Raw genomic sequence first — 60,009 nt, 5'->3', positions numbered from 1 at the left:
ATTTAGAGAATAAGACAAGTTCTCGTCGAGCCTGCCACAGAGATTCTTCCAGGACACTTCACATAGAAAATCCACCAGCAAAATAAAACTGCCTAACCAGACTCCCATTTGGATGTGAATCTGGGTTAGCGATCAAGTTGGATTACAACATTGGATGATTTGTCTCTTTTGTGACTAAAAGCTGCTGAGACAGTTCAGGAACAAAATTGTGCATCAGGTTTTAGTAATCCAGTTTATTCATTAAGAGCTAAGTGACCTAACCCTGAGTTAGTGGAAGCTAACCAGCTAATTAGCTAGCCAGTGTGACTTAGCTTTGTTAGCCGGCTCAAAGCTACAGTTGTGATACTCTCTGCCTTCTTGTCCGTGGATATCAAAAAGACATGCTCCTTATCCAAAATTTCAAAATTAAACATCAAACAAATGAGTAAAAATCTAATTTATTGAACTTTCTGCAAAGTCACTGAAACTGCCTCCAATTCCAGCAGCTACACAGACAGCCTGCTCCTAATGGTCTATTAAATCCATACGCAGTGTGGATACTCCACCACCATCCTTCATTTCAGTTTTTAATAAATTGATGCCCATCAGCATAATTCTAATTATAATTTAATAGAACATAATAGAATTTATTGTCATTGCATTGAACAGTACAATGAATTTTAAAAGCTCTCCACTACACACTCAAACCCACACACATACACACACACACACACACACACACACACACACACACACACACACACACACACACACACACACACACACACACACACCCATATTCAAACAAGTTTTTATGAACTTGCCATAAGACAGAATTTGCACCATATTGAATGAATTTCAGATATGTAATTCATTTCATAAAATTATTGACAAAACAAAATAACAAAAGCACAAAAAAATAAACAACATCCACCCACCCAAAAACATGCTTTTGTCACAGAGTGGAATATTACAGATAGATTAATCCTGCAGTACTTTTCCTTATAATTTTCACTTGTTGGATTGGTTGAATTCTTACTTTGACTTCAAACATCCGAACAAATCCTAAACCTTCTCTGACAGACCTCTTCAAACTGGCATAATCAAGCTCATGGGTCTAAAAAGAGAAGAAACTTGTTTTTAAATACAAAGTGCACCCTCCAGCATAGATATTTATTTGCATTTTAACCCGCACCATGGTGTTTTCCTCAAGATTAACAAGTCGTTTTGTTGCCTGAAGCTAATCAGAAGGCAAATGATGAAATTTGAATTAATAAAAGCTCCACAAAGGGTGACTCCACGTACATCCCTGATTGAACCATATTTACTCAATTAATTTGCTCCAACTCCTAAATGTGAACTTCAGTGTATTTTTCCCTCCATTGAAAAATGGTGTAAACTTTCCCACTGAGTCTCCACACTAAATGTCGGTGAGTGATGACAAACATGTCACAGTGACATTTACTGTAAATTTATGTCCCTGGAGCAACTCAGTCCACTTGCTGTTACTTTCTTATTAACTACACAGCCAAAGGTAATTTTACTAAATCAGAAAGTGCTGCAACACATGGCATCATTTGCCACCTGCCCGCCACATCACCAGGTTTTAACACCCGGCTGTTTCATCTCATCCTGAACTAACTTCCTATTGGCTGCATGTGAGTGTGATGCTGTGCAGACACATATGACTTGAGGGCATGTGTGTGTGAGACTCAATATAAGGAGGAAACACGCAGCAGTGAAGGACATCACAGCTCACCACGTGTACCATCACTGGCTGTTACTTAAAATGCAGCAAAGGCGCTGAAGCAGGAAATGAATCTAATGACAGCACTGTCGACTGGAACTCCGCCTGTCTGAACCGTATAAACAAATCTGTGAGTTTCAGATGTGTCTAATGGAGGCTGCCACTGCTCACGTCACTGCAGGCCATTTCCTTCCACCTGCCTCTATGGGCTTCAATTATGAATGAGCGAGTATCGATTCATAATGCATTTGTCCCCAGGTGTCCGCACACTGTTGTGTTATACTTGTATGTGGAAAAGAAACCTGCAAGCCTGTATTGTAGCTTTGTATTTTTCTGTAATAAACCATATTACAGTTTATTTATGGTCATTTTTGGGTAATTAAAGCTATGGTAGGTAATCTTGCTCAGACATTTTTTTTTTTTACTCTGGGTGAAGTGGTTCCTCATTCTGATAGTAATCTATGCATGTTGTAATCATGAATGATAAGAAATATAGTTAGACCCCTCAGTTTACTGTAAATCTGTAAAAACTCAGTCCAGATCAGACCAGACTCAGACAGACTCAGACCAGTACTAACGTTTGGGCCGAATTGAAGTTGTTCATTTCTTATATTTTGTAAGCTTCTTCTCCTGGCTCCCCTCCTCCTCCCACAGCACATACCTGATAGCAACACCCTGCATATAAATAGCGTATAGGGATGAAAATAAAATGTACTGAAGAAGAAACTCAGAAAGCAAACATAGCTGAGAAAATGCAGGAAGGATTTCACCGACCCGGCTCGGTTTATTTGCCTCCTTCTGCTGAATGGCTGAGAAAGAGAAAATTGTTGGTGGAAAAAGCTGCGAATAAAAAAGCCTTGGATCAGGCAAGGAGCAAATCCAGAGGGGGACGAGCCAAGACAGGGTGCTACTCTCAAATCTTCCTAGCTTCCCAACATTACTTACCCCAGCTTTAATGTGTGATTTTTTTCTGACGTCTAAGGCATAGACTGTGTATAAAGAGATGGACAGAGTGTCCGTGACGTCACCCATTGGTTTCTGAAGAGCTGAAATGAAGCTCGGTGGGCGGTTCCTACCGTCGCCATGTTGGCAGCGTCATGCGCGTCGTCTTGCCCGGAAAATACAAATATGGGCAAAGAGGTGGAGCTGAGAAGGGGGCTGTGAGCGTCATGGTGGATGATTGACATTGAGCAAACTCCGAGCTTTCTGTAGCTAAAAGCTACACGGGAGCTACCCAGCTAACGGAGATAAGCGGACTAAAGCTAAGTCACATTGTTAACCGGCAGTTGTTCTACGTTCTTCTAACTTGAAGCGGGATATCGGTGCCTGTCAATCAAAAGGACCCGCCCCTAAATATGCCGAACTTTGAGATTAAATTACTTTTAAACGGGCGAGGTAGAAAAAAAATCACTCCCTCCACAGTTGTCATAAAGGTAAACTTGACCTATAAACCGAAAATGGATTTTTGAACCAGGCTGTAAACATGTTTATTTCTGCTGTGAAGTTGGTCTTTTTAACATGGGAGTCTATGGGGATTTGCTCTGCTTTGCAGCCCCTAGCGGATGAAGGGGGAACTGCAGTTTTATGCACTTCCGCATAGACTTCCCTTTTTACCGCCGGAGGTTGCCGCTTGGTTTAAGGCTACGTTCAGACTTCAGAGCTTGCTGCTCACATCGGATGTTTTTGTGAAATCCAAATTTTTTGAAAGTCTGTTCACATTTCCGAGCAAATGTGACTTGTGATCTCCTGTATGAACCTCATTCACACCAGAAGAGTCCCGCATGTGTAGAAGACACGGCGACGTGCAGTAAGCGTGTGGTGCGTGTGACGTCTTTGTGTTTGCAGAAGTTAATATGGATGGTAATAGGGCAATTGCTATTTTAAAAGTTTTGTCCAACCGTAAAAGTAAAAAAAAAAAAGTCAAAAATTTTGTCTAACTGTAGCCACAACATTGTGAATGGGTTCGTTTTAAGGAGACGGAAGAGGAAAGTAAAAGTATTGGTCAATGCCTTTTGTGGAGCTGTGGCAGCAACAACTGTAGAGAGAAATGTTTGGGTACGGAGTCGCAGTCGGGATTGGTGGGAGAGTGATGTGAGCGCATTTACCGATAAAGAGTTCATAAACCACAAAAAAAAACAGAATAATGACGTTTGTTGTGTGTCAATGACGCGTTGGTCGGATTAATGCGACCTGACCGTTCATAGTGAAGTCGCATGGCAAAAGACCAGATACATATCGGATTTAGGACCACATATCCAAGCAGCCTGGGTCGCATTTTAAAATATCAGATCTGTGTCATTCAGACTGTTAAGAAAAGATCGGTTACAGGTCGCATAGGGGCAAAAACATCGGATTTAAGTCACTTCAGCCTGTAGTGTGAACGTGGCCTAAGACAGCAAAACTACTACAAATGCACTGAAAACTACATGAACAACAGGAACATGCAACAAAAGACATGGGCAAAAGTGAATAAAAGTCAAGCAGAAGGGTAAATTGGACAAAAGACAATAACTTAAGCAACCACAAAGACAGACAACACAAAGAAGGCTAAATACCTCATAAGAAACACAGAAAACAAACAAACAAACAAACAAAATAAAACCAAGATTTTAGCCTCATCTCATAACATCATATCATTGTAGACTCACCGGCCACATTATCAGGTCCAGTTGTTCAACTGCGTTTTAATACCTAATCAGCCAATCACATTCCAGCAACTCACTGAACATAGTCATGTATACATGGTCTGGTTGACTTGCTGAACTCTGAAACTGTTGATCTCTTGGGATATTCACGCACAACCACCTCTAGGGTTCACAGACAATGGTCGATGGTCCATTGTCCCTGGTCCAATATGATCCAATATCCAGTGAGCAACAGCTGTCAGGACCAAAAAGTCACAGTACAGATGAGAATGGGCAGTCTACCTGGAGATGACAGAAAAGCAACAGGAGGTCAAATAAACACATCCAAATAAAGTGTGCAGAGTATCATCTCTGAAAACACAACAGGTTAAACCATGAAGCAGATGGTCCACAGCAGCAGAAGACCACAATGTGTAGAAGAACACGAAACTGTCTTGTGATCCTGTTCCCTGGTGGGCGTGTCTGGCATCCTGGCACCTGGATCAGCACCTGATCGGCATCTTGGCAATCAGCAGCAGCACTATTTAAGATCTGCCCAGCCTGCTGTTCATCGCCAGATAGTTGAACGCCTTTGGTACAACTCTCGGCCTGAAGGATTCTTCCCAGTGTGATTTCCTGATCGTTAACCTGTGTGTTTTTCCCCGTCAGAGATCCTGCCTGCATGCCCGATTGCTGCCCTACCGCTTGCCTGCCTGCCTGCCTGCCCGCCTGCCTGCCCGCCTCTCTGTCCGCCAGGTTTACCTCCCCGCTTGTCTGCCTGCCGACTAACCTATCTTCCGCATCCACCTGGGAAAGAAACCGAAATCAGAAGGAAGCAAATAAAGCATTGTTTGAAACTCCAAGCCGAGTCCGCATATGAATCCCCCGCACTTGACGTCAACCTAACAGAACTATCTGGCCACAAATGGATTCAGCGGACTCAAACCCGGAAGTCGCCTCGGTCCCACTACAGCAAGCCCTCTCAGGTCTGAATGGTCGCCTCGCTCGACATGAACAGTTGATGACTCTGGATCATAATTACCACACCATACTCTCTCAGCTGGCCCAACTTACCACACATGTCGCTGGATTGATCCCTTCTGCACCTTCCCAGCTGCCGGATCCCGACGCCCCCGCGCTTCAACCCGGTCGAGCAGTCACAGTAAGAGAGACACACATCCCAGATCCCAAGCCCTATGCTGGGGATTTGGGAAAATGTAGGGGATTCCTCCTCCAATGCTCCATTGTTTTTGACCATAAGCCACTCACCTATGCTAACGATAGATCCAAGGTTTCATATATAATTGGACTGCTGGAGGGAAAGGCACTGGTGTGGGCGGAAGCGGCATATGAACAGCAGGATTTTAGACACTCATCCTATTCCTCCTTTGTCGAGGAGATGAAAAAAGTTTTTGATCACCCAGTAAGGGGCGGAGAATCAGTCAAGCGTCTCCTTAATCTCCGTCAGGGAGATCGGTGTGTAGCGGACTTTGCGATTGATTTCAGGACAGCAGCTGCTGATTCAGGCTGGAACAACGTGGCTCTCCGAGACATCTTCGCCAACGGGTTAAGCAGTCGGCTAAAGGATGAGTTGGCAACCCGAGACACACCGGGCTCGCTGGACGAACTAATTTCTCTTGCCATACGAATAGATAACCGGCTACGGGAGAGGGATAGGGAACGGCGATCCAGATCCAGCCAAGACTCGGGCACTCTCTCGGGATCGAACTCCTCCCCTCTGTCTCACACTACCCCGCCTACGGAGGAGCCCATGCAACTGGGCAGGGCTCACCTCTCCCCAGAGGAGCGGCAGAGGAGAAGGGACTCTGGAGATTGCTATTACTGCGGAAGATCTGGACACCGGATATCTCTATGTCCCAACCGGGCAAAAGACCAGGGTCGTCAGTAGCGGCGGGAGTACTGACGACCACATCATCCAATGAGATCCCCCACACCAAGACACTTATCCCTGCAACCTTGTTCGTAGATAAGACCCCCCATTCTGTTGAGGCCTTAGTGGATTCTGGAGCTGAGGCCAATTTTCTGGACGAGACTTTGGCCACCACTCTTGGGTTATGTCTGGAGGCTCTTTCTTCCCCTGTATCAGCACAGGCTCTGGATGGTAGCCATCTTTATTCCATAACCCGACAGTCCATCCCCGTTAGACTGATAGTTTCTGGCAACCACCAAGAATACATACCTTTCTTCATTGTTGACTCACCTAAGTCTCCACTGGTCTTGGGTCACCCCTGGCTGTCATTACATAACCCGCACCTAGATTGGCGAACTGGGAGAATTATCAATTGGAGCTCCTTTTGTCATGCCACCTGTCTTCTGTCGGCTATTCCCTCGACCTCATCCGTTTCTGGTCTTCAACCCGTTGCCCCAGACCTGTCTGCAGTACCGACAGTATATAACGATTTAATGGAGGTTTTCAGCAAGGACAAGGCCTTAGCTTTGCCACCTCATCGACCTTACGATTGCACCATTGATTTGCTCCCAGGTGCCCCGCTGCCTACCAGCCGACTGTACAACATATCCCGACCTGAGATGGAGGCTTTGGAGGGGTACATCTCAGATTCCCTAGCAGCTGGATTAATTAAGCCCTCTTCTTCACCCCTAGGAGCTGGATTCTTCTTTATCTCCAAGAAGGATGGCTCACTTAGACCTTGCATTGACTACCGGGGCTTAAATGCAATCACAGTTAAAAACAAGTACCCTTTACCCCTACTGGAGTCAGTTTTCAATTCCCTTCATGGCTCCACAATCTTCACGAAGCTCGACCTTCGCAACGCATACCACTTGGTCAGGATAAAAGAGGGAGATGAATGGAAAACAGCGTTTAGGACACCCTTGGTCCATTTTGAGTACCGTGTTATGCCGTTTGGACTATGTAATGCTCCTGCCGTGTTTCAGGCCCTGGTTAATGACGTGTTACGAGATCTCCTTAACCGCTTCGTCTTTGTCTATTTAGACGACATCCTCATTTTCTCCCAGAACGAGTCTGAGCACATCCAACACGTCCGACTGGTCCTACAGAGACTCTTGGAGAACCGCTTATTTGTCAAGGCTGAGAAGTGTGAGTTTCATAAGAGTACTGTATCGTTCCTCGGCTACATCTTTGAGACTGGGCAAGTCCGAGCTGACCCGGAGAAGGTCAAGGCGGTGGTAGATTGGCCTACCCCCACCTCTGTGAAAGAACTGCAACGCTTCCTGGGATTTGCTAATTTTTACCGCCGTTTCATCCGTAACTATAGCCAGATTGCAGCCCCTCTCACTCGTCTTACCTCTCCATCAATTCCCTTTACCTGGTCTGAACCTGCAGATCAGGCTTTCCGTAGACTGAAGGATCTATTCACCACAGCCCCTGTTCTCCTCCACCCTGATCCCAGTCGTCAATTTGTGGTTGAGGTCGATGCCTCAGACAAAGGAGTTGGAGCTGTGCTGTCTCAGCGATCATCTAGGACTCAGAAACTCCATCCCTGTGCTTATTTCTCTCGACGCCTCACCCCAGCTGAACAAAATTACCACATCGGTGATCGTGAGCTCCTAGCCATTAAATTGGCTCTCGAACAGTGGCGTCACTGGCTGGAGGGATCTAGGGAGCCATTCCTCATTTGGACAGACCATAAGAACTTGGAATACCTGCAGTCAGCCAAACAGCTAAATCCCCGTCAAGCCCGTTGGTCCCTTTTCTTTAACCGCTTCAACTTCACCTTGTCGTACCGACCTGGGTCCAAGAACCAGAAGCCAGACTCCCTTTCCCGCCAGTTCACTTCAGGATCCACTTCCTCCACGGACCCAATCCTGCCTGCTACCCGCATTGTTGCCGCAGTTACCTGGGAAGTAGAGGATAGGGTCCTCGCAGCCCAGCAACAGCAACCTGACCCAGGTACAGGTCCTCCTAACCGCCTATTTGTTCCAGATGCCGTCCGTTCCTTGGTCCTCCAGTGGGGTCACTCGTCCCGTCTGGCTTGCCATCCTGGATCCACACGCACCCTATCCCTCATTAGGCGTAGGTTTTGGTGGCCCACAATGGAGAAGGATGCTCGGGAGTATGTAGCTGCCTGCACCACCTGTGCCCGGAGTAAGGCCTCTCATAGACCGCCAGCCGGTCTTCTACGACCCCTGCCTGTTCCCAGCCGGCCATGGTCCCACATTGCCCTGGACTTCGTCACCGGCCTACCCGTCTCCAAAGGTAAAGATACAATCTTAACCATTGTTGACCGCTTTTCCAAGGCCGTGCATTTTGTCGCACTCCCCAAACTTCCCTCGGCCAAGGAGACGGCTGACCTACTGGTTCATCACGTTTTTCGGCTCCACGGACTGCCCGCCGACATCGTGTCTGACAGAGGGCCCCAATTCACGTCCCAGGTATGGCGAGCCTTTTGTCAGTCAATTGGAGCCACTCTGAGTCTGTCATCAGGATTTCACCCCCAAACCAATGGTCAGGCTGAAAGGACGAATCAAGACTTGGAGACTGCCCTCCGGTGTGTGGCAGAAACTAACCCATCCTCTTGGAGTGAACATCTGGACTGGGTTGAGTATGCGCACAATTCTCTCACCTCCTCAGCCTCTGGATTGTCCCCTTTTGAATGCTCCCTAGGGTACCAGCCGCCACTATTCCCCGCCCAGGAGGATGAGGTTTCTGTGCCTTCTGTCCAGCTTCACATCCGCCGCTGTCGACGGGTTTGGCAGAAGGCTCGGGCTGCGCTTCTCCGAACTGGGGAACAGAATCGGCACCAGGCGGATCGTCACCGGACTCCTGCGCCCGGTTATTCCCCTGGTCAGAAGGTTTGGCTCTCATCCAGGAACAGTCCTTTGTGGACCGATGCCAAGAAACTGACTCCTCGTTACTTGGGCCCCTTTGAAATTCAACAGATCATTAACCCTACTGTGGTTCGATTTAAGCTCCCCCGATCCATGCGGGTTCATCCCTCCTTCCACGTCTCCCAACTTAAACCTGTTTCATCCAGTCCTCTGGTCCCTCCTTCCAGGCCCCCTCCTCCCGCCCGGCTTGTGGCTGGTCGCCCGGCCTACACGGTCCGACGTCTCCTGGATGTGCGCCGTCGTGGTCGGGGCCTTCAATTCCTGGTTGACTGGGAAGGGTATGGTCCTGAGGAGCGTGCCTGGGTCCCTCGCTCGTTCATTTTGGATGCCTCCCTGGTTCGTGACTTTCGCCGGGCTCATCCTGACCGGTTTCGGTCGCCTGGTGGCTCCCGTTGAGGGGGGGGTACTGTTGTGATCCTGTTCCCTGGTGGGCGTGTCTGGCATCCTGGCACCTGGATCAGCACCTGATCGGCATCTTGGCAATCAGCAGCAGCACTATTTAAGATCTGCCCAGCCTGCTGTTCATCGCCAGATAGTTGAACGCCTTTGGTACAACTCTCGGCCTGAAGGATTCTTCCCAGTGTGATTTCCTGATCGTTAACCTGTGTGTTTTTTCCCCGTCAGAGATCCTGCCTGCATGCCCGATTGCTGCCCTACCGCTTGCCTGCCTGCCTGCCTGCCCACCTGCCTGCCCGCCTCTCTGTCCGCCAGGTTTACCTCCCCGCTTGTCTGCCTGCCGACTAACCTATCTTCCGCATCCACCTGGGAAAGAAACCGAAATCAGAAGGAAGCAAATAAAGCATTGTTTGAAACTCCAAGCCGAGTCCGCATATGAATCCCCCGCACTTGACGTCAACCTAACAAACTGAGGCTACAATTCACACAGACTCACAAAAACTGGACAACAGAAGACAGAAAAATGTTGCCAGGTCTGATAAGCCGTTTGCTCCACATTCAGATGGTAGGGTCAGAATATGGTTGAAATCAGTGGTGTAGTCCAGGGTATATGCGGGTATATGGAGTATACCACACCTAATTCCAAACCCCGAGTGATGCTGCTTTTACAATTCCAAATATCCCTCCACATGTACCTACAGCTTAGCTTAGGTTAGCTATGATACACTGGTGCAGTTAGCGATCAGCTGTGTTAAACTTAGCCTGAACATAATAAAGATGTATATATGTCTATGAGCCTGTCTCCCACTAGTCTGTGTGCCAGTATTGGTTCAGCCATTCCATAACTCTTCCACCCTGAAACAGAAGAGCATAAATTATGTAAAAATGAGCAAATATACTGATGGATTTTTTGGGGTTAACTGTTCTTACATGTTACTTTTTCTGAAACAGTGTTTTTCTGGGCTACTTTTTTCTGTTTTTTTTTTTTTTTTAAAAGAGGTGTGGACATAAAATATACCCACCTATTAACCCTTTATGGGGACTGAATCAAATACCTTAGAAATTTTAACCTAAAATTGTCCTTCTGGTTTGAACCAAGACCTCCATTACATTGTTAAATTTAAAAAAAAACAAAAAAACAAAAAAAACAGTTTAATGAAAATGAAAGGAAAAAGTGATCAAAAATAGTCATTTGCCTGATAAAGGGTTAAGGGACCACTACACCACTGGTTGAAATATCATGAAAACATCCATCCTGCCCTATATCAAGAGTTTAGGCTGTCGGCTGTGTAATTCGCTCCTTTTCCTCCATCAGAACTTTTTTTAACCCAAGATTTAGAAACACTCCTCATTCCACCAAAGACTACACTGTAAAACACTCATCCCTCAAACATACCATGACAGGGATAAGACTACAGATTTCTAAATTCTTGAGGGGTGGTGCTGTGTTGAATACCTCTGACTAGTGGATCATACCTGCTCACTGTGTGTTTAAGCCAGTGGGGAGATGCAAACATGCTTACTTTACTTCTACAAACTTAACACTGTGTATTAATTGTGTGATAAATGAGAAGAGGAAGGACAACGAGGTTCAGGTTTTTTTGAGGATGTTTTCCAGCACAATTATAAGTCGGCAACTGAAAATGACAGTATCTGGATGAAAAGCTGGCAAGGCTGAATGTAGGACACACTAAAACAAATTCAGGAAATGTTAAAGAAACTGAAACAATATTAGAGAAGTCTAAAGGACCACAACAACACAACAACAAATGTGGGTCCAACAAGGGGTATCAGCTTGATTAGATTACATTTTCTGACTACCACGCAGATTACCAGCAATTTATTCATGGTAAATAAATTCTGTGACGACAGTGTAGCATCCTCTACACCGTCATTACAAAGCTCAAATCACTTCCATCTCGTTTCTTGAACCTGACGATGATTTCATGATACCAGCAAGGTGGAAACAGTGTTGCTGCACAAAACAACAGTCTCAAAATTTCACCGCTGTAACACCTTTGCATGTTTGTGTCCAGTATCCTGTCATCTCATGGTGCATCCCTGTGTGTTACTGTGGTCCTTACCCACAATCCTCTCTGCTCACTGACAGATAGTGTGTGAATAAACACCATCTGAATGCTGAGTTCAGAACTGAATTTATTTTACTCTAGGTCTTCTCCGTCCCTTGCCTCCTCCTCCTCCTCACATCTCTGTGAGCTCCAGAATTTAGCGGGCCTCTTGATACCTTCTTCACGTCTCCTCACCTCCTCCGTCACCCTTATATTTTTGTTTCTTCATTTAGACCTTGGTTTAACCTCCTCCTCTAACACTTTTCTCTATCTTCTTCCTCCTCTCTAATGCTCACCCTCCTCCTCACTCCTCTATTTTATTCAACCATTTCACACCTCCCTCTACCTCCTGTTCAGCTATAACAGCTTTTAATTTCTGGGTTATGACCCACTTTTCAAGCAGCTGACATGTTCTGATCTGCTGTTTGGCACCGACAGACACTGAACAAAAAACCCTGTATGTGTGGAAACTGACAGGTATCCAGTAAACATCGTGTTCCAGGAATTATGCAGCTGACATTTCAAAAGTTAAAATAAAAAAGTTCATGTTCACACCTTTTGGATTCCCACATAATTAACTGACGACCAAAAGCTAAAAAATATGCGGTTTTGTCTTCCCTATAATAATTTAGAGTTTGAAAGCACCAGCATGTTTCTAAATGGTTTGTTCCTGTTGGAGCTTTTCATAAGAGTCAAAGTTCACTGATGGAGTGGAAAATGTTTTATACAGTTTGTGGATTTTAACATCAAGTGTTCAAGGTATTGTTTAGAGCAACGTAAGTTTAGAACTTTAAAGATGCACAACAGAACTTTTGCAATTTTCCTGATGGTGCGCCCTCTGTCATCATCTGATTCAGCATCCATTTTGCATTTATCTGTAAAAAATAATCTCATCTTAAATTTTCTTTTGTCCTTTTCACTCTTTCTTACTGATGTAGCAATGGGGATGTTACCTGATGCACTGAGAAGGACCTTGCTGTATTTCTCTAATGTATAAATGTATAAATATATGCCAATATTGCCGTCTCTGACTTATTTCTCTTTTTTTCCGCAGGTCTTCCTGAATAAGTGCAGTTGTACGTGTTGATCTGTCTTTCCTGTCCTCTCCACCCCAACCAGTCGAGGCAGATGGCTGCCCTCCCTGAGCCGGGTTCTGCCGGAGATTTTCTTCCTGTTAAAAGAGAGTTTTTTCCTTCCCACCGTCGCCTTGTGCATGTTCAGGATGGGGGATTGGATCAAAGTCATGATTCAATGCAATCAGTTGGTTTCTATTATAGGATATGTAGGAATTGGCTTGGAATGATGTGTATGTAAAGTGTCCTGAAACAACCTTGTTGTGAAGTGGAGCTATACAAATAAAGTTGAATTGAAATTTAATTTCTTTTCCTCTCTTCTTCCAATAAGGTTTTATTGTGTTTCTTTGCTGAATACGTCACGGTGCTCATTCAAAATAACCAGTGAGTTTATATCCGTTCGCTTGCATGTGAAACGAAACTCGGCTGCAACATCACGCTGCGTCCCACATGAAAAAGTTGTATAGTGCGGTTTCTCAGCCCTGGGAAACTGCTGGGCAGCGATGGCTCTAGAAATAAACATTATAGATGCCACTGTTTCCATCAAATATCAAACTCTGAGTTTATTGGCAGACAATTTTGTGAAGCATCTTTAAAACTCTTCTGACTCATTTTATGCCACACTGACCATCATTGTGTATATTCCTGAAGCCCTGAACGGCCTTGAGGCTGAGAAACCATTCTTTCTAACTTTTTGTTCCAGCCTGGAAATCCCTATCCAGCTGTGTTTTGGTTTACAGCGTCACGTAACACACCAAATGGATATTGTTTTAAACACACTTTGGCTGATTCAGCAAATAAACAAATGATGATATTATGTAAGAAATAAGACAAGAATCAGCACTGGGCTGACTTGCTCCTGCTGGAGAGAGGTCAGAGAAGAGACAGGTTGCAAAATGGATACTAAATTAGGCATTGCTAGGGGACACCATCTGTGTGTTGCTTTAGAGATCTGAACTATCAAACCTCTGAACACAAGAGATGAAACTTTGTTAGGACCACCTTCTGTCATCTACATAAAACCCCTACATAAAAATGATGAACATCCTGACTCAGGGTTTTACCAAAAAACAAGTTCATGGATTTGTTGTGAACAGATTGGACTTTTTCTGCTCTGATAAATAGAAATAGTCCAATCTAATAAATACAATATTTATTGCTTCTCATTACCAACCCCTGGGATGGACTCTGTATGGAAGCAGTTTACTGATCTGTTGCTGTAAAAAAGAACTGATTGGATAAGCTCAGCTGTGGGCTTATTGGTTGTTGGTATTTAGTGCAAGCATGGGATCACAAAGACCACTGGATGAAATGAACGTCTTCAGTATATCTAAGCTCGAGGACAGTTTCATTTTCACTTCTAACCAGTTGTAGAGTGAAACATTACAACATCTGATCACGTAGGGGTAAAATCAACGGCTTGATTCTGCAATATCTACATGCATCCAGCAGAGAGTGCCAGATTAGACCGACCTTACTTGGTTTGAAAAGTTCATTTAGCAGGCTGTATTAATGACAGGCTGCATGGTGGCATCACAACAAGAAGGCTGCTGGTTTGAGCCTCAGCTTGGGGGAGGCTTGAACACTGGCCTTTCTGTGAGGACTTTACACATTCTCCTGGTGTATACATCAGTTCTCTCAGGGCTTCCTCCCACTGTCCAAAGACATGCATGGTAGGTTAATTGGTTTCTCTAGTTTGTCCCTAGGATTGAGTCTGAATGGTCCTGCAATGGACTGGGGACCTGTCCATGCTGTACCCTGCCTCTTGCCCAATGATTTCTGGGTTAGGCTCCAACTTCCTCACAATCCTTGAACTAAGCAGCTCAAAAAATGACAGACTGACATATGTTTATGACCCCTCGGGATATGGGTTTGACCCAGCAGGTTGTTGAAGAAAAAGTTTGAGTGAGCAGAAACTACACTGAAGGGAAATACAATTTAAGTTTATACCACCAAATAAGATACCAGAATTATTGGTTGTCCTGGCAACAAGGGCTGGATTTTGTGCCTGGACATGGCATGTTTTCCTGCATCGGTATGTTTATTTTGTGTGAGTTATTTTCAGTGATGTTTAACTTTTTAAAAATTTTTTTACTTTTAAAAATCTGGACAGTTATTTCTTGACAGATTTTGTTTAAAGTGTCGGACATCCAGTCTGAAGCTAATTGCTGCCTACGTCTGAAAACCTTGTGAGTTGCTACGGCTCAGTGTCACACACAGACAGTTCAGGTTGTCTGAACATCTGGATGAGGAAGTTGTTTCTCCCTTAGAGAGGACCAAGTGCTCCCCAACTTTTTAGGAGACAAGAAATTTTTATTTCATTTATTGTGTTTTGAGGTTCTCCATACAGTTATTATTGTTCTGCTTCCCACGTCCAATGAAATGTAGCTCAATAGCTGTCATGTAAACTGTAAACTGTAATGCCCTGCTTTCTGGTCTTCCTAAAAAGAATTTTTCAGCTCTTCAATTATTACAAAATTCTGCTGCACGTGTCCTGACAAAGACCAGGGGGCGGGGCCACATTACACCAGTTTTAAGGTCATTGCATTGGCTTCCCGTGTGTTTCAGGATCGATTTTAAGGTTCTTTTACTAGTTTATAAATGTCTTAACGGTTTTGGGCCTTCTTATCTTTCTGAACTACTTTTACTTTATAAGCCCTCGCGGACCCCGAGGTCCTCTGGCGCTGGTTTTCTAGTCATTCCGAAAGTCAGGACTCGTACCCATGGGGAGGCATCTTTTCAATATTATGGCCCCTGTCTCTGGAACAGTCTGCCGGAGGACCTGAGGGCAGCAGAGAACATTAATGTTTTTAAGAACAGGCTCAAAACTCACCTTTTTAACTTGACTTTTAATTAGTATTTACTATATTAGTCTGAACATCTAATTTATTTATTTGTACTCCATTCTTTTTAGGGATTTTTTTTTTTAAAAATCTGCTTTTATAATCTTTATTGTATTGTTTTTAATTGAAATATTTATTGTTTCCATTATTACTACTATTTAATTTAATTTAATTTAATTTTTCTTTTACTGTATTTGATCAATTTTAGGATATTCTCCGGTGTTTCCTCAGGGGGAGACCTCTGCACTGGGTGTCATAATGGCCGTGGCTGCAGGGGCGCCTTTCATGCTTTGTCTGTAACGGTGCCCCTGATACAGTGGTCTGATCGACTCCTGGTGCAGATGGCTCCTGCGATGGTGTTCCTTACCAGGCTCATCTGTGCTCAGCAATAAATAACTGCGTCATGTTTAAGAGTGCTGTTGAAATTGATGTTCTTTGGGTGTGTGAATGAGTGTGTATGCGTCTGAATGTGAGAAGGGAGGGGCTGATGAATTTTCTTTGTTGTGTTTACTTTTTATATCATGTAAAGCACTTTGTGTTGCATTTTATTGTAGGAAAAGTGCTTTATAAATACAGTTTGATTTGATTTGATGTAGAGCACAGGTGTCGAACTCCAGTCCTCGAGGGCCGGTATCCTGCAGGTTTTTGTTGTCTCCATGATCCCGACCAAAACTTAAAAACAGGTTGACAAGAAGCTGCTGGATCCATTTGATTCGAGTCAGCTGTGTTGATAGAAGGAAACAACCAAAACCTGCCGGATACTGGCCCTAGAGCAAAACAAACCAGGATAGACAATAGGCCTGTGACAATATGCTTTCGTCCCGATTGTATTTAATTCTGATTTTTTTTCGGTGCTGATTCGATTTTAATTGCGATTCTTGTAGAGTTTTGTAGTTTTGTATAATGTCCAAGAAGACAAGTAAAAAGATCAATAAAAACAATAAAAATTACAAAAAAATTTATAATGGATTAGTTTTATTTATTTGAAAAAACAAATCATTCACCAAAAAAAGAAAGCGATTTTAAAATTGTGAAACAAAAAAATCCTGATATATTTTTCTATTTGATTTCCCACCCCTAGCAGATAACATGCACCTTCATCAATGAACAAGAAAGACAGCTAATTTGGCAACAAAAAGATATTGATGATGTTAGATCAGTATCTATAAAGACTCAGACGCAGCTTCCCCAGAGCTTCCAGTCCTGTCTGCTCCGTCACATATGAACTCAGTAACCACAGGAGTGCTGGGTTTATTTTAGCGTTTGACTTGAGGAGTCACAGCCGTTTACCTCTGCTTCACCTCAGTCGGTGCTGGCAGAGCAGATCTCAGGGGAGCTCATGCAGCCATCTAATGTGAAACAAACATACCTGTCAGAAAGATGGAGGGTGCTCCGCTTTTCCTCCTCGCATAAGCTTTGGAGTCTAAAGTTAGCACAGCTGGCAGACATCAACACACTCCTGCTGCGAGTTGGCCTATTGAACTAAATCTTCAGCTTGCGGAAGACAAAGTAAAAAATATGCATCATGAGGTTTACAGGATCGACACAAATGAGGCAAAAAACAAGTTTCCACATTTATTCACTGTGAATATTTGAGAATAACATTAGACTTTCATGTTTATTACACAGCAGCATGAAGCTCCATGTCTTTATATGGAAACACTGAACAGGAAACTTAGAACAGCGACGGTCAAAGAAAATTTATCTCTGAAGAAGTAGATGTTGATGTATGATGAAGATGCTCTAGGTCTGCTTGTCTTCTTGTCCGTGATGTTTTGTGACTTCAGAAGCCAGATGATGGATGAAACCCAGAATATCTGTTAAAAACAAAACAGAAATTAGTGCTTAGTGAGGAAACTTTAGGTTCAATTCTCATGTTATAAACTCACTTTTTACTGAAGTGCATTTCCATGGTAACAAGGATTGGATAATCATCTTCAAAATACATCAGGATTCAATTTTAGAGAGTCTATCCAGGTATCCAGTTGCAGTTCTCAGAGCCATAAGTCTTATCTGTCTTGCCTGCAGATTTTAGATGTATTCCTGCTCAAACACACCTGACTAAAATTAATGAGTCATAATGCAAAGGTTTATGGGCTGTTGGATACATTTAACTTAAATCAGAAGTTTTGGAGCAGGGAAACACTGAAAACATGCCGGGGAAGATGAATGACACCCTTCACCACACCAATGCTGCCAGTCATAAGTTTCGTCACAATTTATCTTAAATCTAATAAACCCATCTGAGCAAATACCAGAATTAGACTGTCTGCCATTTTTGTGGTGGTATTTATGTCGGTAACATGTAAATCTAATGAGAATGGGGTGATTTTTTGCTTGATGCTGCCTATTGCTTTACAACAAAAGTTAGTCAATTGAAAATCATTGTATTCCAACATGTAATCAAGATGTGACAATGATAGTGATCAGATCATCCATTTAGCCCCCCCACACATCATCAGCACTTCTTCAGACATCTTTACTTCCTGCTTTGGGTGCAGCAGCTGTGCCTATATAGTGATAGACATATATAGTCATAGTCAGAGAGTCAGAAAACCCAGACTGACTCATCACATCAGCCGCCATCATCACAATAACACCGGCATAACATCAGGCTCAACTCGTGAAGTTAAAGCCGATCACTTAATGATACTGTGAATGGATAGAGAATGCTTCTTTTCAGTTTCCGGGAGTCCAAACCTGCTCAATGACTCCAGGTGCACAGGTAAGAGTTTTGGCAAAGGCAGAACTGGATCAAACAGCAAATCTCCGAAGTCCAGGATGAAACGAAACAAGGGTAAGGAAAAAAAGAATAAACTGAGGTCGAACACTTACAAGATGGAACTGTTCCACAAATGAACATGTGCAGTCTGACAGAGACTAAATCAGGGAATAACCAGGCTCTGCATACATTCACATTATAAGATTGTTCAAATCAGTCCTTGAGGGCCGCTGCACTGCAGGCTTCAGAGGGTCTCTGTTTACTCCCACCTCAGATTATCTGGTCACTAACTGGGTTGTGGAGAATTTCAGGACAAAACATTGTTCATTTATTTGATTTATGGTGTGTAAGAGTTCAGGGAAGGATTTGGACAAATGTGTTTTATATAATCTGATTCACTTACAACCCCAGCAGTGAAAGAAGTAAACAGATAAAAAAAAAAAAGGACTATAAATAAGCACAAAGACTTCAATGATAAGAGTTTATCCTTGTAGCACACAAAGAACCACAACTGGCCAAACTGCTGTGAGTCACATCTAAATCATCAAAAATGAGATCAGATGATGATTATAAATTTGCATAATTTAAGGGCTAAATATGATGAAAACATGTTTTTAATCAACGTTGAAGTTAAAAACGTAATTTCTGACAGATTAGTTATTTTATTTTTACTCATTTTGCTTGATTTGTAGAAAAACAACCTGTCAAGATGTCTGTTCTCTGATGTGTAACTGCACCTTTTCACCGCTAGATGGCAGCACTTTGATATAATTCAATGTTGACACAACAGCAGGATAGGTGGACACAAACAGGTCTCTGTGAATAATTATAAGCTTTAACAAACTGAGTCATGAGTCTGCTGTGCACAATACCAAATGAAACACACATATAGACACACACACATACACAAACACACACAGAGGGATGATGAAGTGGTAAATGTGACACATGCAGCAGCGATGTTGGGGATTAAGACCAAAAAGAAGCAGAACAAATAACAATAACAACTGTTGAAACAAGACCAACTCTCCTGTGGTTTTGACTTTGTTTTTCTTCAGCTGCATTTTTTTGTTGGATTACAGAAATGAAACTGTTTTACTTCTAGTTCCAAAGAAGTCATGATGGCAATGGATGGAAATGATATTAAAAAACAGAACTCCGTGACTTCCAGATCATTTATTATAAAGTCAAATTACTTGTTGTTGAAACAATAATTTCTTTTCCGTAATTTAAATGATTTACTGTTAATATTAATGATTACTTTTAACATAGCATCCAAACTTTGTGAAACATTTGAGATAACTGTGCCATAGTTATGGAAATGGGATTTAGACACAATAGAATAGATATAAATGAAGAAGAACTCTTGAGAAAGTAATTTTCTTTCTCAAAAGCTACAACCAAAGTCATGGATATGTGTTGCTATGGCAACAACTCCAACAGCTGGGTTATCTGACCCCCAGAGACATTTAAACTGTGTACAATGTGGAGGTGGATGCTTTCTTTTTTTTTTTTTAACCTTTTTCCTCAGAGCTGAAGAAACACAGTCTGAAGTAAAAACTGAAGGAATGACAGACGGCATGAAGGAGGAAGGGAAGAAATACTGCCTCTGTATTCAGTCAAACAATGTCCAGAACCTTATGAGACCCAGGGAGGAATAAAATGAATCCATCCATCCCTACCTGTCGCTTCTTCAAGCTCTCTGGTTCATTGTAAAACTACTTTTGACCTGTCTAAGGAACATTAAGGCAGTATTTTCACTGTTGCACCACTAAACGTGCAGCAGAGCAGTTGTGTTAATGATGGACATGGATGGAGATAGATCAGATGGTGAAGCTGTAGCGGATGTAGAATCTTTAAGTTGAACCTATTGGAGATACTTTGGTCTGTTGATTTCCAGGCAGATAGAGCTGGAGGTGGCAAGACAAGCTATTTGCTCCGCCACCTTAGCTGGAAACATGCTTTGGAGTACAAGAACATCTGAAACCAAGATCGGCACCCACCACATCCTGAGGTGAAACTGTAAAAGCTGGGGAACACTGCTAAATGTCACCTATAGATGCATTTGTAAAACATACTGTCTATGACAAAGCAAGAAAGAGACAGTTGGAACTAACAAATGCCCACATAATACAGCCAGTGTCCTGGTTCTGATAAGTTCTGTGGAGTCATGTCAAGACACGGGTCACATTTTCTCTGCTGCAGTAACTCTTCTCCCAATCAAACGTGTAGTTAAAACCCAGTTCGGTGTAAAAGAGATCTTTCTTCATCTGATACTTCATCTGATACTGGCTGATACTAACCAATGTGAACCTGTTGAGCCACTAAAGCCACCAACAGATGAAACATTTCTTTGCTGTCTTTGGTAAATCTCAACAGATTCCTCTGCAACAAAGGCCAAACCACAGCCTGCAGAATGTACCGCACCCTGAGGAACTCTGCTAACAGCACCAAGTCTTGTTATGTTTCTATTTCTGTTCCAGTCAGAAGCCAGATCAAGTTAGCCAACTTGTCACTTATCAAACACTCAACGTTTGATACAAAAAGGTCAATGGAGCACTTTTCTAATCCTTTTTGACTTGCAAAAACAAGACAAGGCTTGGTGAAAACAGCATGGATTGCACTTTATGTACACATACAAACAGGTAGCTTTTTATGGTTCTTATAAAAAATGTTTTGGGAACACAACTGAATTTAAAACTGCACACATGAAAACAAGTGTTTTTGATAATCACAGATTTTTTAAATGTTAGTTTGCATAGTGCAACAATGAAAACACATTTTGGTGAACTGAACTCAACCTGAACTTAACCTTAACTAAGAACTGGAAGGAGAGAACTGGATGGGTATTGCTGCCTGATTATCAGATGATACAAACAAAGATATTGGCACACCAACATACTTCATCCTGAACATGCAGGTGGCAGTCCTAACCATCCATATCACAACATATTTGAAGTTTTGCTTGAGTTTCTGTTTGTTGGTGTTGTTAGCCTCTGATCTTGAAGTTTGACAGACATGAAAATCCTCATATTTGTCTTGTTTGTGTCATGATGACTTAGTTGTTGGTCCGTGGAAAAACCATATGAAATGCACAAAACAACCAGATTTATGTGAAAACAGAAAAATTAATGCTTCAAAATGAAAGCAAACCATGAAAAAAATCCCATTTCTTTCCTGACATGGCCAAGGAATATAACCACACAGGTTTAATGGTTTTCTATAAATTTAGAGATTAGCTTTGTTACTAACAATGATTTCAGTGCCTGTGATTTGATTCCACAGCCAATCGACAGACTCGAAACACACAAACAGACTTGACAAATGCTTTTTTATTTAAGCAATTCTCACTAAATGATTCCCTCCCTGCACATAAGAACTATTTTAGATGGACATAGCAGCTACCATGTGTGTGGACCCACTGCAAAGAGATCTTAATAGTTCATTCTAAGAAAATAACCCAATTACAAAAAGTTATTTCAGTACAGCAACTGGGTACAAATGGAAACCATTTTAATAATATATTATTACTTTTCTGATACTGACCATTGATTTTATTACTCACTGCACCTTTAACATCAGGCCAAACATCAGTGTGTCTGGTTTACACAGCCAGGGCATAATATACAGCTAATGGCTGACAATATTAAGCAGTGGAGGTATCAGAATGGAGTACACTGTAACGTAAAACAAGAGCAAACAGCCCTACGCCATTGTTACTGGTGTTAAACCAAACTTCAAGTGTATTGGATCAATTCCAACAAAAATGTCCTAAACACTGAAAAACTATTCACCTCAGTTTTTAAGTTATTACACCAACATGATGGTTGGTCTAAAAACAACTTTGACTTTCGTTTTTGTGTCGTTTTGTTCAGCTGTGTTCTCCACAACATGTCCTCTGCACCTCAAAGTGTTGTATAAGTGTCCCCTCATGTATAAGCACCAGCGCCATATTGGCTGGATGCCCTGCTGTGTAAACAGGAGAGAAGATAAAGGGAAATTCTGATCTGAAGCCACTAATAGTATAGAATCTGAATCTGAAATTAAAAACTTGAAATGATGGATGTGGACCATACAAACATGGACAATCTGTTACACTCTTACATACATGGACGTTTGGCCAAATATATTCAAATACATGATAGCATACATCCTGACCACATTGTGGATCTGTCAGAGTTAAATCCCAGTTTGCTTCTGTTCTTCCTAATAATTCATGCAGCTGCTTTTGGAGGAGCCTGAACCTCATTTTAGTAACTACTCATCTAAAAGAACTGTAGCGCAAGTTAAAGCCACTTTCATAACAACCAATCACATTTTAATTACAGTTTTTAAAAATATAAAATGAGTTCTATAATGCTCTCATTTTAAAAAATATTTCATTGTCTGTAAGTACTATTGTGGTACGCTGCAAGCTGGTTGTGGTATTTTTCCTTGCAGACACATATGGCCTCAACAACATCAGAACATCAGAACTGATCAGAAACTTTTCACTTCCACAGACTTCTGGATGTTACTTGGAAAAGAGCGCCTTGCTGAAACTCAGGTAACATACCTGCGTTAAACCCTTGGAATGAAACACTGTCGTGTCACTGTGATGCCGTGAGACTGAAATATGAGACATCACGAAGAAATCAAGACAGCATTTGGAAATCAAAGTGACTTCTGGTTTTCAGATGAAACCCGTTGTCTCTGGAAATATTAACCGTTACCTGTAAACAGTACTTCGTAGGACATATTTATGATTGTAATACTTGCAGCTTGTTGTGCAAAGCCACCGCAGCAGCTTAATTACTGGTGAAACTATGTAGATCAGCTCTGATTTATGAGCTGGTATTTACGCTGATTCACTCGGGATTTTGGTATCACTATTTGGATCTTCAACAGTCTTAACAGATTAGAGGTTTGAGTCACAACAAATATTTTACTGAATACTCAGATCACTTAAGATAAAAGTGCAGAAACATTTTATCGACACATTAAGATATTTATGGATACTTCTGAACATGAATTTAATGAACTTGTTGGGCTTTCAGTGGTATTTGGGGACATTTTCCCCCTCAGGCTGAGCAATTATCTTAATTCCTCCAATTAAAAATAAGTATTCAGTTCAAATAAACACTATCTGTAATAGCCCAAGGAACACATTACAAAGAAAAACAATGTAACAGGAGGCCTATTTACATGCAGAAGGGTTTTATTCAATATGCTGTTGGAAGTATCATTATGGTTAACTTTTTTAAAACCGTCCGTATTATAACCTGATTCAACATGAGACCATGCGTTTTTCTAATGAAACCTTAACTTGTATTGAATTAACATCAGTTTTTCTGAAAGGTATTACTGGATGAAGTGTTTGCTATTTGTTTGTCTAATTTCCTGCCAGACTGCTCTGTCTTTCTTCTCTTAAGTCTGATAATAAAACAATTCAGATATCTTATTTTTATGCTAGTGATTTACAACTTTATTATTGTTCATCCAAAAACTGTGCTCCTTTGTTACTTATTAGCATTAAACTGTGGCTGAGCTACAATCATTTTCAGCTAGATTAAGACAAAACTGAAACTTTAACTTTTCACATCAGACAATGCCATCCCAGACATTAAATAGAAACTGGGAAGTTTGGGAGCCTCTTCTAAGCCCAGTCCCAGGTGTAAAATTTGATGAAGAATTGTCCCTAGAGTGACACGCAAAACATCTGATAAAACAACCGGAACATCTCAAAACTCAGAACACTGATACCAAAAACTGAACCAGGTATCATCTATGCTTCTATCTTCTGTTCACCTGTCTTTATATAAAAGAGTCAACATGTCTTCAGGTGGTTCAGAACTCTTACAAAAGAGCTCATTTAACACCTGTTTTAAAGTTGCAGCTAAATACCATTTGATTTTATAATTTATTTTAAAATGTTGGGCTTAACAGACTTATCAGAGCTCTTCCTGGTCAGTTTCATCATCCTGTCAAAATCTGAGGTTGTGCAACCAGAATCTTTTAACAGTCCCTCTAAGGGACTGATCTGTCCAAGCAGCGGTACCCAGACTGAGGAATAATCTGCCCCTACTGTCATGTAAAGGGTCCCTAAGTCTGGTCCTCAAGTTCTACTGTCCTGAAACTTTTAGACCTTCAACATCACACCTGAATCAACTGAATGGCTCCTAACAGGCCTCTGCAGGACTGACGGAATGAATGGCGATGAGGAAATTCAGCCGTATGAGTCAGGTGTTTTGGAAAAGGGATGTGCAGGCTGGTAGATCTAAACAACTGGACTTTGACATCCCTTCTTTAATGCAGCCTGGACTCTGCATTCTTTTGAAAAGCAGCAGAAGACATTTTTATTCCAGCAAACTTTTAGAAAAGGTTCTTATCACCAATTTCACATTTTATATTTTGTCTTTATGTATTTATTTTGTATATTTTATTTGGTTGTGAATTCTTTTACTACTAACTCTGTAAAGCATTTTGTGACTGTTTCTGAAAGGTGCCATACAGATAAACACTGTTTACCATACAGATAAACTTAACAAACAAAAGTGTGATAAAAGTTAAGCTGGTTCTAGGCACAGGACCTAAAGTACCTACAGTCCCTGTCGCTGCATTGTGCTCCACCTGGTCAACTGCTTGTTAACGCAAATATCTAATCACCCAATCACATGGCAGAAACTCTCACATTGTGCCCCTCAGTACCAGTGTATCTTGTTTTAAACAATACAGCCTTGTTGCTGACCATGTCTATCAATTTTTTACCACAGTGTAGCATTGTCTAATGCAGGGGTGTCAAACTGCAGTCCTGTGGGGCCGGTATCCTGCAGGTATTTGTTGTCTCTGTGCTCCAACACACACCTGACCGACACTCAAACAGGTTGACAAGAAGCTGCTGGATCCATTGATTTGAATCAGCTGTGTTAGTGGAGGGAAACAACAAAAACCTGCCAGATTCCGGCCCTCGAGGACTGGATTCTGACACCCCTGGTCTAATGGCTACTTCCAGCAGGATAATGAACCATGTCACAAAGTCCAAAACATCTCAAACTGCTCTCCTGAACATGACATTGAGTTTTCTGTACTCCAATGGCCTCCACAGTCACCAGATCTCAGTCCAATACAGCACCTTTGGAATCTGGTTGAACAAGAGATTCTTATCGTTGATGCGCAGCAGACAAATCTGCAGCAACTGTAGGAGGCTTCGTGTTACTATGGAGCAAATTCTGTGTTGTTTGCAACAATTTGTGGAATCCATGACACCAAGAATTAATGTAGTTTTAAAGACAAAAGGGAGTCTGACCTAAGATGCACCTGATAAAGTGAACAACTGGTGAATATTCTACATTCATTGTCTATAAACCTGATATTTGGCTTAAAGCTCCAGGCTTATGATTTTTTATAAGGGGCATTCACATCTGCCCCAGGATGCTGAGGACATAAAACAAAGCACAGGCCCTTGAAGATAGCATGCATGTTCAAGGACTCTGAAACAATTCAAAACAAAACAAAGACCATATTTATACACGTGCATGCGCACAACCAGAACAAGCAGCCTGAAAGTCCGGCACTTAATGTACAAACAGTAGAAAACAGCTGTGGGAGGCAGGAAAAGTGCTGCATCCTGAAGATAACAAAAAGTCAGACAAGCAGGAAATGCTTCTGGCGCATCCAAACCGGACGTCATGTGTCGGTTTAGAGAGTAGTGTTTCAGCAGTTGTCTGGTGTGTATGTGTGTGTGTGTGTGTGTGTGTGTTTGAAACCTTGAGTAATCACATCACTGTTCTGTTCCATGGCAAACTCCCAGATGATCTTACAGAGAAATAGGTTTTTAACTGAGATCATATTCTCTTTCAGTTCATTTTAAAATGTACATATACATATATATATATATATATATATATATATATATATATATATATATATACATGTCAGCGCTTTAGGAAAATACCTGGTATGCCTGTACCGCTTAGTCCCATTCAGGGTCATGAGGAGGCGGAAGCCTATCCCAGCAATTAGCAGGTGAGACGCAGGATACACCCTGCATAGGTCGCCAGCTCATCACAGGGCCAATGCATGAACGAGACACGAACAGCCATTCACACTCATACCTTGGGAGACTTTACAGTGATCAGTTAACTTAATGCATGTCTTTAGACAGTGGGAAGAAGCTGGAGTACCTGGAGAGAACATGGGGAAAACAAACTCCACACAGCAAGACCCCTGTTAAAACCACATCCAAGACTCAAACCAGCGAGCTTCTTGCTGTGAGGCTGTGATGTTAATCACCATACAACTGTGTCAAAGTATATCATCCATGAAGTACCATCTCATTGTAATTAGCATTTAGCAGGTAAACCAGAAGCTCCTAAGTGCATTTAATAAGGCACACTACCTGAATACACCTTTGAGACACTTATGCCGGTATTACTTTAGCTCCACTACTTCCTCTGTTGTTCCATGGCCTGCCTAACTCTATTTGATCTGCAGAGTCTCATTTCTACTTTTAAGAGCAAGTCAAAGACTGAGCTCTTCATGGAGCAGTTCTGCACTTAGTCTAACTCTGCTATTTATCAGAGGAGTTGGAAAACCTTGCCCAGTTCTTTGCGTAGAATATTGTTGGATTTATTGCTTCTGTATTTTAACAAAGGGACTATTGTGGTAAGGGATGAGAACAAATAAATAACTAAATAAAATAAAAGAATAAATTAAAAAAAGGATCTTTGTATCCACTAAAGGACTGTAGAATAGAATAGAATAGAATAGAACAGAACACCACAGTTCTGCTGTGGTTGTAAAGTTTACATCACAAGTAAGAGGTCAGGAAACACACATCACTCAAGCTGACAACAAAATTTTTCTCTGTTTTCTCTAAAGGTTTTTGTCATAGATGATGGATTTCTGGAGATTCCATTGTTTTATTCAGTTTTGAGACTTTAGGGACATTTTCTTGGATGCGCCATTGTTCACATTTCTGTCAGAGAGAGTTTTTATTTGCCCACATTGTTTGTGTTGTGGTCAGTGACCCAGTCCCAGGGAGGGACTTCCTAACAGGAAAACTGATCCAATTCCTAACAAACATAGGTCTAAACATTGTTGTGAACATCCACACTGCACTGACCCACTGAAACCAGTAGGTCACTTGTGCATACTTAAGGAATAAATGCTCTGCAAGTAGTAACATTTGACTCGTTTGTGGTATCTGACAGTCGTCACACTTTTGGATTATTGACATTTTTATTTTACAATTTAAAAAGAAGCAGATTCTTCTTTTAAAAAATGAAATTCAAATGAAAGGAAAGTTATTTTATGGTCTGGTCAGTGCTGCATCATTGCCGGCTGGTCAACAAGAACAGAAAATCAGGATCTGGAAATATGGGTTTCTTTTGGGTCATTAGTCGCTTCTACTTCCAAGTTCTTTTTTTTGGTACCCAGAAATCTTCTGTTAAATTTCTTAAATTAATTTGTTGACCAGTGGTTGAAGCCTTGTATGTAGTCAGCTGCAGCCACCTCCTGTAGCTGTTCAAACACAGGCTTTGTCCAATTTACCTTGGATCTCTGTGGATGACCATAGAGCCAGAAAATATAGTGTCTCTTCCTCTGACCAATTATGCTTGTTCTTGTAGTCGTTTTTGTTCGCTGGAAGCTGCTGCCGCACATAATGGACGCTCATAAATTAACTCTGGCCCAGGAAAGAGTTGTTGCCAGGACAGAACCAGATTTGAGAACCAGGAGCGGGTTAAGTAGAGCCGCACCAGCTCTGGAACCAGTTTGGTCGAAAAGCCCTGGGTATGGGCATGTCTTTGCTCATGTGTGTAGGAGTTTATGAGTTTTCTTTTGAGGACCCATTCACATTAGACTTTTTGATCCAAATCTGAGTCTGTTTGCTTGAAAAGTCCACTTCATTTGAGGAAATGTGAATGCATCAAACAAATTCTGATTCAGACCAAAGAATCGGACTCGCTCCGCAAACAAATTCAGGTCTCGGCCCATTTCAAGCGGACCAAATACAGGAAGCAAACTACAAAAAAAAAAAAAAAAAAAAAAAAATCCCTTCCTGCCTTTGATGTAGCATTGCATTGTTGGTAAATTTATAGCAATGGCGTTGAGTCCTCTGCCTCATCTGTTGTTCATACTGCACCCATTGTTGCAGTGTTTTTCTGCAGTATACTTGCATAAGATAAAAAAAAATTCCAAACGGAGATAGTTTCCTTCTCCACGTTTAACTTGCAACAGTTTTCTTCTTCACTTGGGTCTCTTTTGCTAAAAACTAGTGCAGCGCCACCTTTGGCTAGAATGGGGATATATTATTGTAAAGGTTTAGTTCGTTTGACCAAAGTGCAGTGTGAACACGATCTCGATCTGAATGGGTACATCGCCCATACAACTGAGCCGAGTCCCAAATCGGACCGGGTCAAACGGACTATCCTGATGTGAATGCACCCTAAGTGTATGTGATACCTTCTCTGTATATGGGAATACAGTCTCCCACCCTTTTATGAAATTGATCCATATAGTTCACCTAAAAACAAAAAGAACTTAAAATATATTGCATTATTAGTCACCATCAGAAGACGGTCTACTGTTGACACTGTAGACCCAAAGTGCCCCCCACACTATTACATCACCAGCAGCAGCTTGTAGTACCACTGTATGCAAGGTAGGATGGAGCCATGATTTCCTATTTTTTGCACCAAATTCTGACCCCTCCCATCTGAAAGTGGCAGTTGTAATGGAGACCCCTCAGATCAGACAACATTTTCCATCTTCTATTGTCCAGTTTTGGTTAATCTGTATTGAGAACCCTTAGTCCTTAGTGGAAAAACTCCCACTGTTGGCATTTTATTATAAAGAGATTTATACAGAAACAAATCACATAATGTACTCCGAATTCAGCACTCAACATCAGCTTACTGATTTTATTTAACTTTATCATAAAAATTATGAACAAAAATTGAACAAGTTTCACATTTTCCGATTAATAAACTGTAAAAATAAAATATAGACATTTCACAACTGTTTTGAAACCATAAACCCAAATTTCCAACAATCTTTATATACACTATGTACAATAAAACACATCACTCAGCCCAACAAGACAGGCTGTTGTTTATCAATGGCCATAAACTGTATCACAGATGGGACTGGCATGAATAATATGAGGAAAAAAAATACATTTAATGAAAACCCCAATGAATGTCCATTGAAACAAAACATAGACTATGAAACATATGATCCTTATCAATTCTTTTTGCTCAACGGCATGAGCTAAAATCTCTGTAGCCGTTCATTTGTTAAAATAACATAAAAGCAATACTAACTGCAAGTAAATGCTTTATTTTATAGTCTATATACAAATCAACCAATCTGAAAAAGATCCTGTGAATATGTAAAACATGGAAACGCACCCCAGTGGTGACTTTTGAAGAAACCAATATTAAGACTTGCACACTGCAGAACGTAATAGTTGTAAACATATACAACAAACAACGTTTTCATCTCTGCTGTATTTACAAAAACCATTTACACCTCATTCCCAAAAAAAGTATTAACATGCACGAGTAGGAATGTTGTCATGCTGCTTTTGCTGTTAACAACACAGTTTGTCCCTTGAAGTAAACAAAGTCAAATCAGAAGGTTTGTACCTTATTTAGGTCACTGGAGATGTTACACTAAATCTACAACACTGCTGTAAACCATAAGGCAGGTTGATCAAGGCACAGGTTGTGAAACAAAATGGATATTTCTTCTCCATATATCAAAACATTTTACCCGGATCATAATATATTATCTCTCAGCGGGATCAACTGGTTAAAAAAAGCACCAAAGAATAGATTAAATGCTTGACAATCAATCTGTGGTTAATGCACATATCAGTTGTTTTGGTTTTGACTTTGTAGATTAGGAATAGAAATCATTTAGCTGACAAATTAACTAGAAATTAAATCGACCATTTTGCAGATTATTGCAGAGTTTTTTTCTCTATAATTAAAAACATTTAAAATCAGCATTGGTCTTTAAACAATGAAACAAAAACAGCCAATAAGCATTGAGTTGGAAAACTATTTATTCAATAAAAGAGTTGTGCTTTAGAGTTTTTGTCAGTGCAGTTTAGAAATATGTTGTCTGGGATTGTACAATGTGATGTAAAGACCACTGCAGACAAACAACCACTGCAGCTTCTTACCCTTTTCATGTATTTAAAAGAGAAGAATAGTTTTAAATAAAAATTATACAGAGGCGCCGAACCAACATGGCTGCCATAGCTTGCTCTCCTGCAGGTCTTTGAACTGTGGAAGAAAGTACAGATTGCAATTGTCTAATTAGATGAAATTATTCTTCAGTTTGAGAAAAACTGCCTGCAAGTGCTAGATTTTTTCTTTTTCAGTAGTAAAATGGAGTAATACAAAATGAGTTGTTGGCCTCACAGTTTAATTGGTACTCTTGAGCTCAAAGCGGCTGTATATCTGCTTAGGCTTCATCTTATTGTACTGGTTTACAAGGTCCAGCTTGCTGTGGCCCAAAGTCATTCGCTTCTGGTCTTGCCGGCTAATGAATGCAGCTGGAGATGGTGGTGGTGGTGGGCTCTGTTGACTCTCTGGCTCAGGCTGTGATAGGTCCGGTCCTCCCCAGGCTGAGGAGTTAAGGGGAGATGGTGACCTATGGAAGTTATAGTCTTTGTCTTTGGAGGTGGGTGGTAAAAATATATCTGAGAGTTTGTTCAGGAACTGATTGGAGGAAGTCCTCTGCTTGGTGGTGAGCTTGCTATCATTGACTGGGGTAGGCATATGGGTCTTGGGGTTCAGGTTTGAGTTGTGATTGCCGTGGAACATATTAGGTTTGTGGTCATACAATCCCAGTGCCTGAAATTTAGAGGACGTGCCAGTAATGTTGGCCCGCATAACGTCCATTGGGTTGGACTTGTTCCAATCAATACCCATTGACTGTCCATAGGTCGGTGCTGGACGATCAGGTGCTGGACTATGATTGGCTCCACCATTAGCAGATCCTCGCGCTGTTGGAGTTTGTCCACCCACTCGTTCAACACCTCCACCTCTTCTTTCTGGGCTCAGGTGAGATGTGCCTGTGGGCTCTTTCTTGTCGTGACCCTGAGTGACTTTGTAGACTGTGTTAGATGTCATTCCAGGTGCCGCCTTTATGCTGGAAATGCTGTTGCTTGATTGGCTGCTGGAGTTTTCTGAGCACACCTTGTCCCGTTGCCTACAAGAGGGAAAGTATAAATTAATAAATTGTAGATTTTTTTTTTTTTTTTTTTTCAGTCACAAAATACAGCACAAAATATTGGCTGATCACCTTACCTAGCTAACACATCAGCTGTGAGATACACTTGGTCCCTTAATGGTGGAATCACCCTTTATTTTCTAAATTCTATCATAACAGCACATTCCAATATACTATATGATGTTCTTAAAGCATCTAATCCATCTCTTTGGCTTGAAATGATGTGTATGTAAAGTGCCTTGTGGCAACATTGTTGTGAAGTGGCGCTATACAAATAAAGCTGAATTGAATTGAATTTTTTACCATGGAATGGATTTTTGTACCATTGGGTTTATGGTTAACCCTCAAAAACCCATTTTGACTTGCCTCATTTCCCATAAAAGTATGTTGCAGCATTAAAGGTCCATTATGTATACATAGTACTGACAGAATTTTAAAACTGGTTTCCACCAAGGGGTCCAACCTGAGACAGGACACTTTTGGTTCAGTTAACCCTGATCTCTGTTGCATTTTCACAGCCAGCTAGATGACAAGATATCCATCATTACGTAACCTTGTGGTTTCATAGCAGGTTTCTTGAATTAAAACAAAAGTATAATGTGCAAGAGAAACAAAGCAGAGGAATGGCTACTATCCAGCAGCTTGTGTTCCTTCTGCTCATCATATTGTTTTTTGTTGTCTTTTTTTTAAAAAAAAAAGGTATATTTCAACATGTTGCTGTTTCTGCTTTGCTCTTAATGTCTAGTTACACAGTAAATTATGTTTTCAACCAACCAATGGATTTACTTCATTGAGTTATATTGATAAGAACAGATAAGTCACCAAAAAGAAGGATGGGTTGTATTCTGGCACCATTGCCAGTTTTTGCCTGTGGAAATGCAAAAAAGACTGCATACCAACTCATACTGTACCCACTCGTACACGCTGACTGTGACAAGGTTTTATGAAACCAGCTTCTAGTTTGGGTTCAGGAAGCAGACACTCTCTCTGCCTTTAAAACCAGGGTTCAGACTTTTCTTTTTCCATGCAATTATAAAGTTTTTGCAAGCTTTATAGTTAAGTCGAGATTGGTGATCCAAAGTAAACAGACAAAGAAAGAAAGAAATTCACTCTTCCAATTCTTAAAGAAATTTAGCCTGAACCAACTAGCCCCTCTCTAAGACACCACTGACATTCAAAACAGAACCACGCCAGCCAGCTTTACCTCTCCCTGGAGTGGCCTTTCACAAATCACACAGACACACACGTCCTGACTTAAGAAGACACAAGACGAGCTCTTATTTCTTATTAAATAATCAGAGAAAAAGTCCAAACATAGTAATTACTTATGAAATTTTCTTTTTACTCAGTTTTAATCTTGTCTTCCTCAAGTAAAGTTCCTTGATGTTCTTACCTGTCAGAGTGTGAATCCAGTCCAAGGCCCCCGCCGATCCCCATGCCCATGCCCATCATGCCTTGATATGATGGGTAGTAGAGCATCCCTTCTTCATCTGGGTTGAAGAAGCATTCGATGATCTGCGAATCAGCATATAAACAGCGAAACTCCCGATCAAAGCTGTCAGTGATGCGACCAGAGAAATGCATCACCATGTTGCTGTGCACCTGAGCCGACAGCCAGGTGAAGCTGGAGAGAAGAGAAAGCACAAAATTAGAAATGAGGCCTGACATCTCACATAAGCAGCAGGTAATCCCCCTTAATGGAAACTAGAAATTATGAAACATGAAAAGAGGCCTGGACTCTTTATCTTTCAGCTACCTTTGAGCAATTTATCTCCTGCCTCCACTGGCTGATCAAAAACAGCTTGGAGTGAGTATTAACTAGTTCCTGGGTGATGATGATTCATTGCAGTGACTTATCTTATCTGCCGTGCATAAGCACTGAAAACGCCTGGGAAAAAAAAAACCCTGATGGCCGCCGAGATGACATACGGATTCCGAAGCAGACAACTACACCAATTTTGACTTTTGCTGTTTATTTTCACACAAAAATAGAAAAAAGGGATATGCATGCATACAACTCATTTTATGAAATCCGTTCGGAATCTGCTTCAGAACAGTATTCCAAAACATTTTGTCATAACACGTTCTTTTTAACTGATGAAACAGCCTGATTAGGCTGAATAAAAACGGGCGAAATGAGAGTAAATTACAGCACCGACTCCAGATCTTAATAGACTACAGGCTACAATTCACACAGACTCAAAACTGGACCATAAAAGGAACAAGGAATAAAATGTGATCTGACAAGTCCTCATTTCATTTACAACTTCCAGATGTTAGCATCACAGTTTGATGGAAACAACATTAAAGTGCAGATCAACCCCCAGCCTTAAATTCAGGATTTAAAGCTTTGGTCACTGTAACGTCTGTATGTGTACTGTTACCTTGGAGAATATATCTATATCTCCTTCAAACTTAGGCCATTTACGTTTTTATTCATGATGCATTTAGAAATCGTTGGGACAGGCTCCAGCTTCCTGCTACCCTAATTCAACTTTTTACTAGCTGTTTGTTTATTAACCTTTGCTTTCAACTTTATCCAATGAAGGGTCGCGGGAAGCTGGAGCCTATCCCAGCAGTCTTTGGGCGAATTGCAGGGTACACCCAGGACAGCTCGCCAGTCCATCGCAGGGCCACACAGAGACAAACAACCACTCACACACACACACACACACACACACACACACACACACACACACACACACTCCTTATTTAATTCTTTACTTGGATGGAACAAGCATATAAATAAATGTAAAATAAACTGCCATAAAAATACCCAATTTAGAAAGATGCTAATTTTCATCCATAGTCCCACAATAGAAAAAGCACACAGAAATAACATTGGAACAGTACAATAGTGAGTGTAATGTCCGCTGATTTAATTGCTCTCATATGAAAGAAAATCAGGAGTTATTGTTAGATTTCAATCAGCTACACAGCTGCCAATAAATAACTAAACAGTCTCTACAGTTCCAGATAAACTATCAATAACTTAGGTAGTCATAACATGACTCACCTGAATGAGCATCCTGGTATGCTGTTTCTCAGAAGGAAGTGCTCAGAACACACCTTCTCTGTACGTCAGTCAGTAAGTTCATTTTTATTATTTTATTGTTCCGGACATCAAGTTAATAAAGTTATGTATGAATACTGAAGAAGTCATTCCAGTTAGAAACCTTTTCTTTAAAAGATAAGTAATGGCTGTTGCCAAAAGCGATTATCTTCTACATTTGTCCTTCTAAATTTGTCTAAAAAACACTGAATCAAAAAAAATATTTAGCTTCTTATTCTTCATGTCAGGCTTGGCTTAATAGGATACAGTAAACAAACTTTTGTCTGGTTTTCCCAAAAAGATGATTAGACAGCTTCAGTTTAATCTGAATGTTGAACATCAACGTGTTTAGATGGAAAGCTGAAAACAGATGGAATAAAATTTCTTTCAATATTAAGTCTACTCAAACTCCATTTACTTTTAAACTGAAAAGTCTGCTGCTTTCTTCTGCCTTTGGCTTATTGTTGTGCTGTTGCCTTTGATATAGCACCATTTAAATTGATCTCATGAAGCTTTTTTTCTCTCCCGGCTGTGCTCAAATTGGAGAGTTGTGTCAGGATATTTACACTAACTGTTCGGGTTTTGTAAAATGTTTAGTTAAAATATGAAAACCTCTGTGGTTGCAACTCTGCTTAAACAGTGCATAAACCTTATGGACACAATTTTAACAGTAAATAAAGTTAATGTGTTATAATAATAAGTTAGTTTTTGTGGATTTAATATAATTTTAGAGAAGAAATTGCAGGTCTCTGTCCAAATCATTCAGACGAGTTCAGTAACAGATGTTATGCTAAAACGGTAAAAGTTCCACATCTGGTGAACTTTTTGCCAGGACTGACAGATCTTGTTCTGTTTTTATTTAATTTATTTTATTCCTTCTTAAAAAATTGACTTTGATTGTCTTATTTGAACTTTTACCATTTATTTGCATATTCTTGTCAAGTTTTAAATGTTTAAGTAAAGCAATAAAGTTGCCTTGTAGACTAATTGTCCAGTATAAATAAACCTGTTTATTTCCTTGTTTAGTTTAGTTCATGCTGGTTATTGTCAGCTGTGTTTAGTTCATAGCTGCATGTTTGTCTACTGTTACATTTATGACACTTTTATGTGTTTATAAGCAACTTTTTAAATAGCTAAACCTGGAGTACACAACTTTGCTTTGAGGTCATTTAAAAAAACAAAACAAAAAAAACAAAAAAAACAAACAACAACAACAACAACAAAAAAACTTTTATATTTTCTTTACGACAAAGCTGCAAGAAATATCCCGGAATCTGTCTTTATTTGCTTCTCAATCATTTAATTGGCTTTAAATCTGTTGATGTTTTACTTATTTAAAAATACGAGTAACAGGGAATTCTGAGGAAGTTTTGGTGAAGAGGGAAGAAGGTGTGACTGAGCTGCTTGGCATCTCTTCTGGCCTCACCCTTCATTCCTCAGTGAGCAGCGCGGTTTGAAGCCTGTCATCCTGCACGACCCAACCCTCTCACCTGCTGCACACCTGATGCCACACTTAATCCTCCAACAACAACACTTCACCAAGTCCCAATGGTCGCCTCTTAAAGATGACGGCCTCAGGCTTTACCAGCTGAGGTTGGACTTTCTATTACACCATCAAGTACATGAAGATTCTGTGACACTGACTTGCTAAAATCCACACAGCACAGTTTGTCACGACGTTCGCGCACTTTCCCATCACTTCACAATTCTAAGAGTCTTCACCCAAAAAAACCTTATTATCTGCATCACATGGAAGCACGCTGTGTCCATAAAAGGAAGTTTAATCCCCCCCGATGGGGCTGAAAACAGATTTAGCTCCCCACACATGCACGACAACACACAAACACTCACTTACGACTAAAACCAGCTGAACAAGTGGAGCTCCGTCTGAGCTGAGGATGAGTAAGTAGCTGCAGAACTGAGAAAGATTTCAGCTTTTTTTTTTCCTTTTCTTTTACAGATATATAAATGTCTGCTAGGAAATAATAAAGAGGAATAAATACAGTTCCAGGACAAACATGAAATACATCCAGCATTCAGAGCACCTGAGGCAGCAGCTCATCACTCTCACCTGCTTGTTGGGTGTAATTACCGGTAATACTCAGGTATTCCTCTCACAGTTTCAGCCACAACCAGCCCTTTGCTAACTGCCGCTCTGGCACAACGTCAGCTTTGTTTTGCAGCTTATCCACACTGAAATTTGCAAACTCAGAGCTTCCTCAGCCTTCTGCTGTGACCTGTTGCTATCTGCTGCACATTAGAAACGGATGCAAAGCAAATGTGATGCTGCTACAAGTGAGCCGTCGTATAGTGTTCCTGTTTTTACGCTCAGATGCGTTGCAATGGTTGTAATACTTTTATTTATTTCACTAAAAACTAAAGAAAAACACACAAGTTTTAAACTGTGTGATATTCGCTGTGTGAAAAACAAAGAGGAAAAAAGAGATTGCGTAAGTGAATGTGTGTGTGTGTGTGTGTGTGTGTTGGCCCTCACCTGTACGAGCCTGCAAGGACCTCCTCACAGTCGATGATCATGAACTTTTCCAGGACCTGACCAGTGAACTTCTTGCCACTCTTGGTGCAGTATGTGTCACCGCAAACGCTGCGAATACGCATGCTCTGTACACACACACACACACACACACACACACGCGCACACACACACAAAATGACAAACAGATGACAAACAGTGAATCCTATTCATATGCTGTGTGGCGGATCTTCCACAAAGCGGTGACACTTCTGTGGTCGTCTCCAAGTCAAATGAACGCTTTTTGTGAACAAATCAAAACATGAGACCCTAAACACGTGAAAGAAATTTCCCACACAGCTGTGATCCACAACCCTGCTCCTCAAAGCCCACTATCCTGCAGGTATTAGATGTTTCCCCGCTACAACACACCTGATTCAAATCCAACCAGCTCTGCACAAGTCAGAGCCTTTCATTTGAGTCAAGTTGAAGCAGAAGACATTAAAAGTCTGCAGGACTCACGATGAATAAAATATATAATCACCTTCATATCTCGAAAGTTAAGGATATTCAGCTTTTTGTATGATATTCTAATGACCCTAAATGCACCACAGCGAGGCTGCTGCTGCGGTGTGTTTTAGAGCAGAGAAGCTTTGAAAACCTGCAGAACTGAATTCCTCGTAGGGCTGAACTGAAATGCCTCTACAGATTACCTTCATGTAACTTTAATTTAATGCTTCATATGCTGTTTTATAAAAAGATGCTCAACCACAAAAAAAAAAAAAAAAAAAAGTCTGAACCATGAAATCATCAGACCAGGACAACGTCTTACACAGAAGCAGTTAATGAGACGTTTTAAGTTGTGGAAAAACCACCGCTGTTTGCTGTTCAATCAATACATTGAGATTAAATAATGATCCAATATTTCTCTTTCTGAACACATTAACTTCCTGCTGCAGTCTTCTTCTGTTTCACTGTGGTGTGACTTCTGGGAGTTAAGTGACGAAATATTTTACAGCTGAGTCAGCAAAACGGAGGAGCTTAAACACATCAGCGATCTGCCACATGATGGTTTTTTTTAAAGGAGGGTAAAATATGGGAACAAAGTTATCTAATAAAAGAAATAATTATTAAGAAGAAATAAAAAAAGAAAACAAAAGGCTGAGTTTTTTTTACTGTTTGACTCTAATAAAGAAAACATATCGCCTGTTCCATCAATTAGAAAACCATCAGTATCCATTAAAATCCAACAAAGCGCTCCATGCAAGAAGCTTTAAGGTTGCTGACCTGCAGTGTTTACATAAACACAGCATGGCGCGTGCTGGGGAAGCATGGAAAAACTGAGAGGAAAGCTGACATTTCAGACATCATGCTTTCTGGATAATTATCCAAATACTGCGACTCTGGACGAAGAGCTCCTGAGGAGCCAGATGCATGAAAACTGTTGGATTTCTCAACAGTCTGGAGGTCTGAACATTCACAAAGTCACACCAGTAATTTCTTTCTTCAGTCTTCTACTGGCTGACTGACTCAAAAGTAATGTTAAAATCTAATTCATACTGTTGGAAATTTTTCTTCCTGATTTGTGAGACGAAAGAGAAAAAAAAGCCAAACTGGAAAACTGAATTGTGTCATTTTATCAGCTTTATGTTAGAAACTAACACAAAATCTTCCCATCTGAGACTCATTAACAGACACTCATCCCCTCGCAGCTGAGAAAACGAGGATAAACTGATCATTTATGTGTAATAACAATGTAATGAATGTGAGCTGGAGCCCACCGCCGTCTCCGTCTGGAGTTGCGCAGACGGACGCTGTGTACAGACTGACTGCTTGCTCTGTGCTGCTCTTACACTCAGGTGTGAGTTCTGAATATCCAGCGCCGCACACATGTCTGTGAAGTACTGGAGGTTCTTCTCGTCCAGCAGAATGTAGACGGGGACCCTCCGCTTGTTGGACGCCTCCATGAGGTCACACAGCAGGTCCACGTCTGTGAAGATGTCCATCACCACCGCGATCACCTGCAGAGACCACTTCCGTTAGCTGAAATATTACAGACCCGTAAAGTCAGAAGAAACTAAGTCCCCTAAAAATCCTCTGGTCCTCCTTAAAGAGGAACGAACCCAACCAGAGGTCAGCGACAACACGGTCCAGAGTCCCCATCATGATCCAGCAGCTTGTAGAACTTTCTGCAGCAACAATATGTTCACGTAATCCTTTTCTGATTGGTTTTATCTGTCACCGACGTGGTTGTGGAGGAATACTGATCTTTTTCTTCAGTTCATTGAGGTCTGCAGCTTGGTTTGGTTTTTGCACAGCTTTCTGAAGGTCCCACCAATAAAGCACGTAATCCAGATGGAAGTCTGGAGTCTGACTGTAGCGTGACGACATCCTGACACCTTGATCTGCTGCTGCTTTGGGATCATGAGGTATTTCTGTTGATACTTTGTTACCTCCACCAAGGAGGGTATTTTTTTTACCAGCGTAAATCTATTTATTTGTTTGTTTGTAATATTTAATAAAACCTTGGAGTAATATCTGACCCTGACCTGTCCTTTGGCCCACATATTAAGCAGGTTACTAAAACAGCCTTCTTTCATTTACGTAATATAGCCAAAATTAGGGACATTCTGTCTCAGAGTGATGCAGAAAAACTGGTTCACGCTTTTGTTACTTTGAGACTAGATTACTGTAACTCTCTATTACTGGGCTGTCCTAAATATGCCCTGAAAACCCTTCAGCTGATCCAGAATTCTGCAGCCAGAGTCCTGACCAGAACCAGCAGGAGAGATCATATTTCTCCAGTTTTAGCCTCTCTTCATTGGCTGCCTGTTGAATCTAGAATAGAATTTAAAATCCTTCTCCTTACATATAAAGCCCTCCACAACCAGGCACCACTATATATCAAAGACCTCATTGTTCCTTATATACCAAGCAGAGTACTTCGTTCGCAGACTGCAGGCTTACTTGTGGTTCCTAGAGTCTCAAAGAGCCGAGCAGGAGGCAGAGCCTTTGGTTATCAGGCCCCTCTCTTATGGAATAAGCTCCCAGTTAGTGTTAGGGAAGCAGACACCCTCCCCACCTTTAAGACTAGGCTGAAGACTTATCTTTTTGATAAGTCCTATAGCTAGGGATGGTTAGCATCCCTTAGTTATGCTGCTATAGGTTTAGACTGCTGAGGGACATTTCCTGATACACTGAGTTTCTTTCTTTTTCTCTTACTCTCTCTCTTTTACCCCCCCCCCCCCCCCCCCATCAGTGTTGCATCATTAACATGTATGTCTCCTGTCTCAGCAGGTCTCCCTGGCCGGGAGTAGCAGTTCCTGTTGTCTGTTGTCTTTCTGTCCTCTTCCCCCCACACAGCAGAGGCAGATGGCTGCCCGTCCTGAGCCGGGTTCTGCTGGAGGTTTCCTTCCTGTTAAAAGGGAGTTTTTTCCTTCCCACTGTCGCCAGTGTGCTTGCTCAGGATGGGAGATTGAGTTGGACTCAACTCAATCTGTTGGTTTCCTTATATAGGCTATTATGAATTGGCCTTCATTATGTTTTCCCCTCTGTCTGTAAAGCGTCTTGAGATGGCATTGCCGTGATTTGACGCTATATAAATAAAGTTGAATTGAATTGAATTGTTCAAGATAACTCAAAAAGTTACGGACGGATTCAGGAATGTTTTAGAACTGCGGCCCTTGGCGGATGTTTGTGAACTCAAAGTGCTTTTCTAGTTTTGTTATGGACAACGTTCCATAAGCTCAGATGCAGCTCTGCCAGCCTGAGCCATGCTGCCGTCTTCTTTTCATCCTGCAACTCTTCCAAACCAGACCTGCTTGTTCAGTCTTTTTCTAAGTGGACTGTCATGAACTCTAACATTCATCATGCTAACTGCGGTGTCTAACGTGCAGCTCTTGGGGGTTTTTGCCATTCCTCTGAGCACTAGACAGTCTGTTCTTTGGCTGAACTTCCTTTTGATAAAATGCCCTGAAACATAAAACTTTAAAGCAAGGATGTTTTTTTGTCATAATGGTACATCTTGCCTTAAGGACACACATGCAACCTGCCAGTTTGCTTCTAACATGACCTCAGTGGATTGTTTTAGTTTGCTTCTGCATCAGCTTCAGCGTACGTTCAGCGACAACAGTGTTGCTATTTGCACAAAGTTACAGGAGTTACAAATCTGTCTCTGCTGATGTTACTTGATCTGCAGCAGTGGAGAAAAATCAAACAGAAAACATAGAACAAGATGTTTCACATCGGATACAGTTTTGTAGGAAAGGAAAGGTTGGATGATTTCGGTATGATTTCAATATGAGCTGAAATCCAGCCAAAGATCAGCTGGACGGAGGAAAGGTCACATGATCATCGTCACTTATCCAAGGTGACATCAAACTAGACCAGTGTCCTTATCCAGGTCCTCTGTGGTGGTTGGATTACCTGCTGCAGCTGCAATACTGAGGGTAAGGTGAGATTCCATCACCATCCTGTCAAATCTTTAATGATTTATGAGAGATTATTACAGCTGCAGAGCCTGCAGCTCTACGCGTCTCGACAGCAGGATAAACCAGTTCTGGGGCCCCTGGATGAAACCACACTGCCAGGGGCCACTGATGCCTTGAAGTTTCCATCATCTGTAATCCACAGGACAGCACTGTTGCCACACAGGAAACCAGTAACAACCCAGTTCTACCAGTCGCGGAAGCCGAGTGTGTCTGAGTTGTTTAACCAAATCACAACCGTTTTACAGCTTTTCAACATGAAAGGTTAAAAAAAACTGGAAACAAGAGCCAGAACGGCTTGATCAGAGGAAACTTCACATATCAACAACACAGCAGTCATTTCCAATTCAAACGACTGGAATAATCAGTTCACAGGCTGCAACATTTAATCAGAGCCTGACAGAGTTTAGAAAATTTAGGGCGAAATTTGGATGAAAAGGTTCAAGTTAAGAGAAGCAAAACAGAAATGTGCACAAATCTCCATGAATTCCTGTTTTTCATAAAAAAAAAAAAAAAAAAAAACTCAAATAGGTTTTACTTTAGCCCCCTAATTACTACAGGGCTACACCTGTGTATGAAACGAGCTGTATAAATAAAATTTGTCGTAATGAGTGCAGCTCAGGTTGGATTAAAACAAGAGTTTGACTCAGGATTTACTTTTTAAACCTAAAATAATAATGAAACATTTAATGTACTGTAACTAAAAAAAAACTTGTGATAAATTAACCGTTTCTTACAATAATTAGACTTATTTTTCAATTTGAAACACTGATAAAGTTCTTTGAGTTTCAAGTGTGTTTTTTTCCTGCAGTGAAACAAAAGCTTGATCACTCAGAAAGAAAAAGATCAAAGTCTCTTTATTGTCTGAATATTATGAAATGAAACAAGCAGAGGCAAAACCTGAAGTCCAGCTCTGCTAACAGCTGTCATCAGCTGCATCCACAAACACATGAACCACAGTTATGTGGTCTGAAAGCTGCTGACTGTGTGTGTGTGTGTGTTCGAGGAAGAGGCTGACATCTTCATTAGAGAAGAAAAGGCTTTACGAGCTTTATTGCAAACTAAAAACAGTCAGACTCCTGCACACTGAACAGGAGTATTTATAGAAGCAGAAGGAGGAAGTGACTCAGAAACAACGCGTCGAACCTCCGGCTGTTCTCATTTCAGCCGAAGGATCCAAAACTGGTTAAAGTGTCAATTATTCAAACAGAGAGACAAATTCTTTTCACCTCCACAAATGATTTAAAATGAGGCGACTAGATGCGAAGAAGGTGTAAAATCAAATTATGTCTGCTTTAAAAACACAATCATGATAATATTAGACACTTTAGATTTGGCCCTTCAAATGGCGGCCCGCGGGCCAAATGCGGTCCAGAACCAACTTCTATGTGGCCCAGCTTATCTAAAAGAATAAAGATATCAAGAACCTTGAGTCATTCCTACGCTGATTAAGTAGCCTAAAATCCTACAGTTGTGCAGACCATGAATGCAACACTTGGTTGCCTAGCAACATTAACTCCAGCACATGTTGTTATGTTTTGTAAGAGTAGCGCTAGCTAGCATGTCGCTTTGTGTCCCAAAACGCGAAATTGTCAACAAAAACAGCAGATTTAACCCCGCCTGGACTGATAAGCATTTGTTTATTTTGTCGTCACATTCGAGCACCAAACTGATGTGTTTAATATGCAATGAGTGTGTGGCGGTGTTTAAAGATTATAATGTATATTGGACCTTTTTATGTTAAAAGTTAGGAGAAAAATAGGTTCTGACTGAAATTTTCATGATTTTATTTTGTGCATTTGCCCTTGTCATGTGGGACTGAATTTAAAATAGAAAAATTAAACTACTAACTTTACAAAATATAAATGCATTTGTTTTTTTTTTTTTATTTATTCATTCATTTTGACTGATTTATTTGACCTTTACTTTATGTACTGGCTCTGGTAATTTTTTTTCTTATTTGAGAATCTGGCCCACCTGAACATCTAATGGAGTAGCCCTGCTTTAGATGGTGGGATCTTCAGTGTTCACAGTTTTATTGTTTACCTGAGAGGCTCTGCTTCTCTGAAATGCTCCTTTTATACCTGGTCATGATACTAACCTGTTGCCAATCAACCTAATAACTAGTCAAAAGCTTATCCAGTGGTTCTTTTATCTGTGCCAGTAACTTTTCAAGTCTTTTTTTTTTTTTTTGCCTGTTTTGTTTAAATGTGTTGCTGCTATCCAAGTCAAAATGAGCCAAGATTTTCCACAAAATAGAAAAACATCTCAGTTTCAGCATCTAAGATGTTGTTTATGTCCTATTGGGAATAAAAGTTTTGCTGGTGTATGACGTTTAAACTCCTCTGTTATCACAAGGCAGTGATGAAGCCAGACCAGGCGACAGGTGTCACATGGCAGACTACTCATTAAAACTAAACTTGACTTAAAACTTAAATGTGCAAATAATGACATGAACATCTGAGTGTCTGCAGGAATAATTACTGCTTTATATGTGGTGTGTCGGCTCAGTTTTCAGAGCTTTTAATGAGGCTGGAACATTTTCATCAGTTTAAAAAGCCAATCCTCCTCTGACTAACATAGTGATTTGTTTTCTTTTCTTTCTGTCTCGTAAACAAGCTGGATGAAGCTCATCCACCCCTGTAAGACCCCTGCAGGACCACAGTGAGGCCAGTATGGATGTGGATTTAGTTGTTTTAAAATTGTTTCATGTTTTGTGTTCAGAATTTTAGAAATAAAGTTGAGTAAAAGCTGCACCAGGAACATGATAACCAAAACAGTCTTCAGACACGCAACACGGAGAGGAAAAGTAAAAGCAGCATGGCAGCAGATACAAAGCAACAAAATGGTTCAACACTCTAAATATCCAGATGAAATTCTGATTTCTGAGTCTCTGCTGTCTCGTCTCAGTCACAACTAAAACAAACACACACATGATGTTCATCATGAGAAAAAATTCCTAGAAATTCACACTTAAAGTCGCCGCACAACAAAAACATCCACGTGTTCCTGAATCCTCAAGATTCAGTCAAGCAGATAGATATTATATTATTTACATCTTTACATTTCCTTCTCCTCACATGTCTGAAAAGAAAAAGACAGAAGTCTCCAGGAGAGTAAAGATCCTTTCACAGTCTACTGTCGTCCAGTCAGAATCTTTTAATGGGCCCTCACACTCGCTTCAGGACTGGAAGAAACTTATCTTTTATATTAGTAGTTGCCAATCAACCTACTAACTAGTCAAAAGCTTATCCAGTTGTTCTTTTCCAGTCTTTTTTTGCCCGATTTTTTTAGATGTGTTGCTGCTATCCAAGTTAAAATGATCTATGATTTTCCATGAAACAGAAAAATGTCTCAGTTTCAGCATCTAAGATGTTGTTTATGTTCTATTGGGAATAAAATTTAGAAAGAAAATAATATTCAACCTATTTTTATTTAAATCTTACACAGCAGTTTTTGGCTGAAAACTATTCCAGTTGCATTGCTGGTGTATGACGGATAAACTCATCTGACCCGAGGTCAGCTGTGGAGCAGGTGACACGGCGGCCACTTGGCCTCCAGCTCAGAAGCTGATAAGAGCTGATCAAACACGGGCCAGTCCAGGCCTGCCGCATGTCAGTACAGGGACGGATTAACACAGTCAGGCGGATGATAAAAAAAAAGAAAACACACCTGGCTGCCTCCTGCAAAACCACACACTGCCTTTTCAGTCTGGAGGAAATAGACTTTTTACCTCCAACACAGATTGATCTGATCATAAAAACAGCAACAGTCCTCGTCTGTAAATGTTTAACTTGTAAATAGCACACGTTACCTACTTCGCTCACATCAGTTTAAGATCAATATTTGTTCATGAATATAAATATGAATGTTGTGTGTGCAAGTAATGTAAACCTACCATCTGAGTTTGTATGAATGCATTCATGTTAACATGTTTGTCTTGTTCCCAAACAGCAGTCTGTCGTCTGCTGTCACATGTTTTATCACTTGTATCTGCAGAGATCAGCTGACATCTGGCATCATTTGTCTATTTCATTGGTCAAGTTCAGTCATGAGCAAAAACAGCTTAAAAAGTAGACACATTTTGGAGTATTTTGATCTATTTGTGCTCAAAAGCCAACTTGAGAAAAGTGCACAAACAGGAATTTTCTCAATAAATGAACAAAACAATAAATATTTTGTTTCTAAAAACAGCCTGAGGTTAACTAGAAGCATTGACACCTTTTACAGGGAATATAATTTCCATACCTACAAATATATGTGGGTTTTTTCTTTATCAGAGCTAACATGATGTGAATGAGCTGCTGTCTGTTTTCAGCTTACTTCAGAAGTCCAAACTCCTCTCACGTGACAGCTTTTTTCCCCTCCTTATGGGACAATAACCTGAAGGTTTTAGATGGCTGAATGTTGATCATATGTAAATGCAATTTTCTGTCACTGCACTCAAAAAGGTCCGTGTCAGGTCTACTTAACTTACTTCACCTGTGGCTGAGGGTTTAAATGCAATAAAAGCATTAACCTGCCCCAGAGCTCTTTACCTTTTTGGCCTTGTTGATCAGGGACCTGATGATGTCTTTGATGTTGTGGGACTTGTCTCTCTGGAAGTATATCTGGGTCTCTGACGGTCCGTATCTCGCCGGAGACTCCGGCCAGCCGAGCTCCAGCATCGGCGGCTCCTCATCGGACATCATCGGGAAGTAAGTCCCGGAGGTGAGCTCCGACACGGCGTCTCCGTCCCCGAAGTCCCGGTCGTTGGGACCGGCGCCGTTGCTCTCGGAGCCGCACGGTTTGCTCGCCGCATGCTGGCTGATGTAGTTGATCTCCGGCGGGGAGAGGAAGTTCAGCTCCCGCTCCTCGGACAGCACCCTACGGTACTCCTTCTCCCCGTACTCAAGCAAGGCGTCGGTGGCCAACCGGGCCGCCTCGTTGTGGCTGAGCTCCAGCGTGGAGCCCTGCCTCCACGGGTTCTTCACCTCCTCCAGGCGGGAGGCGAGCTTCCCCAGCGGCTTCCTGCAGTTCGGGGCCGGCCGGAGACCCTCGGAGCTGATCATGGTGCTGCTGCAAAGTGGAGTCTGTTGGATCAAAACCCTCCCGAACGAAATAAAGAAATAAATAAAACTATCTGAAACTATTCGCTGCCGTGTGCGGGTTGTGTAAGCATGGCTGCTTTTTATTACCACAAACAGCGGATTATGTCAGACTACAGCAGATCAATAATCCGCTTTCAGGACCACTCAGACACAAAAAACACACAGCGGTAAAACCTCTAAAACTAAAAATCTAACGTCCTCCAGCACCCAAGTCTCACAAAGTCCTCGTGAAGATCCACAAACTCCTCATTAAGGGAACAATTGGTGCGTTTTTGCCTGGAACCACGGCGGTAATCCAAACCAGGCGGCGCTGCGGCGCTCAGAGGCGGCGAAATGGACCCGGCTTCTCCGGTTCCCGTCCTGTCCTTCAGGATGTCAGGTCCCAGGTGACTCTTCTTCGTTTCAGCTGCCGCCTCTTCCCCTGCCTCTGTGTTTGCACGCTTGTGTGTGTTAGAGAATAAAATGTGTGTTTTATGCTCACCTGTGGCTTCCTGTTCTGTCATTGGTCTCCAGCGTGGACTGTCCCCGCCCCCTACCGCGGTTGTTAGGCCAACCAGTTCACAACAGGTATCACACACGTCCGGTTCGGGAAGCATGCATGATGAACAGAAAGAGAGATGGTAGAAAGAAAGGAAAAAAAAGAAAGAAAGAAAGAAAGAAAGAAAGAAAGAGCACAGAGTAGATAGAGGAAATGAAGAAGAGAAAAAAGATAAAATATGAACAAATCTTTAAAAAAATGTACAAAACAAATCTAACAGATCAAATCAATAACAAAAGATAAATTGTAAAAACAAGCAATAATAAATAATCCAAATCTATCTATCTATCTATCTATCTATCTATCTATCTATCTATCTATCTATCTATCTATCTATCTATCTATCTATCTATCTATCTATCTATTGACTATTTATCTAGCCCTTCTATGCTGTGTAAAAAGGCTGAAATTTATACACAGGATGAGTTGTCAATTTCTTTTTTCTTCACTGAAATAATAAATTACAAAATACCTTTTGGAAAATCTACCAAGTTATCTCTTTGTCATTGCTGTAGCAGATGTTGTTGTATTGCTGACTTTAGTTAGATCATAAAAGCGATCAGAAACAATTCAGTTTGTAATTCTTTGGAGAATTTAAAGACTTAAAAAACATAATTTAACAACCAAAATCGTCCGTTGATATTTTTGAAAACAGCAGCCTTTGTTTTATTTATCTGGCTGACCATCAGAAAACACAGTTCAGTTTACTCCCTCTGACATAATTTTAGTCTATTAACTCGGAAATAACGTTGCAGCTCTTTCAGACAGATTTTACAGGAAATACACCAGGAACTTTAGGTCTTTCTGCTCACCTGATGTGTGAAACTGGAAACCTTCCTCCTCCCCTGAGACTCAGCTCCCTGTGGTAGTGTGTTATATGTCAGCTGCAGTCCTACTTTATCTGTGGTGACTTTTCCTCCTGCTTCGTGTAAATCGAACTGGATTCTGTCTGATTAAATACAGTTCTTACAGGAGATCTACCTGCAGGAATATTCTTACATGGACACAATATTTTTAGAGTTGTGTACGTGTTCACCAGCCCAACAGGGTATCAACTTCTACATGCCCCTAAATAGATGCAATCTATGCTAAAGACCCCTCATGTCTAATAAGTGTGTTTTGTTTTGTGTTTTCTGGTCCTGTCCAACTTCATGGCATGACGATTTAAATGTAAGACTACTAAAAAATAATATTCTTTTTTGAAATGATCTTATTAGTGCATTGCATGTTTATGCTGGACCTGACAGGATGAACAACGAAAAGGGAGGAGTGAAGAGAAGAAATGGGAGACAAAGACATAGAGACGACAGCAACAGTGTATGATCAAAACCCAAAGAAAGATAACAAAAAAAAAACATCTGTCACACCAGTAAGAGAAAACATCCTAGGGTGCCTAGAAAAGAAATCAGACAATCATGAGGAGCACCTACACAAAGAAAAACTGTGGAAAACATGGACCGTTAACATGAACAACATCTGGAACAAGTATAGGAAAACATAACTGTAACTGTTGCAAGACGTAACTTTCCAACCTCAAAACAGTGTTCCTGATTTGCTTGATGGCACAGTGACATTTGTCTGGAGCTGGTGCTTCCCAGCTGCTGAGCTACCACACTATACAACTTTTTCTTCAGGGACGCCGCTTGACATTGCAGCTGAGTTTTCTTTTTTCACCATTTCACGCACTAGGAAGCCGATATAAACACACCAGCTGTTTAAATCAGCCACCAATCGTGATTGAGCAAAGAAATGGAAGAGGAAATTACTGGAAAAAGAGATAAATACAAAGAGAGAAAACAACAGAACAACAGATAAGACTAGAGTGAAATTAAGACTCTTTACTGACTAGAGAAAGCTCAAAGCAAAAGATGGATGCTGAATTAACTATTGATAGGGGGCGCATCACTGAGAAAATCTGCTAAGAATCTTTAGTGTGTCTTTAAAGGCCCATCTATGCTTACTTAAAATACTTAAATATGTATCCGTTTCAAACATTGCTGCCCCTCCACATCCATGCGTTCTTTACATTGGGGTGCTGGTTGGGCAATAATTCCACTAGAGTACAATGCAAAGTTTAGGTTCACTTCCAAGTTGCAACTGCTGCCGTTTGCTGTTATTCAGATAACAGCAAATGGTGGAGGACATCATAATAATGTTCATCCTAAGAAAGAGACATAAAAAGTATCTGCACAGTAGGCGATGGTGTTTCCACAGCCATTTAACACATTGTTTTCTTCTTTTTCTTTGTTCCTTTTATTGGTTGCACGTTAGCTAAACTGTGCAACACTGCCCTCCATGGTTAACAGTGGTACTGCTGGGGATTCATTAGAATCCATTCATTAAGATCCATCTTTAACAGAAAACAGATCATTAAACTCCAGGAAAACACAGTTGAAAATGAAATGAAAATGTGTGTGAATGAGTTGTGTTTAATGATAAATTCAATCAGTAAATTTAAACACGACCTCTCCAAGGATTAGAAGTAAACAAAGAGAGTCCCTTTGGCCATGCAACCATAGCATCCACCACAAAGCATGGAAACCAGGTGGGCCATCTCAGGGATGACTTTGGATCCACTCAAAAGTCAGCAGAGGAAGGCTCCAGCCAGATCCCTTACTACCATAGGGACCAGGGCCAAGCAATCACTTTGTCCTCACACTCAAAGCCGGACTATCCAATGGGCATTATGGGAGCGGACCCCGGGGCCCTAACCCACTTGGGGCCCATGTGGAGCCCCCGTAAGGCATACACCAGCAGTTTCAACATGAAATAAAATGTACATAAAGCCACATAGTTACACAACAGTGTCTAGTGTATTGCTATTGGTATGGCTGAGAGATGTTAGAAATGTCTTTTTATAGTGTATCATTTACAATATTCACAATATTGCAGTGGGGAAGGAGGCCCCTTAAACACTCTAGGCCCTGGGGCCTGTGCCCTTTTAATCTGGCCCTGCTCACACTGCACGCAATCATTTTACAGCAAATTAGAAAAAAACAGATATATGATATGAAAGCAGGTCATCCACTGACTTCATACTGAATGTCCGTGACCAGCTGTAAAGATCCGGGAGGAGTTGGAGCTGATGTGTGACTCTCTGTTTACCCTGCAGGGAGGTACAGGTGATAAGATGAAACACCTCTCTGCTGCATGAACATCTGTTTAACTTTGTCTCTCTGCTCCATTTGCATGAGTGAATATGCTGCTTTGTACCTGCTGGGGCTGTCTCATTTACATAAAGTCTGTCCAGGTCACGAGTCAGACCGAGAAAAAAAAACAGGACTGGCGAGTCAACCTGTGTTTAAAGAGGATGATGACTGCAGGATGAAGCTGTAACCAAACCTACTGCTGGCATTCTGCCTGGACGTCGTAAATGTAGGCCACAGTCAGATTTAATGACACATGATTAGAGACTAGTCTGGATTACCATTTACTTGATCAGCTGTTAGACTTTTCTTTAACTCTTCATAAAGTTCTGCTAAACTTACTTCTTGGCAGTTTGCTGCAAACAAAAACAATTCTGTTGTGTTTAGAAACACATTTAAAGATAACAGACAAGCAGAGATGGCAAGTGACAAAGTAAAAATACTTTCTACTTTCTACTCTTTCTATTTTTCCAAAAAAGCGAGTAGCATTTTTGTTTTCTTTCTTTGGCGCCACAACACCAATGCATGTGAACAGTTTTGGGTTTTGAACATTGGCTGTATATAAAAGATGGACAGAGTCTACGCAAGTCACCTGCAAGTTTCTGAAGAGCTGGATCAAAGCTCATTGGGCAGTTCCCACCATCGCCACCTTGGCCTCATCATGCATGCCGTTGGAGAAAGGGGCTGTGAGTGTGGGGGTGCATGATTGACATCTATCAAACTCTGACCTGCCTGTTGCCAAAAGCTAACCAAGCTAACCCAGAGCTAACGGGAGCTAACAGGCTAATGGAGGTAGGCAGGCTAAAGTGGAATCATGCTTTTAACTAGCTAAAAACCGCAGTTGTGCTACACTCTGCCTTCTTGCAGTGGCATATTGGTCACCTGTCAATCAAAAGGACACGCCCCCAAAGTATTTTAAAACAAAATCTGTACCAGTTATTTTCCCAGCATTTTTATCGCCCTGTTTCAACTTTCTTACAGATGTTTGTCTGCCATCTAATTCAAAACGGCTTAATATTTCACATAGAACCTTTCTGATGTCTCGTTTTCAACAGCTGATACATTGTCAGGAACATGAATGTGGGTTTATAAGATTTGAAGCTTTTCAAGAGTTTGGTTATGTATGTGTGTGCCGTTCTCAGATGATTGTTGGTCTGATCTCTGAGGACAATGGCGTGGAGCACAGAGGACTTACATAGGACTTTGTGGACTGGTGTCAATAAAACCACTTCCTGATCAACGCGGGAAAACCAAAGGATATGTTGGTGAAATTTCATAGATGCAACTTTGCCATTCCCTCCCCTGTTAACATCCAGCGAACAGACATTAAGAGAGTGGACTCTTATAAGTACCTGGCTGTTTACCTTAAAATGGAACTATTATGTGCATTTCAGGCTAATTTATTTTCATCTCTGAGATCAGAAGGGCTGGGATTGATGGAGTTATTGCCCCAAATCGCTTTATTTACTTCAGACCGACCCTCTCCGTAGGCTGTCAGATCAGCCTGTGGGCAAAACGAGTGGATTGAGACTCTTCCGCATTAAGCCCCGCCTCCCGCCACTGCACTACATCGGGAGCGCGCACCGCACCTGCTTTCGCCGTCATTGTAACATCTCATAAACAGAAGGATTAGGCTCATATGAACTCAATAAAAAAAACAAAATACAATGTCAGCACATAGCATACAGTCCTACATGTTGGAACCTGAATCAGACCCTGAAAACGAAGTGGAAAACAGCAACCCACAGCAAGGAATGCAGCAGGATGTCTCTCTTTGGTAAACTCACCAGCCATCGTTGAAAATAACTTTATACAACGTTTTCCACCCACCTGGTGTATTTGTACATGCCCTTGTTAACCAGTAGAAGGTAACCAATCACCGAACCTTATCCCCCGGGACGTCACAAGGATTTCAAAGTAGAAAAAACTCTCTAAAACGACGCGTTTTTCGTCGCCATGGAAACCGTACGGAGAGAGTGCTGGAACTCAAACTCAAACTCAAACATGTGTTTAGGTGATAAAAAACAGTGCCGTTCACATGTCTGTTGAGGATTCAACACTGTAACACTGTAGAAAGCTCAGAAAACTCCAAATACCATAATAGGACACCTTTAAAAATAAATCGGACTGGACTCCCTGTACAGGAAGGATCAGAGCATCTTTTAAGGAGACTGTGGTCTTTTGAACTAAAGATTTTCTATGACTCTGGTGGCATCAGCCGTCCAGTACAGTGGGGTCTGCTGGAGCAACAGCATCACAGTGAGAAAGAGAGAGGAAGAACCTGGACAAAGTCACTCGTAAATCTGGCTTTGTGCTGCCGTTCTTTGGATTGCTTTGGAGAGCATCTTCAGTGACTGATCCCTCTTCACTGTACAATGGCGAGATCCTGCAGGTGTGTCCTCCCTGCTGATGTCAGAGTTTATAATGAACTCATACACCTGTGAAGTCTCCTTAAAGTCATCTATTTGAAAAACTGTGCCAGATCCTGTTCTGAAAAAACTCAGTACATACAAAAGTAAGCCTCGTGACTTCACGTTTACTGGTTGCACACTGAAGGTGAGTCAGCTGACCTCAGTCAACAGGAAAAACCTCCAGATTTATAACACGAATGTGTCAATATCCAGCAGAAACTGATGAGTCACTGCTGCAGGACAGTCAGAAGAAGGTCACGGGACTTATTCAGCATGATGGGAAAAATGCAAACACTGGAAAAACGGAACTCCTGGGGCTAAAAAGAGATGAAAATACATGCAATGGTAGGTTTCTGCTGAAGGCTGTGATATGACAAGCTGCAGGAGAAGTGGAAGGACTGGTTTCCATTCTCCATTAACACAGCAAACTGCTCAGAGTCTGTCTTTGGGCACAAATAATACAACATGATGGAAAATCCTCTGTGTTACAGCTGTGTTGTGTTTACCTTAGTGATTGACCTAGAACATCAACTAAACCGTCTTATTGCTTAATGCATTTACACAATGTTATTATTGTCCTTTAATATCAATGGTCTGTTTATTCAGATAAGTGTCTGTCATTGTTTGTAATTCCAAGGAAGAGCAGTGAGAGGTAGGTAGGTATCAAAGGCAAAATTTAATAGAATAACTGCAGACTGAAAAAGGACAACAAAACAAGGAGTGGCAGAGGTATAGCCAGGGAGTGGTAAAGAGAAGCCAGAAGTTAGTGGGGTGGCCAATGAATAGATATAACTAAGTACAAAGTCCTGCAGGATCATTGTTAATTTTGGTCAGAGTTAGTGTATGAAATACAGGATTCTTAGGTGTTGGAAAACCCTCAAATTAAAACAGCTTTGAGCCATTTCCAATCAGTCTGTTAATTCTTTGATGTTTACATGAATTGAACTTGCTAAAAATGTTTACGGAGTCAAGTTAGATTTGGTCTGTGGCTGTGCTTTAAGTGGAACAAAATAAGTGGTGGTACTCCCTTCATGACTTGCTGTCAGTTTGTCATGCAAATATGGGACAAAAACATGACCTGATACTTTCATGTAGATCTATAAATTGATCTGAAGATTATTAGTTTTATAGCACAGAAATGACAAAAAACAAACACAGCAAGTTCTAAATCAAATTCACATTTGCCAAATAAATTCAAAGTGCATTGGAGACAGTTTTATGAACTTCAAGCCTCATTGCATGGACATTAAAAATAACACTGAAAAGTAAATACATAAACTTAAAGTTCATTAACCCTTTTATGCATGAATAAATAATAAAAACAAGGCAACATTTTTGTAAAAAACAAAAAACACTGAAGGGGTTTATTTACAAAAATACCCTCCTCATTCATGAATATGCAAGAAAAAAGCTTGTAAATAGGTGCCCACTACAGGGCAAAAAAACCCCAAACAAAATAAGTTCTACATTTAGACTTATTTAGCTTATTACCAGACTAATTTAACAGTGTCTTACTATTACACTTTTCCTCTGTGAAATATGTTTTTCACAGCAGTTGGCCTGGTCCATGCCACTTAGCAATATTATTTTATCTTTAATCTAAAAATAATCTTCAAAAACTCAAATTACTGACCAGACATACAGTTATTTTGCAGTAGCTGACCTTTATCCAAGTAGTACTATTGTCATTCCCCAGCTCTGCTCCAGTTTGAAACATTACAGCCGTGATGTTTTTTTTTTCCACCTTTCCTCTCATTCAAAGCATGTCCACTTCATTATAAACTCAGAAGCGAGTGAACAACATGAAGTGCGGCGTGACGTTGCAGGTTATAGCAAGCGTTGTGCGTCTAAACTGGTCTTAACAAGACATTTCTTTTGAGGTGACTTTTTATTAAAATCAAGAAATTAAAGTTGTAGGGGGGTATACTGATTGTTGAAGAAAGCCGGTAAAAGTCTCGGTATGCACTATATGTTGTAAAAAGTAGTCCTGGTACGCAGAGGGATAGAATTTAAAAGTGCCGGTACCACTGCATACCGGCCCACTTAAAGCACTGGTCTGTTGTCGATTAGCTTCAACTAGCCACATTTAGCATCTACTAAACAGCAAAATAAATACACAGGCGTATTCTGCAGTGTTCTACAGCTCATCAGGCAGTATTTTGTATAAGTGCTGGCTAAAAGATGTGAAAAAAGACATCACAGTTTGATACAACAGGCCAACAGCTAACTTTATTGCCTAACTTTATTGGTAGGGTGGACATGTGTTTTTCTTCTTAAGTGTTCCCTTTGCCGTTTTCTCTTTCTGTCGAGTGACTGTCATTTGGTTGCATGCAGAGAAATTTGTATGTCATCTGCAAAACAGTGGAGGAGGACTTTGTGCTGTTTTAAAAACGGAACAAGTCTGTTCTAAGAGACTTTGACACAAAGTCCTTCATCTGAACTATAGTATGTACACACACACACACACACACACATATATATATATATATGTATATATATATATATATATATATATATATATATATATATATATATATATATATATATATATATATATATATATATACATATATGTATATGGCAGTACATCATGGGCTGGTGAGGAATGAACCAAATAGAAGAAAATGGACAGGATAGTATAGGAATGATGATAACTTATTAGAAAAAAGGGAAAAATAATGAATTCAAAGAACCAAAAAGTAAGAGAATATTCTCAGACCACAGGAACAGGTGACAAAGTTTGGCAACAAAGACACAAGGACAGTCAGGAAAGGAGATAAGGATCTGGCAGGGAGGGAAAAAATGATGGAGTATTTACAGTATTTTGCACAGGAGTTCATTAAAAAGGAGGAGCAGGTGGTAAAAAAAAAAACAAAACAAAAAAAAACAGCAACAGAAGAGAAGAAAGTAAACTAAACTGAATCAGTGTCAACATGTTTAAAAAAACATACATTCTTATACAAATCCAATCATTGGGTCCCACAGAGTTTAGGGCCACTGCTGTTTAATATGTAAATAGATGATTTTATTTAGTATTCTGTACATGAAATATTATTTTCTGATGGCACAATCCTGTTCTTTGCCCACAAGAATCTACACAAACTTAAGCAAATCATTGACTGTTATTGGTGTGCTTGAGAACAACAACCTTTTTCTCAATAAAAGAAAAACAATAAACTACATAATTTTCTATTCTGACTAAAAACAAGCAAACAAGGATCCATATTGACAAATCTCTTCATTTCAAATATCATCTTAATTATCTGACATAAAGAAAACTTTGTTTCAAAAGTTGCAATATCTTCAGTTTTTTGCTGTTGTCTGTATAAACTTTCAGCTATAGATGGTGGTAATATCAGTTGTTCCAACCCATCTATAAAAGCTATAAAATTTTATAAAAGCTACACTATAGTGGTCTAAGTTGAATTCTTCTACCAGACCTTCATTGTTGCAGTCTTCTAACGTTTTCTCAGTACAAATACCTTCAGAATACTTGTGTAACATGTGAGGTCCTCCTCATACTGAATTATGAATTTCTGAATTATTTAAGATCATTACAGCTTTCCATCCTAAGCGCGCTTATACTACCAAGAATAAAAAAAAAAAAAAATTTAAAAAAAAAAAAAAAAAAAAAAAATATATATATATATATATGGGTAAATATACCTGCTTTAGTATTGTCCTCATACTTCCTGGCAAATTCTTGTTTATATTAAAAACTTTAGCTCTAGATGAATGGATTGATGCTGCAGTATTATTTCCATTTTATTCTAAAGATTTTTCTTAATTAGTTTTGCATAAATGCACTATTATTTCATGACCATATCCATTACTTAGGGCTGGGAACATTAGTGCGTTATTATTGCATTAATGCTTCAATTATTTAACATTGTTAAATAATTTATCCTGCATTAGCAAACATGGGCTTTCTTTTTTATTTATTTATTTTTCTAAGTTCATGCTCACTGCCTCTGAACACACAGTGAGAGCTCGTGCAAAGGCTTGCTTGCCATCAGTCAAATGTTTGGGTCTCTGAGCCAGAAAAGTTTCCTCCGACATCCAACCAGTTTTGACTCCTTCAGAACAGAGACGATGTGAGGAGTCTGCAATGACAGAAACCCAAAAAGGGCCCTTTCTCCACTCCTCATTCTGCTGCAGGCATGATGCAAACAAACAGGTGGCTTTCTGTCTTGTACTGACAAATTAATGAAAGACAGAGAAAAATAGCAAAAGAAGAGAACAAGTCTGTGGTAAGCAGTGCAGATAATACAGAAGCTAATTTAGCACAAATCAGCTCAGGCTCTCCTCCTTTTAAGTTCCTGCGTGTCACGAGCCTAAAGATAAAAATACTTGGGCAATACTCTTTCTTTAGTCATCAAGTCATCATGTCAGAGAATTCAATCGGCGTATCAGATATTTTCCCCTCTGTGTTGAGAAGGAAGGCCGCTGTAGTTTTAAACTGTAACATTGTAATGAGTAAATCATAAAATTTTCATAGTTCTTTGACTTTTGAATTTATTACAGTAATATCTAAATGAGATCAGCGAGAACTATTTTAACTGTTGTTGTGTAAAGAGAAAACTACTGTTAAATGCTCTTTATTTGTTTAGGGTTTGTTAAACAAAAAGTTCTGCGCTCTCCTCATAAAATATGTTTTACATGTAACAGAGCAATTAACTGCATAATTTCATGTAATTAAAACATTTTAATCTCTACCAAGCACCGCCAGTCAAATGTATTCAGAATAGTGGGATTATTTGGCGTCTTTGTTATATTTATATTTATATATTGTTCTAATTAAAGAATAATTGGTCCATATTTTGGCTGATACTAATAAATTTTGGAAAAATGGATCGCCTAGGAGATGTCCAGTTCCAGTCCTCAAAGGCCTTAATCCTCTAGGTTTTCAATGTATCCCTCCTCAAACACATCTGACTCAAAATAATGGGTCATTGTGCTGAATTTAATAGGCTGTAAGAGCCATTTAATTAGAGTCAGTTGTGTTGAAGCAGGAATACATTAAAAAGCTGCAGGACAGCGGCCCTCAGGGACTGACTGGACACCCCTGAAGCAGTTCCCTTGTGGTGATCCTTTCACACAGTTTTCACTGTAAAAATGCCACAGCATATATCGTTCTTCACATTGATTATTTATAGTTATGTGTGAATAAACTGCCAAAACTAAATACACAAAACTACAACTGGAAAATGAATTAATTCAGAACAAGTCACCAAAATGATGCCATCATGAGGAAACTGAAGAGATCATGACATAACATCCTGTTTCAGTGACAGATGAGGCTTCTCCTGATTGAAGCGGAAGACCATAAACCATTTTTCTGTCAATGTCTTTCAGATTTTCACCCATGACATAAAGCATCATACTTTAAATAGAAAATGTCATCACCCAGCTGCACATCGGTTGGGATAATGAACCTGATGATGGATGTGTTGAGAAGCCACCTCCCCTCCGGCTGGTTCATGACTCTTCTTTGTTGTTGAAAGCTTTCTGCTGTGACGGCAGTTGTCACAGCAGCTTAAAAACACACCGCTGAACTTGTTCTACCTGATGGAGGAGAAAACAAGTCATCAGCTCTCCACCAGAAAGCAATATTCTTTGATGAGTTTAAGAGCCTTTTGAGGTTTTTATTGAATCAATTTAGAAGGAAACACTTCTCATTTTTGCTGTTGAACATGTAGATGAAATCTCAAACATCCACAGAGACAAACTGAAGCGTTTTTAATAAAACACAAGCAAATGTTTGCATTTTGTTGTAGTAGATCAATTCTCTTTATGATACACTTCTGTTCAATTATGTCTTTCATTTTTGCTTAGTTAGATGATGGCTCATCACTGCAGGACAGAAAGGAACATTTTTGATGTTTTTAAATCCAATTAACCAGATTTCACAACCTCACCCCAAAACAGTGAATGAAAGCAAAGGTTTACAATAAAGGCGAGGTTCTCATTGAAACCGGAACAGAAACTAAGGTGTCATTCACACCAGGATATTCCATTTGATTCGGTCCAGTTGGGGACTTGGTTCAGTCGAGGGGTGTAAAATTCTTCCAGATCGAGATTGCATTCACGCTGCACTTCTCTAATTTAATGGACCTTTTAAATAACGTTGTCCACTCTCCGCTAAAGGTGGCGCTGCACCAAGAATTACTGGAGGAGAAGATGAGACATGCACAGAAGAAGAAAGCCCTTCCTCTAGTGGTTAACAACTGTGGTTTCTAGTACAGAACAGTTAAATATGGAGCTGCATCAGATTCTAATGGTCTTTGGTTGATCAGAAATCTATTAGGACTTTAACCAAATTCTTCCAATTTCTGACCATGAGCTATTTCTCCCATCCAGAGCCGCCTGACACCTCACACATGCATATGTACTAGTTGGCTTTAGCCACAATGCTGTGTGCTGGATCCACAGTGCCCTTTGTTTTGTAGTCCCCTTCCTGTATTTGGTTGGTTTAAAATGACCCTCGACCTGCATTTAGGAGCACTGAGTCCACCTATTCTATTCTATTCTATTCTATTCTATTCTATTCTATTCTATTCTATTCTATTCTATTCTATTCTACAGTAATTTAGCAGATGATTTTATCCAAAGCGACTTACATATAAGTGAGTGGAACACAAGCATGAAATCAAACAGTAGAGGACATCGTAGGAAGATGCTAGTGGACTGTTCATTTGGGCGGAGGTCCTTACATGAAGTGCTACAGGCTTTTATTTTCCTCCTTTCTCATCCCACAATATAACCTATGTTAAAATACAAAGAATTATTACCATAGTGTTTGTTGCAAAGAACTGGGCTCCAATAAATACAGCTATACTAAGTGCTGAAGTGCTCCTTGAAGAGCTGAGTCTTCAGCTTGCTCTTTGTTTTGAATCAGTATGTGTGTGCACATTCACAATATCCAAATGAAACCGAATTTCCAGGCAAAAGAATTTGGATTTGAATCAGCCAGGCTGGTGTGAACACGTCTTAAATTTAGTAAACAAAACAGTGATTATATAACCTGCACTTTTACCAATATGTGGGCATATATGATTATCCAAATAATGAATACATAAGATGCGCCTTAATAACAAAAGGTTTTATCTTTTTTGTAATTCTCATCACAATGTTATACAAAATGTATCTTCTCTGGAGTCATGGGAATAAAACAGAGCAAAAATAATGAATAACTAACTCATCACAGACAGAAGATAAAAGAGTGCTGCTGAAGTGAGTGCAGACGCAAACCATCATCTTGTCATCCAGCATCAAACGTAGCCTTGCTGAGAACTCCCAGCATCTGGA

The 60,009-nt window shown here is 40.7% G+C and overlaps 1 protein-coding gene across 1 annotated transcript; it reads right to left on the bottom strand.

Moving 5' to 3' along the window:
* Window positions 1-29,461: 29,461 nt before the first annotated feature.
* Window positions 29,462-46,567, bottom strand: fam83c (family with sequence similarity 83 member C; the record flags this gene model as incomplete). The annotated part of the gene is made up of 5 exons (XM_079242812.1): window positions 29,462-31,486; window positions 32,901-33,131; window positions 37,054-37,178; window positions 38,883-39,050; window positions 46,055-46,567. The coding sequence occupies 5 exons, from the start codon at window positions 46,565-46,567 to the stop codon at window positions 30,697-30,699; spliced, it is 1,827 nt and encodes a 608-aa protein (XP_079098938.1). The 3' UTR covers window positions 29,462-30,696.
* Window positions 46,568-60,009: the final 13,442 nt, after the last annotated feature.

The sequence above is a fragment of the Telmatherina bonti genome (assembly GCF_933228915.1).
Source record: "Telmatherina bonti genome assembly, chromosome: 6".
Lineage (NCBI taxonomy): Eukaryota > Metazoa > Chordata > Actinopteri > Atheriniformes > Telmatherinidae > Telmatherina > Telmatherina bonti.
This window is presented reverse-complemented; position numbering and strand designations above follow the sequence as displayed.